The sequence below is a fragment of the Pseudochaenichthys georgianus genome, chromosome 13, assembly GCF_902827115.2.
Source record: "Pseudochaenichthys georgianus chromosome 13, fPseGeo1.2, whole genome shotgun sequence".
NCBI classification, from domain to species: Eukaryota; Metazoa; Chordata; class Actinopteri; order Perciformes; family Channichthyidae; genus Pseudochaenichthys; species Pseudochaenichthys georgianus.
The window spans coordinates 40,418,948-40,479,895 of NC_047515.1; the positions used below are offsets into that span (position 1 = coordinate 40,418,948).

The 60,948-nt window shown below is 41.8% G+C and overlaps 5 protein-coding genes across 5 annotated transcripts in view; 3 read left to right on the top strand and 2 right to left on the bottom strand.

Moving 5' to 3' along the window:
• Nucleotides 1–8,385, bottom strand: part of LOC117457344 (integral membrane protein 2C-like) — a 14,738-nt gene extending 6,353 nt beyond the window's left edge. The window contains exons 1-4 of the mRNA XM_034097370.1: nucleotides 8,074–8,385; nucleotides 5,089–5,232; nucleotides 2,766–2,963; nucleotides 853–963 (exon numbers count right to left, since the gene is read on the bottom strand). Of these exons, the coding sequence (XP_033953261.1) occupies nucleotides 853–963; nucleotides 2,766–2,963; nucleotides 5,089–5,232; nucleotides 8,074–8,169 (549 nt within the window). The 5' untranslated portion in view covers nucleotides 8,170–8,385. The remainder of the gene's footprint in view (nucleotides 1–852; nucleotides 964–2,765; nucleotides 2,964–5,088; nucleotides 5,233–8,073) is intronic.
• Nucleotides 8,386–10,182: 1,797 nt separating this feature from the next.
• On the bottom strand, nucleotides 10,183–26,217 carry cab39 (calcium binding protein 39). Its single transcript, XM_034097468.2, is given in 11 exon segments — nucleotides 10,183–10,960; nucleotides 11,058–11,201; nucleotides 12,648–12,669; nucleotides 12,671–12,711; nucleotides 14,492–14,551; nucleotides 14,725–14,893; nucleotides 15,380–15,498; nucleotides 19,295–19,459; nucleotides 22,796–22,951; nucleotides 24,092–24,166; nucleotides 26,158–26,217. Coding segments are annotated over 9 exon segments (1,023 nt in total). The 5' UTR covers nucleotides 22,910–22,951; nucleotides 24,092–24,166; nucleotides 26,158–26,217; the 3' UTR covers nucleotides 10,183–10,771.
• A 4,686-nt stretch (nucleotides 26,218–30,903) lies between these two features.
• On the top strand, nucleotides 30,904–37,631 carry LOC117457767 (transcription cofactor HES-6-like). The gene is made up of 4 exons (XM_034097995.2): nucleotides 30,904–31,176; nucleotides 32,200–32,295; nucleotides 35,474–35,546; nucleotides 37,062–37,631. The coding sequence occupies exons 1-4, from the start codon at nucleotides 31,114–31,116 to the stop codon at nucleotides 37,307–37,309; spliced, it is 480 nt and encodes a 159-aa protein (XP_033953886.1). The 5' UTR covers nucleotides 30,904–31,113; the 3' UTR covers nucleotides 37,310–37,631.
• A 9,600-nt stretch (nucleotides 37,632–47,231) lies between these two features.
• On the top strand, nucleotides 47,232–49,126 carry LOC117457062 (transcription cofactor HES-6-like). The gene is made up of 2 exons (XM_034096930.2): nucleotides 47,232–47,288; nucleotides 48,807–49,126. Exons 1-2 carry the CDS (start codon nucleotides 47,249–47,251, stop codon nucleotides 49,070–49,072), a joined length of 306 nt encoding a protein of 101 aa, XP_033952821.2. The 5' UTR covers nucleotides 47,232–47,248; the 3' UTR covers nucleotides 49,073–49,126.
• A 6,886-nt stretch (nucleotides 49,127–56,012) lies between these two features.
• Nucleotides 56,013–60,654, top strand: her13 (hairy-related 13). Its single transcript, XM_034097775.1, has 4 exons — nucleotides 56,013–56,237; nucleotides 57,488–57,574; nucleotides 57,659–57,740; nucleotides 58,810–60,654. Exons 1-4 carry the CDS (start codon nucleotides 56,148–56,150, stop codon nucleotides 59,256–59,258), a joined length of 708 nt encoding a protein of 235 aa, XP_033953666.1. The 5' UTR covers nucleotides 56,013–56,147; the 3' UTR covers nucleotides 59,259–60,654.
• The last annotated feature ends 294 nt before the right edge of the window (nucleotides 60,655–60,948 follow it).

A 60,948-nucleotide genomic window follows, 5' to 3' on the forward strand; every position in this document is an offset into this window, starting at 1 on the left:
TATAATCTAAGGAAATGGCTCCTACATATATCATAAGGACTCAATATTAGCATCTTCTGCTCTGTCTAGCGTAGCCGTTAGCACGCAAACTACTGTTGTTTACCAACTAGTCACTACATCCCAAAGTCTACTTTTGATTATATGTTTCCGTCACTCTCTGCTTTGATCAGTCGTTCAAATTGGGGTGGGCAAGATGTAGGACAGATTTTAAATTAGTCCAACTCTTCACTTCAAGTTTTTCCGTAAAGCCACTTTCCCAAAACACACACCTCTTACCGTGTTAAACAACCAGATCAGAGTGCGTACAGGCAGGAGCTTGAAAAGGCTATGAAAAAATGTTATATGCACCAAATTAAATGATTTGACAGGCCAAATACAGACCTGTGACAACCAGAAAAAACGTCAGATCGTAGATTTTTTAAATGCTTTTGGGATGTAAACTATGGAAGCCCATTTCCGCCACTTAAGAAAATTAAAATCCCCATGAAAAGTCATAATTATGAGATAAGAAAGTCATAATTATGAGATAAGAAAGTCGAAATTATGAGATAGAAAGTCGAAATTATGAGATAAGAAGTGCGCATGCACTGCAGTGACGCTGTCTTCAAAGGTCCCTTCTTCACCTTGCTGCTCACGAGATGTTTCCAGTTGCTGTTCAATGAAGATTGCCACCTGAGCCACATCGGTTTTATTCTTTTCAACGCCAGAGCTGCTTTTGTTATATTTTGCTTATGTTTTCAAAAGTCTTCATCATTTGGGAGCGGTAAAACATAAAGCCATTTCTCTCTACAATCTCCAGAGAAGATGGCGCTTATGAAGATATAGCATTGTGTATCATTGCTGTAGTGTTACCTTCACGTTGTTAAGGAGCTCCCAAAAGTTGCGTGGAGGCATCACGATGGTGGTGTTGAGCTCAATGACGTAGCACTTGTCCAAAGCAATGTCGTGGTAGGCTGTCAGTCCCTGGATAATAAAGCAGATAATCAAAACATGTAAATTGTGCTGTTAATGTCGTCATGTTTTGGCAGTTTCCAGTAGTAACGTTTGGACAGTTTCACACTTGTTAGCAGTGAGGCTGTGGGGATGTTGCCGTGTTTCGCGAAACAAAAAAACCTCAACATGTATTGAATTGATTGCCGTTAATATGTTGGACATTTGTAGTCCCAAGAAAATGAATCCAACTTACTTTGGTGATCTTTTCTCTAGCACCATCATCAGGTCAACATTTATTTTTGGTAGCATGGCTTTAGAGTAAAAATGTGGTCATGTTAGGGTCCGAGTACAAAAGAGCTATCAAGACCCTATTTTGACGATATAGTCCACCTTTTCCAAACTAGTTGATTATATTTGCTCTGATATTCACAAAATGTGGTACACACATTGCTAATGTCACTTTCAAATCGGCTTTCTTTAGCCCCGCCCATCCGGAAGTCGGCCATTTTGAATAATAGTCGCTTTTCCAATATTTGTTTGTACTTTATCAAACTCCTCCGACCTAGAGAGTAGGTTGGATAAAACAAATGTTCGGATGTAATTACCACATGACAAATATTACGCTAAATTGGGAATGAATAACTCAACCAAAGACTTAGGTCAAAGGAGAACACACCATTTTGATGACGTACATGTGTCAACTTTACATTGTCAGATCTGCTGTAATGGTGACATTTGATCGGGACATTCCTTTTTTTCATTGACTTCTTTCAACTTACATACATGTAATAAAGATCTAACGGTACACTTGGTGTGTTCTAGTGCCCCGATAAACATTCCTGTTTGTTTTTAACCGCAATAAACCGTATTTAATTTTGTCTTAATAGAGTGGTGCAGTGACGAGTCCTAAAACCTGGAAGTGAGTCAGCATTTCACCACTTCCTGTTCCCTCGTCTCAGAGCCAATGGGATCTCTCCGTAGGGTTTAGGAAAATATCTGGAAATAAGTTCTGTGGTTGAGACAAAATCAAGAGACGGATCACGTTTGTTCTACGACATTAAATCCATCAGCAGTGACCCCGCTTGTGATTTCTGAAGAGTTGACGTGTCTGAAAAACGATGGTTGTTACCAAGTGGCTGAATAGAAGTCGTGGAGGGCGTTGTACGTCATTACGCCAAACACGTAAACACTCCTCTAAGTTAGTTTCTGTTCTGCTTGAAAGCAAGTCCCTGCCTCCTGCAAAGTGTTCAAACAAACGCTTCAACTTGTACAATGTGGAATCTGTATTTTTGAATATCGATCTTAAGTTGGCGTGACGTTGAAGTCGTGCGACCCTGCTGGACTCGGCTGTCGTTCGTTTATAGCATTACGTTAGCATTTTGCTTCTATCGATTAGATTTATGATTCGAACATTATAAAAGTAGGGTAGACATGTGGAGATTATCCGGCTGAACAAACAGGTCCGTTTTCCACACACTTTATTTCGAGCTATTTTCCAAAATCCTAAGGAGAAATCCCATTGCTCTTTTGTGGAGGGAACCAGCAGCTTCCTCCCGGGTAAATACGTCAACCCTGCACCGCTCTATTTACATTATTTAATTTCATATTCTGTTCTTGTACATATCATATTCTATTGACATGTTTATACACTTTTTGCACTACTTTTTATTTTGTATTTTATTATATATATATAAATATGTTGCATTGTTGGAGGAGCTCAGGTCAGAAGAATTGCATTGCTATTTCTACCCTGTTGCTTTGTGCATGAAAATAAAACCTTTGAATCTTGAATCCCAGTGATTCATGTCAGATAAGTGCGTGTTTGCCCTCACTCTGTGGAAGTCGTGGATTATATCAGCGGGGTCGCTGCCTCCAAAGTGAGGCACGGGCACACTGATCTTCTCGTAGTTTTCGTCCAGGTAGATATCGACATTTTCCTCGAGCTCCAGAAGCCGGCGCAGCTCGCCGTACTCGGGGTCGTCAACATCATAGATCACCCTGCAGAGTTCTGAGTAGCCTAGTTGTGGGTTCTGGACACACACACACACACAATACATATATAGATATAATTACCACATGACAAATGTTACGCTAAATTGGGAATGAATAGCCGATAACTCAACCAATGACTTAGTAGGTCAGGGGTGTCCAAACTCTTTTCAGCGAGGGCCACATACAGAAAAATATACGAAGGGCTGGGCCGCTAACTAGAGGTACATCGCCTCATAGTGCTTTGAGTCATTGAAAAAGCGCTATAATAAATGTAAGGAATTATTATTATTATTATAGGTTCAGTTATAAGTTAGCAAAATCAATAAAATGTCGGTAAGTGATGCTCGTGAGTGTTGGCAGATCATCCCTCAGATTGATTACAATAGGAGAAATATGAACGGTGTATTTCAAGCTTGTAAATAAGTCATTGGGCTTTTTTCTTATCAACTAAATTATGTTAGAAAATGTTTCCAACTTTAATTGACTGCATTTATTTGAAAAGTGGTCTCATTAACACGTGAATACTACGGTGTAATATATTTGTACATATATATTGAAGAAGTACAATATAAGACGAGCACAAGTTTCTTTTGTGGGCCATGTTCCATTATACTTTTTTAATTAGCTGAGGGCCGATTTAAAATGGCCCACGAGCCGCATTTGGCCCCCGGGCCGTAGTTTGGACACCCTAAGACTGTAGTAGGTCAAAGGAGAACATACCATTTTTGACGACGTACATGTGTCAACTTTATATTGTCAGATTTGCGGAAATGGTGACATTTGTCTAAATATCTAGGAACTGGGAAACACATGTGTGGCAGGAATATCTTTCTTTTAGAGCAGTGACTTGAATAACAGGACATGCTTTTATTTAGAAATATAGGATTTGATGCAAGGCCCAATCTAAAGAACACAAACAACCAGAGGCAGGAAAAAGATCCTGTACTAAAGAAAAAGTAGATTAACTAACTGTTGGGAAAATACTGAACGTACAATCTGAGAGTAACATGATAACAAAGGTATCTCAACTGGAGCTGTGAACGTGACAGGATGCTTGATGACCTGGAAGAGCATCAGGACTGTTTGAGGCAGATGATAGCTATGTGGTTAACATGATGATTCAGCCTCTATGGAGAGAGACATCAAGCATGCTCATTTCTGACGTGGAGCTAATCTGAAGTAAACATTGAATACTGCTTTCTGTTCCTCCATCTTGAGACTGTGTAACTCCCTCTCTTGATATCAGCATGTGAAGGACACTGCTCAGGAACTAGCTGATGCTCTGTATGTGATGACTACTTCCCTTCTGGAGAGGATCACAGATACATGGATCCTGAGGCTGAAGCTCAAGCCGGGGACGAGGGATTATTAAAAATGTTAAGTATTCAGAAAAAGTGAGAATTTTTATAAAAAAAGTGAGGATTTTGAGATTTTAGTAAAAAGTGAGGATTTTGATAAAAAGTGAGAATTTTGATAAAAAGTGAGAATTTTGAGATTTTGATAAAAAGTGAGAATTTTGATAAAAAGTGCCAATTTTGAGATTTTGATAAAAAGTGAGAATTTGATAAAAAGTGAGAATTTTGAGATTTTTATAAAAAAGTGAGAATTTTGAGAAAAAGTGAGGATTTTGAGATTTTGAGAAAAAAGTGAGAATTTTCAGATTTTGATAAAAAACTATTTTGTGACTGTGTAACTCCCTCTCTTGGATATCAGCATGTGAAGGTCACTGTTCAGGAACTAGTTGATGCTCTGTATGTGACGACTACTTCCATTCTGGAGGGGATCACAAATACATGGATCCTGAGATTGAAGATCAAGCCGGGGACCAGTGATTATTAAAAATGTTAAGTATTCAGAAGTGAGAATTTTTATAAAAAGTGAGGATTTTGAGAAAAAAGTGAGAATTTTGAGAAAAAGTGAGAATTTTGAGATTTTGAGAAAAAGTCAGAATTTTTTGAAAAAGTCTGAATGTTGACATTTTCTGAAAAAACTATTTTGTGACTGTGTAACTCCCTCTCTTGGATATCAGCATGTGAAGGACACTGCTCAGGAACTAGTTGATGCTCTGTATGTGATGACTACTTCCATTCTGGAGAGGATCACAGATACATGGACCCTGAGGTTGAAGATCAAGCCGGTGACCAGTGATACATGAGGGCTTACATGAGGTATAAAGTAGTAGCGGTAGACATAAATGGAGGCGAGGACCAGACCAGCCATGAACATCACGAGGCCGAACGTCATGCAGCACACACTGTTCAGGGCAGACTTCCTGGGTCGCAGCGGCAGAACCAGATCATCGTCATCCTGGAAAAACACACCGGTATAAAATCAGAAATCATTTGTTCGTCCTAAAGCGGGGACATTTACATTTTCACAGCAAAGGGACAGCACAGAAAACAAGGCAAGAATACGATTAGAAGAGTAGAAGGGTCAAATGTTATACAAGTCCTATTGTGCTTTTTCTGGGTTTTCTTTCCTGTTGTGTGTAATATGTAGGTTTTTTGTGCAAAAGCTACAATCTGTTTCCTCCAGAGGGATTTTCTCTCCCACACACACAAAGAAACAGCCAGTGATGACATGAGTAATAGTATATATATTGCCCCACAGGGTTGTTATGGTCAGTGTGTGTGTGTGTGTGTGTGTGTGTGTGTGTGTGTGTGTGTGTGTGTGTGTGTGTGTGTGTGTGTGTGTGTGTGTGTGTGTGTGTGTTGTCAACCAGGGGCCGTGGATATTGTAAATATACTTCAAATCGACACAGAAAAGCATTTCCAGGCAGCGTCAATCCAATGTCTTCCATACACTCCTCTTCACCATGACGAGCCTGTGAAAATGACCCAAATTAACGAACTGCTAAAATAGAAGCCCACACAAAAATAGCGGCGCTGCATTTCGAGCAGGAATTAGCAGAGTAGCGCTGAGCCCAGCCAGAGGCAGGGATGACGGCGCGCTCGAAATAAAGAAACTTGAGTGAGCTGGTGAGTAATCTTCGCAGACGCCTCCAGTCTCGCAGCCCATCTGCTGCTGCCACGCGCCAACATGAGCCGCAGCGTGCCATTCAGATAGTAGCCGCTCACAGGAATAACGGCCCGCAGAGTGCTGTGTGGCTGGTGGCGGGGAAATGTATTTCTCTGCAGAGAAATAACAATGGTTTGCTGTCAGTTTCAGGAAATGAAGGGGGTCAAAGGGCGACAACGCTCAAATAAATCTTAGAACGCCCCTTTAAGAGGCCCTAATATGCTTTTTGGGGGGTTTACCATTTTCTGCAGTGTGTTATATAGGTTTTAGTGCATGTAAATGGTCTGCAACGGCGAAAATCCGTTCAGAAGGAGTTTGCCCCCCCCTCCCTGAAACGCCTCAATTTAACTCCTTTGTTTACTTCCGTAACATAGTGACATCAGTATGGAACACTCGCACTTCTATTGGCTAGCGCTCCAACACATTGTACGTGATAGGCTAAGGGGCGGGACATATAAGCCGTTGACCAATCACAGCAGACCAGCTAACCAATCAGAGCAGCTCTGGTTTCAGACAGAGGGTGAAAAGAAGTGGAAAAATAAAGAGCTTTTTGAACATTAAGACATGTCACAGTAGAGACACAGAATACTAATATGAAACCTATTTCTGCTTTTATATACAAAAGTATGCAATCATCTATATATGTGTTCAATACAAGCTGTATGTATGAGACAGAAGCAGACTGTTCCAACTATTACAAGTCTTTATTTAGCTGTTAATCGCCGCAGCCAGCAAACTGCATCATTTCCTACGCTAGATAAATATGGTAATTACTGTATGCTTTTAAATCTGGGCTCCTTTCACATTTTATTCGTGCTCTGAATATTGTTCTTCAGTGTCCTCATTTTTAGACAATGGGGACAAAAGCTGAACCCCAAATATTTGTTTCATTTCTCACGCTGGTTGCTTTATTATAGAATATACATGTCTACTCCAGAGGCAATTTGTCTTCAGAAATACACTTAAAAGAGAAAACTTCAAAGACCTTCAGCTATTCTTAGCCGGATCTGTGAAAAGCAATATTATTGAGATGATGGGAAACGGTTGTTGTTCTAACCTTCAAAGAGAAATGATGACAATCCTGTGTGAACACTTCAATCATAATTTCAAAAGGGAGATGATACAAAAAGACAAAGGAGAGAGAGAGAACACACACACACACACACACACACACACACACACACACACACACACACACACACACACACACACACACACACACACACACACACACACACACACACACACACACACACACACACACACACACACACACACACACACACACACACACACACACACACACACACACACACACACACACACACACACACACACACACACACACACACACACACACACACACACACACACACACACACTCACACACACACACACACACACACACACACACACACACACACACACACACACACACACACACACACACACACACACACACACACGTCCGGGGATCAAAACATTTCTGGGAACAGATCCCTAAAGTCTGACAGCTCTGTTCTTCCACCATAATGGCTTCATTACCGCCTGCCTGCTGTCCTGTAGTCCATCACGTGCAGGGCTCACCGCGTACCTTTGATAGAAGGAGATGCTGGGATGATGCTACAGCAAAGTTAAGGGCTCTGCCTCTTTTAGAGCAGTGCAACATAATCTTGCATGCGCTGCAAGCCCCAGATCTGCCATTTTGTCAGGCAAAAAAAGCTCGTGCAATTTCTGCATTTCATTTCGAGCGGTGTTTTTTTCTTTCGCATTTGAACCTGCAATGAAGGCAGTCATCAGACACCATGCCAATTATAGAACAAGTACAATAAAAAACTAATAATGTACATTGTTAAACAGCTTCTAATCCTATATTCAGTCCTGAACAAAGAACATGCAATTGCACATTCACAACTTGCATAATAAAACATGCAATTATCGTAGTGGCGCAGAGCAGGGCCATGTTTTGTTTGCAACCCAAATGGCGATGGGTGCTGTCAGACACCCTGCTGCTCGTGGAGGTGCAGAACAACTGCAGCAGGATCACATTACACAGGGGGTCATATCACACAAAGACGACACATGCATTTTGATATAACAATAATGGCCTTAAGAGGTGCGTGTACCCACCATCGGATGCGGGATGAGTATTTCTGTCTTGTCGCCATCGTGGTCCTCCTTGTCCAGTTTCTGTCCCGCCACAGGCTGGAAGCTGATCTTCCCCATGGCTCCGAGTCTCTGCAGGATGGGTGGAAGCCTCTCTGCACAAAAGTCTCTGTGATCGTCCTCTGCTGGGCTGCTCCTCTCTGTTTTTGTCTGTAGAAACCGGAAGTGTGCGCTTTCCCCCCCTGCCCTTAAAGGACTAGTGCGCAGCTGTTTACTGTCAAGCGGACAAGCTCGTGCCAGATCTCCTTTAACCCTTGTTGTGGGTCAAGTTGGATTTGATCTAGAATAATAATGCAGGCAGTGGCAGTTCTAGTGTTACTAGAGGTGCACTCGAGAGGCGGTTCTTACGCACTTACTATAACTGTTTTATAGGCCGTAAAGTTGACACTTCCTGGGTTGTAAAAACTGGAAAAGCGCCATATAAATGCAGCACATTTACTACATGCTGCCCTCTGTAAGGAGTACTTCTGCACACGCGAGGATGAGATTTAGCGGCACGTGTGAATTTTCTTAACTGTTTTGGAGTTCTGAGAAAAAAGTCACAATACTGACTTTTTTTTAAGCATTGTTTTTTAGATTCTTTCATTTTTTAAAGAATGATATCAGTTTGTCATTTATCCTTTTTTCACAGAAATCTGACTTTTCTTTGTGAATCCTGTCTTTTTTTTGTCCACTATTTTCAGAATTATCTTTTTTTTTATAGATTCCATATTTGTTTTAATTCAGACTCAGAATTTTATCTTTTTATTCAGAATTCAGATTTCTTTCACAAAAATCTGTTTTTTTCTCAGATTTCTTACTGTTGTCATGTGGTCTTGATCCTCTTCCGAATAAGTGCTTTCATTACTTTAAAATAAATCGTCTTGTTCATTGTGCTGCTATAGTACTCGTGAACTCTACACATTTCTATAATGTGAGCATTTGCGGTGAGCACTCCAATGTTGCCACACCATTTCTGTACACAGGACGACAATGACCACAGCATTATTTTATTCCAAATGTTTTTTTTGTTCTTTATTTTGTTTGTAGGGCCCAGGCCTTTGACACTTCTGAACGCACCCACACGCTCTCTGCTGAAACTGGCCTCAACATACAGCAGAAAGTTTAGTTTGACATTTCAATGTTAAATACTAGGAAAAAATAAACAATTCCAGTACAACATCTATTAGTACAGCATCATGCACAGCCAGTGGAGGAGCATGCATGTTCAATGCGGATGGAGGGCCTTCCGGCTCTGTGAGTATCGCACGGATATTTCCTGACTTGCATGTCTTCACTTTTAATGACATGCCGTTAATGAACACATCTGCCGTTTCCATCCAGCATGGTCCGCTAGTCACGATGCGTTACACTAAAACCTGTACTGGAATTATGAACCCTCTGAAAAGAAAGGCTCAACGTGAGGAGAAGGGGGAAAGTAAGAATGGTGCTGACGAGTTCCCCCGTGAAACACTCTGTGGGGCTCGTTGCTCTCCCAGGCCAGAAGCAAAGTGGGCGAGAGTATCAAGTTAATGAAATAGAGGAATCCCCTCGACTCTGCTCAGCACCTCACAAAGTGCACAGCTTTAAAGCTCCCCCAAACCCCTCCCTCCCCTCTTCTACACGTTTTCAGCAATCTGAGAGATACTCAAAATGTAGACGGGAGAATAAAACACATCCAGAGCTAATACCATGACATCCTATAGGCTAGCTACATGTGAGCCGGTATGCACACATAAACCCAACGGCAACCATTTCAGCAGTAAAATGTAAAACAACGTCACTTAACTTCTTTTTGTATGGTTTAGAAAGTAATGAGATTACAATTAACCAACAACGGGATGTTTAAGGTAATATATATATAATATATATTCATAGGTCAAGGTTAAACACAAATCTACAGAGCGAAAAAGGCATACAGTATGTACACGATCACCCTTTCCCAGACAAACCCAACTCTGGGCTCCACTGAATCCACACCTTTACACCCCTCCCCCCTCCTCCTCTTCCTCCTCCTCCTCCTCCTCCTCCTCCTCCTCCTCCTCCTCCTCCTCATGTGCTTTAGGTGCTGTAAGAAAGCACACAGGAGGTCAATGGTTCTGTGATGGCATCTGAATCGCTGAAAATGAACCACCGTGTCTTTATTGGATGAAGGCATAGGTGTGAGTGTGTGGCTGAACATGAGCATCAGAGCGCGCCGGGTACAGCCATGTCACATTTCAAGGCATGCAACCAACACACCAAATGTTCAACTCGTACCATTTCCATCACAAGGTGTTAGCTGATATTCTTGCATCGTGTGTGTATGCATGTTTTGTTTTTAATGTAATACATGTGTGTGTAAAACTGTGTGTCAGGAAGTCTGCCTATCTGTGAGTGCACGGACATTTTCTGTCACACTATGTCCGATGGACTTCTTTCATCATAATATACCTAACATGTCTCAATGTGCAAGAAAGAAAAGCAGCAGCAGCATCTATTATTTTTCTCTTATTTCTTTTGAAGGAAAAATACTTTAAAAATAAGTAAATAAAAGTTCACGGAGGAGCTGCCGACTTCCTGATGAGTTGATGTGGGTGCGTTGTCTCCTCTTGTTCAGAAACCGGCTGCTGATGGGTCCGTTAAGCAGACTGTCCGGATGTTTCCCCCCCCCCTCCCTCACCCCACCTCTACGGCCTTTTCCTCAGGCCTCCTGGGGGGCCGGCCTCTTCAGGTCCCGGATCTGTTTGACCAGGTAAGTCTTTTCATCGTTGAACTGTTCGTCCTCCGTTCTGTCGTTCTGGAACTTGCTGAGGAACTCGATGAGTTTGGTTTGGTTCTTCAGCAGGATGTCCAGGATGGGCTGCGTCTTGTTGGGGTTCGCAACAAACACCTGGTAGTTTAGGCAGGGGGGGGGGGGGGTAAGGATGTTAATATGTGAGGATAATGTACATCTGAGATATGGTTTAAAAACGGTCTTTACTGTTTACCTTAAAAACGTGGAAAGCCTCAAACTGGATGTTGCGGCTCTTGTCTCGTAGCAGGTTCATCATTAATTTGAGATTCTCTGGCCTGCTGATGTATTTCGTCATTATGGTGAAATTGTGTCGGTCAAGAAGCAACTCGCCCAGTAACTAGATGGTTTCAGAGTGAGAAGCAGAATATAAATACAGGGTGTATGCAGGAATCCTGAAGTCAGATGTAAAACCTTTTAAGACCTTTTTTAAGACCCTTTCCACACATGTTAAGACCTCATCGCCACTTGGAGTTCTAACCGGTTACCTTGGCGACACACTTTACCTCACATTGACTATATACAGTATTGCTTGTCCTTCCTCCTTATCTTCCAACCATTTGGACGCAGACTTGCATTTCCCCATAACGATGTTGCTTAGCAACCGGCGTAAACGGACCTTCGCGCTATCAAGCAGTGAGCGTGCGATGTCCTTCAGATGACGTCAAACCCAACGGGATGCCATCAATAAACTCTACAGAATCACACGACACACCTACGCCATGACTACATTCAGGCAGACTGTAGAACACAACCTCTCTGGACCATTTATATACTTACTGAAAACAAGCTACACAATGTAACACCTTGGAAAATGCCCTTTAATACTTTTTAATAGCCTTAACTTTCGCTAAATTGATCAACTTTTAATACTTTTTACGACCCCCGCGGACCCCCTGATTGAACCTCGCCAAATGGACAGGCTTATTGCTTTAAGGTCCAATCTAAAATATAGTTAAGAAACCAACATGATGAGTTAGTCCAAATAGTCCTTATAACATAGGTACTCACACAACTACTGTTATCAAACCTCAAACTGAACCACAAATCTGAGCTTAATTAAAAACGTGAAAGAGATGGCTGGTTTCATTTGACGGTAATAATCAGGGTTCATACACTTTTTCATCAATGACTTCTCCGTGACCTTTACCTACTTTTCCATGACCAAAAACATTACTCTCAGCGTTCCACTGAAAATGGTTTATTTTAACATGGAACAGGAAAATAAGGTCTGCATCTGAAACTTGTTGTGCCCATCTGAAACAAGTAGCCTTACTAGCTTCTACACGCTAAAGCAACTCAAATCTCTCACCAGCAAAATACCTCGTCAGTTAAATGCCATTTTACGTTTCATTACGATACGATGAGTATTTATTATCATTATAGTATTACTATTTCGGCGATTAGATACAATATAAATTATATTTGATGCAACTTTAGTTACATTTCCATGACTTTCCAGGTTTTCAATGACCCTAAGAACCCTGAATAATGTGGCTGTTTTAATTGTAATACAAATAGTGACTCTGAGCTACACAATGCATGTCATTCAGCCTATGATAAAGAAGCAACCAATGTATTTATAAAATACAAGTGAAGAAGGCACCCGATGTTTACGGAGCTTCAGAGCAAACCTATACAGCGCTTCCACCACTAGATGGCGGTCTCGTGAAGGAGTTGGAGGTGGCATGGTTGTCGAGAAACCAAACACTGTGACCGTCTTTAAATAGATTTCTGAAAAGGACTACATGAGACATGTTTACAGCACGACACGCACACCCCTTACCTTGAGCGACTGCCTTTAGTCACGTAGTTTCAGAGTGGAGCAACTTCTCATATTCACTGAAGAACTAGACGGAAAGGAAGAGGGAGTCAGAGAGAGGAGACGGGGGAAATAGAGGTGGTCAAGAAGCTGGTTTTTATAAGTGTATTCATGTCTTGTATCAAAACACAAAGCCTGCAAATGATGCACCTCACAGCTGATTAGCGATGCGAGCAAAGAGACTTCCAGGTTTACTTTACATGTAACTGGAGCAAAGGAACACTTCGCTCCATCGAGGCATCTACAACATGTTGGTGTCCACTTCAAGGCATGTTGCCATAGAAGCAGCACCTCTTGTATCGTTTAATGAAGAATAACACGTCACTCTTGCTGTCGTGCATATTTTGTGACAAACTCTATATTTTTTAAAGATAATACCTTAAGGTAACCTATCAGGCAATAGCACAGGTCTCAGATATATACACATATATAAAAAACTGTCGATGAAGTGGTTTTGCTCAAAATACCAACAGATCATTCTAGCCATGCCTCATATCCCTCCTATTTCACTTCCTGTTTCTAAAGTGCTGATTTGGGGATAAAGCTTTAAAGAGGAGGGGTCTGAGCTCATGCGGGACCCGGCAGCTACCGTCTAAACTAAATGCTGCCGTGATGAAACGCCATATCATGGATTATCAAGGATCTGAAACAGTCTGGAGCTCAAAGGCTTCTCTCTAGCCGGTTACACCACAAGGTGAGTTCCTTTTAACTTCCTGCTTCTTCACACACATGCTCTCCAGCACAGGTTAGCTCCGAGTGTTAGCGATGCTAATGTAAAACACCGACCATATTACGTCCAAAACAGTCGGGCATTGTTTCTGATAGCAACGTTTCTGATTGGGCCGTGGGTCCACATTTCAGCTATGACGTCATATCGGACTCAAATCTGGATCAGCTCCGTTGTTCCCCGTTTTTAGAGATTTGGGTACGGAGGAAAAGAGAGAGGGGTTTATTTTCTGACGCTGCGTGAGTTCCCCGACACACCGGGGACACGTAGTTAGTTATAAAAGACATCAACACGTGCATTTTGCATGATAGGTCCCCGTTAAGGTCTGAATGTTGACTTCTTCTTAATTAGCTCTCATGAGTGGACTTGGGATGCATCCTCTGCTTTTTAAATACTATGGCCCAATCCCAAACCGCCCCCTACACCCTACCCCTCCGTTTGTGCGTTCACGCGGAGGGTCCGCCATATTGAGGGCTGTTCCAAAGCGTGTGGAGGGGGAGTGGGCTATCAAGCCCTCAAACAGCGAGTCTGCAGCGATGCTGACTTGAGACCGGTCTCTACCTGACCGGAGTCACGCTGTGTGTGTCCGTCAGGAAACAAGCTGTTTACAAGTAGTTCCAGCTAACATCCACTGATACACTGCGATGTTAACAACCTCATGATGACCTCATATGTTTTAACTTAGGATCAAACCTGTGTTCAGTCTAGAAAAAGGTAAATGTGTGCATTTTATTATAAAGTTGTGTATATTTACAGACTGTTGCAAAAACTAAGAAGCTTATAAACATCAGGTTTAAAACTAAAAGAGCTTTGAAACACAATGAAAGATGTTTGGAGTTTTATTTGAGTTATTCATTTAAACTTTTTGTCTCAGAGATGCTGATTTGAAACCGTTGTTACAAACAGTTACGGCACTTCCTGTTTCTGCAGAGAGGGGAGGCCGTCCCAAAGCTTGCTGCTGTGACTCCCTCCATCTGACAGGAGGAGCCTCGTTGAGCTGCGAGTGTGGCTACAGCCGGAGGGGGAGGGTCGAGGGAGTGGTTTGGGATTGGGCCTAAATCTCAGTGGGGTGAGGACTTACTCTGTCATAATGTTGCTCCAGAAACTCTGCACTCAGTAGCTTGTGTCTTGTGAGGAGGTCCTGCAAATAGAAAATGCAAAATATGAGGGAAAAGAACCGATGTAATGGTTATCACTTCATCTGTTCTTCTGGACTCTGACGGTAAAACAAACCCACGCCCGGCTGTGGGCTGAAGAGCTTTGGGAACACATGGTTTACGGCTGAAAGGAGTCGCAGAGGTTTCAACATCTTACTTTGAAAGTGGCGAATGCGTCCGAGGCGATGTCGAAGGTGGACATCTCCACGTATCTGAAGAAGTCGTAGAACTGCTCCGACCACAGCGTGATTTTGGCCAGCGGTTCATGTCTGATGCACTCCCTCAACATGATGCCGCAGTTTAGGGCGATCTCTGGAGACTCATACCTGCACAGAGAAGCGCCACACACACACACACACACACACACACACACCACACACACACACCACACCACCAAACACCACACAAACACACACACACACACCACCACACACACACACACACAACACACACACACACACACCACACACACACACACACACACACACACACAACACACACACACCACACACACACACACACACACACACACCACACCACACACACACACACACAACACCACAACACACACAACACACACACACACACCACACACACACACACACAGAGCTATCAAACAAAAAGAAACATATTTTCTATGCTAGGAATTTCCTAATCGAGCAATTCCACTCAGAAAAGTGCCTGATTATTGAACAAGAAGGACAGCAATCGTGTTACATTGTGATTTGACGAGGCACAGCCGACAGACACGTCATCCAGGAGGAGGTGTGTAATCTGCAGCTTTAATGTTTTAGAGCAACACGTGCACTTACCCTTTGAGCAACATGAAGAGGATATTCTGCTGGGTGCACAGGTACTCCACCGTGGGCGTCCGGGTGCCAATCTGACGCCGCAGGATGTTGTTGAAGATCTGAGCCACGTCTTTCTTACCCTGGAGGGAATAGACAAAGCAAACATCAAGACGTGGCGAAGCAGCAGCTCGTTTATGCAATACAGAAAAAAACATACTTCCAAAGAGAATGCAATCAGGAGATAGAGAAACTAATGGCGCGTTTCCACTGCAGGCCTCGCTCGGTTTGGTTAGGCCTCATTAGGCCCGGCTCACTTTAATGCTGCGCTTCCATTACAGTTTAGGAACTGGGGTAGTTACTATAGTAACGCAGTGTAGGCGGAGCCGTGACATCATCTTCAATGAGAGCCCCAGAAAAACCACACAGCCGTTAGCCCTCAGAGCTCACAGCTCCTCATATCTGTTCAGAAACTAGACACAAGTTAAACAAGTTCAAACCACAGACTGCCTGTGTCATGGAGAATACAGTCGCTGCTTTATTTATGTCTGTAGGCCGTTGTTGTGAGTGTGGACGGTCGGAGCATATACTGCGTTAGCTTAGCCGATCTCCATTCAGAAAACACGCATTTTAAAAGTCTGCAGACTTGTCAAAGCATTAATTCATGGTTTTTACTAACCGGTATCAGGATGTTGTTACTTCGGCATCATTTAGAAACGTGTATTACAATTAAATCACGGTCAAATATGTTCATCTTGTTGTAGTTGTAGCCCCCTTGCCAGCGATTCTCTCTCTAGTTAGCATGCTCAGCCCGACTCAGCCTGGTTGTTCCTGGCCCGAGAACCACGATTTTATGGGGCCAGAAAAACTGTGAAATAGTTCCCGCTAGCCGGTACTAGGCCAAGTGGAAACGCAACCATAAACAGGCCATGAGAGAGCCAACAAGCAGTTCTTAAAACAATGTATACTGTTTTATTTGATACACGATTTGGAAGAAAATAACATATTGCTATTATTTTGAGTCGTATTGCAATTGAGATCGAGGACGGATAGATTGTTTTTTGCATAATTATAATTGAAAATATATAACGAAGGGATCATAGCTTGATACTTCTGTGTCTTTACCAAAGAAAGATTGTTTATTAAATCTGTAAAATGTCGTTCTGTGGGCCAGGACATCCATGCAGCACCACTTTGTTTAAAATATTTGAATTCGGGTTGAGCAACATTATTTCATAGTCTTTTATTATTTTAATTATTTTTTTTTTAAATCTTGATTTTTGATTTCATTAATCTGTGTGAATCTTTGCGGTCCTGTTTTTTCACGCTTACCTTGTTGCCGCTTTGTACAACTGAATTTCCCCTCTGGGATTAATAAACATCTTATCTTATTAGTAGGGCTGTCAAACGATTACAATTTTTAATCAGATTAATCACAGCTTAAAAATTAATTAATCATGATTAACCACCATTCGAACTATGTCCAAAATATGCCATTTCTTTATGTATATTGTTGTGGGAATGGAAAGATAAATGAAAGCAGGCGGATATATCCATTTAACACAGTATGTTATATAACATTGTTCTGTGTGTCAAAATGAAAGATAGCCCACACACCTATCAATCATCAAACCGTGGGGTCTTAATTTGTTGATTTCGTGTTGATTTCTATCAAGGGGGAGTACTTCAGGAAAGTCGATAGACTCTGTCGTCCGGTGATCGAACCGCCTTCTGGAAAAGCTTCACAAGTACGTCGGTACGCAAATGCGCTTTTTGACACAAGTGACGGTACGCATTTCAGATTACGCACATAACCTGCGTACCAGTTATGTGCACCCCTGTACCAGAGCCATATTATTACTAATATGGCTCTGCCCTGTACTACAGCAAGAGGATTCTCCGTCGGGACTTCCTGCAACAACACCACGCCGTTATCTTGATTCTGATTGGCCAGAAGCTTATCAAAGATGTTCTATTGAGAAGACGATCACTACGTGACAAAAGTTTTCAAAACCGTGGCTACTGAAATCAATCTTACTAACTGCTGTCTGTGCAATTTACTCCGCGAGTTGGCAGACTTTATTTTGCTTACTTTAACATAATTTCTCATGGTGGCGCTAAGCCATTTCTTGGTATGGGTGTAGCCTACCCCAGCCATACCCTGGCGCTGCCACTGGTGGCACGTATGGGGCGGGCCATTCTGCACATACGTTAAATGCGTTAAATATTTTAACGCAATTAATTCAAAAAATTAATTACCGCCGTTAACGCGATAATTTTGACAGCACTACTTATTAGACAACATTACGATTCATTTTCAGCCCTTAACGTGATAGGTGTGTTAAAAGCTGATCAATTAAATCCATTACAGATCGCTGTTCTCTTAAAATAAAGATTTTGACAAACAGCTACCAATAAAAGTCATCATTCTGACAAACCCACTGCATGCTCCCATCAGAGAACACGTTTCTAAAAATCCCTGTCGTATTTATATGACTTTCCAATTGAGGCAGGAGGAGGGTAGATGAGGAAGATGAGGAAGATGATCACACACACAGTGAGTCATGCTGAGAGTGAGTCAGGTAAACTGCAGCAGCAGCAGCAGCAGCAGCATATTGCAGGGAGTAGACGGAGTTGCAGCAGAGAGAGAGAAGCATGAGAGCGGAGAGACGAGATTGAGCAGGAGAGAGAGAGAGGAGAGAGAGGAGGAGAGAGAGGAGAGAGAGAGAGAGAGAGAGAGGGGACACGCATCCCTTTTTCATGTTGATACGACAAATTCTTACGGCGTTCAGAAACACTGGACAAACTTCCGCCGCGTGTGCCCACGTGTGTGATGAATGTGTGTAATGGAGCGGTGCAGGCAGGGATGACGCATTCACCCGGGAGTACGCTGCGCACGGGTTCCCTCGACAAGTCAAGCAATGGGATTTCTCCTTAGGATTTTGGAAAATAGCTGGAAATAAAGGTCCGTGGAAAACGAAGCGGTTTGATGAATGCACGTTTTGTTCAGCCGGATAATATCCACATGTCCTACTTTTATAATCGTAAATCTAATCGCCAGAAGCTAAATGCTAACGTTATGCTATAAAGGAACTACAGTCGAGTACAGCAGGGTCGCACGACTTCACCATCACGCCAACTTAAAGGTGGGGTAGGTAATTCACTTCAGAAACACTTGTTATATTCCATGGAAGGCTCTTAACATCCCGATAGCAATGAATACATTAAATGCTTTGACAATAAATACATACAAATAGTTCATCTGTGGAAGCCGTGGCGCTGTAGAAAGCACGACCAATCATCTGAGCCGGCTAAAGTAACTGGATGGCCTACCTGCCTGTCAGCCTTCCATTTGTGCACAAACTTACCTCGTGCCCTCATTGGTCATGTGCGTGTTCGTGTGTGTTGGAGGAGGGGCTCTGTGAGGAAGTCTGAAGGAAGGGGCAGATTTTTTCCGGTTGTGTATTTTCAAATTGTAGCGCACTCGAGCTGGTTTCTCCATTCTTACCTACCCCACCTTTAAGACTAGAACTGCCAACGGGTACATTTTAGGAAGTGGTAAAATGCTGACTCACTTCCTGGTTTTAGGACTCGTCACTGTACCACTCGATATCAATCAGCTTACATTATGTATAAAGCCCAAGTTACACTTTGTCTCCGGGGGCTTTACAGTGTCTTCAACATGCACCACCCTTTGTTTATAAACCCCTCAGCAGCGGACAAGAAAGAACTCCCCTCCCCCCCCCCAAAAAAATGACAATAAACGGGGGGTAAAATGTAAGAAACCTTGGAGAGCAACCAGAAGGACAGACTTGCAATAGATGTTATAAAATAAATAAAATCACAACATAGACAATCCAAATGACCAAAATGAAAACGTATTAAACATTCATTTGATATTTCTCTCCCTTTCTCTTACGAAACGTCACAAACTCTCACCTCGAATTCGATGAGCTGCAGGTCTGCTACGAGGGTGCTGAGCAGGCCGCTGTTGTAGAGCTCCTGAGCGAGCTGAGCCACTGCCTCCGTCTGGGGCTCCTTCTCATTCGTCCCATACAGGATCTCCTTCATGGCCACCAGGCTCTTTGACACCTCCTCTGTGGCCTGAACGCGATATGAGAACATTTCATTTTCAGGTCAAGTCTGTCCTTTTACCTGAATGACAGCAGCTCCATTTGAAACATCGACAAGGACAAATATTAAAGCAAGAAACCAGTAAACAGACATTAGCCGCGTTCACACCAAGTACTTTGCCGTACTTAGTTCCCAGCACTTAGTTCCCAGCACTTAGTGCCCCCATGGAACTAAGAGCCAAATAAGTCCCTGAGGGAAGATTAGGCAAATGAAGCCGCTGACGTCACTTCATCTCCACCGCTCCCATGTTTTCTTTTGTGTTGCCATAAGTTAGTCTCTCTCCGTTGGTGCGCGGGGCTAATGCTAATAATGCTAATGCTAATAATGCTAATGCCAGCAAATAAAATGGCGGCTTCACAAACTTTTCAGAGTTTTACGGGGCGTGGTTTGCAATCCGCCCAGCCAATCAGAATTGGAACTTTTTCTCCCCAGGAAAGCACCACCTCTCTAGCGGGCACTGAAAAGGGGGAAAAGTTCTCTGAACTAAGTTCTCTTTTTGGTGTGAACGCAAAATCTATCGGAACCAAACGGGAAAGGTCCTCCGGTGTGAAAGCGCCTATTTAACATGATATTAAAATCTCTGAAGACCCTTTAATGCTCCCGTGTGTTTTTATTTTATTCTATTTGTATCCTATGTTTTATTGTGTTTGTAGCACTTCTCAACACGTGGCTTGTGTGGTCATTTATTATTTTATGATTCCTATGATGTTTCGTCAAGCACTTTGTGACTCTGTGAAAAGCGCTTTATAAATAAAGGTTACTTACTTACCGTACTTTTCGGACTATAAGCCGCGACTTTTTCCCCCCATTTCTTTTGTACAGCTAACGGCCACTAGGGAACCTCCTAAATCTATGGATTTTACAGGTAAAATTAACCACCTTTAACTCTATGGGCTCTATGACCGGTCCGCGCCCGCCACCTTTAAGCGGCGGGCTCCAGCAGGAAAAGATGGAGGCCGGAAAAGAGTGAGACAGGTAGCGCGCCAAAGTAAAAGTGGAACCGAGAGACAGAACGAGAGCAAGACAGACGGACAATTTAGCTGCTGCGGCTTATATGTAGGTGCGCTTTATAGTCCGAAAAGTACGGTACTTACTAATAGAGATGTCCCGATCCGATCACGTGATCGGGGATCGGAGCCGATCACGTGATTTTCCAAAAATCGGGGATCGGGAGAAAAAAATCGGGGATCGGGATTTTTTTTATTTTTTATTTAATGTTACAAAACAAAAATGACCATGTTCACGTCTTAAAGTCATCCTGAGGACTTAGTTTTGGTTTAAAATTACACAACATCATGTATGTGTTGCTTTCTTTGGGCTTGTTTTCAGACCTGGTTGCTTATTCCTCTGAAATCTGGCAACAGAGTGGGCACAGTGTCTGATAGTAGCAGCAAGCTAACGAGAGGCTACGTTCAGCTGGTGACTCGGGAGTCGGGACAGAGAAAATGTCAGGAGTTTGGAAGTATTATAAAATTGAAAGCGAAGGCAGTGTAACAGCCAGATGCAATGTTTGCAAGGCAGAGGTTCCGCGTGGTGGAAAGAACAGAGCTACGTTCAACACGACCAATCTAATACGCTACCTGAGAAACAAACACCAACAACAACACGGCGAGTACACAGCGGCCACTCAGGTAACGGCACTGAAACAACCGACACTTTCAGAGACTTTCAAAAGGAAAGAGAAACTGCCCCAGAACAGAGAAAAGGCCAAATAACAGCAAAGATAGCTGAATTCATCGCGTTGGATGACCAGCCGTTATCCGTTACCTTTTTTTTCTCTTAATGCATTGCATAAAGATCGGATCGGGAAAAATCGGTATCGGCAGATTGTCAAAATCAAATGATCGGAATCGGATCGGGAGCAAAAAAAGGTGATCGGGACATCCCTACTTACTAATGTACATTTGACCTGCGATCCACCGTGTATTTAATATAGGCATAGGGTGACTGGTGGACAGAACAGTCTAACTTTCTTAAATCAAAGGCTTGACCTACAATCTTTGAGCAGACGTGCAATTGGTGGAGCAGCTTTGACTTTAAAGCAGTGCAAAAACACAACCATTAACACATTGACCCGTTTTCTGAAGTGGCATGATAGTGCTCTGACAGAACTAGTTGTATAGTGCTGGTTAACTGTCAGGCAGAGATCCACGTATGCTTTATGAATTTGATCAGAACTGTAAAAGTGACTCATCCACCAAAGACATTATGGGAAAGGTTGTTTTTACTCGGTGTGATCATCACAGCCATCAAACACGTTGGGCAACAGGAAGACAGCTCCTGTTGCCCAACGTGAAAACAAATATGATGCAAGAAAACACTGCCATGGGGAAGGCGTATATTGTTCAAGAGAATAATTTGGTTCAAACTCTTATTTATTTCAGACACTATAATTGAACTGTGTCTCTGTATGGTTACACTATGAACTATGAGTTATATTGTGAGAAACATCATGAAAACAAGGGTGTGGTAGAAAAACTCCCTTGCTGCTAGAAAACATTTTATTGTATTATTTTTGACACCTTTTTTCCTTGGAGTTTATCATGTTATTTTAGTCGTCAACATTTTTTTTTAATTGTACCTTTATAGGTACATCATTTGTTGAGGAATAGTTCGACTTTTTTTATTTCATGTTGGGCCCAAGGAGGAATAGCTAAGCTAATTCTACTGCTAACAGGTACCCTAATAAAGACAAAAGGCGCTTTCACACCAAGTACTTTGCCGTACTTAGTTCATCAGAACTCTTTAGTTCTGATGAACTAAAGAGCAGATCGCGTTCACACCGGAATAATTCCCTGAGGGAGGATTAGGCAAATGAAGCCGCTGACGTCACTTCTTCTTCTTCTGCTTTGGGTTTACTGGCAGGCCGCAACCCACTTCACGGCGTATACTGCCACCCGGAGTCCCCGGCCGGAAGTCCCCGGAGTTGGGGACTGGCTTCAGAGTAAATCGCCAGAACGCAGACACCTCCTCATCTCCACCGCTCCCATGTTTTATTTTGTGTTGCCATAAGTTAGTCTCTCTGCATTGGTGCGCGGGGCTAATGCTAATGCTAATAATGCGAGGATAATAAAACGGGAACCTTTTTCTCCCATGAAAGTACCTGCTCTCTAGCAGGGACTGAAAAGGGGGTGAAAAGGTTCTCATGAACTAAGTTCTAGTTCCGGATTTATTTGGTGTGAACGCACATTTTCGAACTATATCGCAACTATACTGGGAAAAGCACTCCGGTGTGAAAGCGCCTAATGAGTGATGAGGTGATAAATCCTATGAGTTTAAGGTGAATTTGTGCGAGAGTCGCCCTACCTTATCGGCCTTTTTGTCGGATATATCGTGCTTCTCGAGCACCGTCATGCTCTCCTTGAGGTTTTTGACGATGTCCGCCGGCGACTTGTGGGACTTGCCAAAGGGGAACGGCATGGCGGAGCGTTACCACGAGCAACCAGGAAGCGGACTGTCCACCTGAAGGAGGAAACGTACAGATTGATCAGAGCTATTTATACGAATCAGAATCCCTTTATTGTTCGTGCCACAGAGGGGAAATGTACAACGTTACAGCAAAAGTGAAGACAGAGACAAAAAATAAAAGCACTATTAGATAAAGGGTATGCAAATAATATTATAAATTAAGTTACATTCGCTGCTATGGACAGGGTTAGGGTTAATGGACATTCCCAAAGGGATTGAAGCGACTGTTATGCTGTATATATTGATTGTTGTGTTTTTTTATCTTAATGTGTGCATATGTGTCTGTTGATTGTGTATATATAGGATATACATATTTTATATATATTCGTATTTTTGTATTCGGGATTGTGGGAAATTTTGATTTCTCTGTCTTTGCACACAAACTGAAAAGATTGACAATAAAGTTGACTTTGACAATACATGTACCCAATATGTAGTCTGTGTTTTTTGTTTTGCATTTTCGCACATTGGTGTGATTTCACAACATCTGGAGTGAATGCTTAAGAGAGAACTGAACAGCACAGAAGGGTCAGACCTACATTAATGTACGGCAACACGGTCCCAGTGTTTCCAGGCAATATCTTTGTTATACTTTAAGCTCAAGCTTGGCGTAGCTCAATCTCACAAGCAGCTATAAAGAAAGCTCAGAAATAGATGGTGAGTCGGTGAAGATTACAGACATACAGCCAGTGACTCACAAATGATTCAGAAGTTATTGTCATGCAGACGTTGCAATGACATGCAAGTCTGGACAAAGGCTGAACAGTCGATACAACACGTCCAACATGAGCTACACCTATCAAATAATACATTTGAAAACAGCAGCGTGGTTGGATGTTACAACTGTACGACTGAAATGACAGTGAAATTATTTGATTGTTAAAAAAAGTCATTTAACCACAATTATCTTTTTAAATCGGGAATTATTTTTTCAATAATTCCTCAATTAAGCTACCTGTCACTCACTGCTCACTGTAAGACGAGTCATCACTGTTAAAGGTCCCATGTCATGCTTTTCCGGTTGTCACCCGTCCCCTTGTGTGTTATGAAGGTTTTCATGCATGTAAACGGTCTGCAGAGTCAAAACCCTCAAAGTACACCCTGTAGCGAGTAAAACTCTAACACAGAAAATACCTCCCCAAAACGCCTCGTTGGAGATACGTCACTGTCCATTTGATTCTTCCGGGGCCATCTGATGTCATGTGGTCCCTGGAACGAAATGGACCAATCCGTGGAGCCGTTACGTTACGTCCGCGGAGCTGTTACGTTAAGCCCCCGCTGATTGGTCCAAATTGACCAATCCACGGACTTCCTCACACACTCAGTGCAGGCAGCTCTGCTGATCTCTCCTCCCTGGCTGCAGGCTGATAACAGACAGTTGGGATCGCGGCGAAGTTCTCTCTGCAGACCCATTCTCACAGCGTCTATCAACCTTTTTCTTACTCAATATCAAGCCACACTTATTGTTTTTACTTCGGCTGAGACTGTGTGTGCTCAGGGTGAGTTTGGCTGTGTTTCGCTGTGTATCGCTAAACAAGGAAACCACACCTCCACGGAGCTCAGCGCGATCCACAACGTCCTGACTGGTCCCGACCAATCGGAGCACACTGTGCTCACAGGGAGGGGGGGCAAGAGCTACAGGGAGGGGGGGCAAGAGCTGCATCGAGCCGTTTAGTGGAGAGAGTGAATACATACTTTACAGAGATGCTGTGAGAAACCAATGTGAGTTTGGAAAATTGCACAGTATAAATGTATTCTAGTAGACCTCAACAACGGAACTATGATCAGTGGAAATGGCCATGACATGGGACCTTTAAATATTATTGAATACTCTCATCTCACGTCTATGTGTTCTTCTTCCATGATACTTCCTTCACTTTTTAAATCAAGTTCACTTTCTACCACGATAGCAAGATGGACAGCATTACCTTTTATGATATGGTCAATGTGCTTCTTACTAGATAGCACTTATATACAGATAACTATGGTAATAAGTGCTAATTATCCGATCAGTATTGTGACGTAACGTGTAATTCCTAGCCCAAGTGTAGCGTCAAAGATAACCGCAGATCCAGAGAGAGAAGAAGGAAGTAGTGTTGGAGCCTATCCCCGAAAAAACATGTTGTTAGTGTTCCTCTTTCAGACCTATTTCTGCCCTGGCTTCCCACTGAAATGCACATTAACGACCTGCTGTTAAACATACTACTAGCCCCTAAAGCAACACAGTGGGCTGACCCTGATTAAAAGATCCATTGCTGGAATTGAATATCATTAAATTGGGCCAGGTTGAATATATAAAAATACACTGGCAGAAAGACGATGCATTTACGCAACTTGAGTAAACGTTATATATCTCGGTATGACCTTTAAAGCTTTGTGAGTCAGCGGGGATGTTGTGAATAATCTGGTCATCGTCAGTGAATGATTAACCAAGCGTTGTTTACCATGACATAGCTTCAGACCTTTGTTTGACCCCCTGCCTGCAAACTGACACCTCACCACGTTACTAAATATACACAGTACGTTCTCGGGTAACGTATTTAGGGCAGTAAACTCCTCCGTTAGCAAAACACAACACTTACTTAACAAGGACCCTTATCTACTGTACACAACTCCCTGACCCACCCAGCGGACCAACTTACACAAACTCTGGGGCAAAAGGAAAGGTTTTTTTTGATAAAGCAAGAGGATATCAACACAGCAGCCTACATTTTATTTGCTCAAATACTAGGTTATAAATAATGACTATACCGAGAATTCAAGAAACACATCAATACAACTTTTGATTTAAACTTAGAGCTCAACTAATGTAAGGAAAATATGGCAGAAAAAAATACTGTTTTCAGCTTTCAAATATCATTCGCTGCTTTTCAATGTTTTTATATTTAGGTTAATATCTTTGAGTTTTGGAATGACGGAGCAAGACCTTGGATTCTGTAAAACTGGGATCAACATTTGACGCTATTTTCTGACAATTTATAGACCAAACAATTCATCAGTAAAATAAATCATTTAAAATGTAAATAAAGTAGCAGCCCTAATCCCAATATCATGATCATTTCAGCCAAGGATGTATTTAATTCCAATATGCTCCTCTGACATGTGTTCAAGATGGAGGGCTATTGATGTTTGCCACACACACTATTAATTAGGTACAGATCGAACACTGAGAGCCACTGATCTGAGAGTCTGTCACCAACCTGAACTCTGAACACAGGCGCAGTGTAGTAGTCACAAACTGGTCTTCTTATTTGCTGGCAGGGAGTCCACATTTAGAAAGCAACGCCGTGGCCAGGAATATAAACCAGGCACCGGCACCGAGGTGGGCGGTGCAGGCCACCGTTCGTAAATGATGTGTCATGTGTGACAGAGTTGAAATAGAAAACGTGGTTCACAACACGGTGACAGAGGCACTTAAATTGTGCTCGATCAATCTAGACACCTCGACTTTGCCAGGTGGCCAAATCCGTCTGACGGACTAATGCAGAAGCGCCTCGCTACCTCTGATCAGTGTCACTGACGCAAATAGGAAGGAAGCATATGGCAGGTTCACGATCAGCTGGTGGCTGATAACAAATAATTACCGTCAACTCACGCTAACATGGGCTAGAGGCGGAAAGGAAAGTAAGAAGTCTTTCACATGAACCCAGCGTTATGTTGGACAGAGAAGACTTTACATACCAGCGTTTACAACAAAGGCCAGTAGTGGAATGTAACTGAGTACATTTACTCAAGTAATGTATTTAAGTCAAACATGAACGTACTTTTATGGTAGGTAGGTAGCTGCACCTTCACCAGCTTTGAGAACACTTTCATGATCAATCATTATAAAACATATCATATATATTATTCTGAAATGGACCAATCTGCACAATGACTACTTTTACTGTCGGTACTTTCACTATATTTTGATGAGAATACTTTTCTGCTTTAATTGAGTTACCTTTTGAATGCAGGACTTTGACTGTAACAGAGTATTCCTTCACTCTGGTACTTCTACTCAAGTACAAGATCCGACTACTTCTTCTACTACAGTATACTGTGTAATCACTGTTGTGAATGCATGTCTTTTGTACTGTGAATAAGTATATATGCTGTCAATGTTCATTTTATGTTGTCTATTAAGAAAAGATAATAATAAGAAGTACTTTATTGATCCCAATTTGGGACATGTTTGTGTTGCAGCAGCATAACGAAAATAAAGACATGGTGTCGTACAATACAATTAAAAGACAAGAAAATAAACAAGAAAGTAGAAAATATACATTTGAATTTACAAAGCAACAATAACAGATATAAAGCAAGGGTATTATATATACATAAGTATGTGACAGATGGAATATTACATATTAAACTGAATATATAAGTGTAAAATGTACAGTGAAGAGAGAACTATGGAGGCAGAGATTTATCTACCAGCCAGAGGTGATTTGTTACACAGTGTTATTACAGTTTTTAACAACTATTACGAATATTTTTGTAATTCTTGCACAATGACTGTCAACAATGCTGCTGTAACAAATCTGTATTATTCTTTTTTTAATTCTACACTCTGTTAGTTCTACTTTGTCTTCAGTGCAGGACTCTTCCACCTGGTCTGTAGGTCAGGGTCTGACAGAGAGCACCGCCCCTCACGTATCCATGCCTGGTTTGTGATGGTGTGAAGCCTGCCAACTTTACGCAATGCTAACAAAAGGGACACTTGCTCACTGCGTTTTAACATCACGGCAGAACCGAAGAGACATGTGTGATTCAGCTACCCTTTCCCTTTCACCTGACATCTTACTTTGTATCCGTAGGGAAACGTGGCCTATTATATATCAATCACTGTCCACCAAACAACAGTGCTAATTGGAAGTGTGTGTCGACTCACAGCAGGCCTCGGCGGGCCTAATCTTTACAGAAACTCTCAATCCTATTAAGATGTATTCAAAAACTGCATAGACTTTGGGAAGTAACTATGTTTTAAAGGTACATATTTGTAAAGTAACGTTGACATTGCTAATGACAGTTTGGTATCCAGCTCTGTTAGCATAACGTTAGCCAGGCCTCGCGCTAGGAAGTGCGCGCTGGCCGTTGAGGCAGATTTTTATGAATGGTCGTAGTGGCCAAACGGTGGTACTACAACTCCAGTGACGTCATTTTGGCCCAAAAAGACTTTTCCCCATTTACTTACATTGGTAAAAAGATGTCTGTAAATTAGCTTGTAATTGTTTTATATATTAATAAACTACCCAGCACGGACACTTTTATAGCCCCTATTTAAATCATTAGGGTGTAAAAGTTGTAAATGCGCTTTAAAAAAAAGCTGAATCCAGAGATATTTTCCCTCTCCATTCATCATATAACTTTGTTTTATTTAATTATTATTTAATTCCTTTTTGTTACATTTGTATAGTTATTTTATTCCCGTTTTATTCAGTCCTGTGTTGGTATTAAGTGTCATTTTTACTCACACAGCTTTGTGTTAGTCTGGATATTATCTTGGAAGGGGAGGAGATAGTATTGTTTTATTGTTGTACTCTTTGAGTTAAGTGTTGTATACATAACGTTAGATTTCATTTGATTAAAAGCTGAAACCAGATCTATTTTCTCGCTCCATTCATTTGACTGACAGAGAGCTTGAGATCGGAGGCGGGGCTTAAGGAAACCTCTACTGCGCACGCGTAATGGGCCCACATCCGGGTACTGTCTGAATCTACCGTCTCTCTGTTTTGGCTTCATGCGCTACTGAGCAACTACATAGGAATGCATGGAGTTCTCTTTATACATCCATGCGCTATGGCCATAAAGCCCATGCCTGACATTAGCACATCACAAACGGCAGGCTATGTTCAGCTTAAACGTTTTCACTCATTAAGAGCTGTCAAACAAGCAAAGTAACGATAGATAATGTAGCTAAGGCAGCCGTTGGTGGCTAAAGTAGCCTCACACCACAGTGCCTGCAAATAGAATCATGGCTTTATTTACACACGCACACACACTCACAACGTACCTTGTTAAACGGCGTTTCCTCCGGTTTCCCCCGCTTTGTCAAGAGAGCTAAAGGCCACTCAGGTGCTCCTTGGAATAAAACCTGCTTTATTTTACCTCCGCTTGTTTGTGGTTGTGCAGCTCCTGTTTCCTAACGCTGTCTCTGAGCTGGTGTCTCTGCAGCGGACTCTACCGCCCCCTGTGGTTGACTGGTGTCATGGCAACAGGGACGCGTGTACTACGCAAGGGGGCGCTCCCTCCACACATACATGTTACCAATAGTGATGATGTGACGTACTGCGCAGAGGCTGAAGCGTGCATCGGCCAGTGACGTCATCGATGGCAAACGAAGCCTCGCTGTCCGTCGATACCACGTGACTGCTTCTGATAGTGCTTCAGATCGATTAAGAGAGCTCAGACCCTCACTTATGGAGGACGGAACTTGACATATGTATAGATAAATAAATGCATGAATAAATAAATACGGAAATAAATGAATAAATAAATAGACGAATAAATAAATTATTTGTATTAGATTTTTTTAATTCTTATAATTGCATTTTTTTATTCACATCCCCCGGAGGTGAGCTTTGTGTCCTCCTCCTCCTCCTCCTCCTCCTCCTACGGACAGTCCAGCTTCTCTGCAGCTACTTGCTTGTGGTTTTGGATGAATGGCCGCCATTGTTCTGCTTTGGTTCCCACGACCTCGCCTGGCAGTCGCGTGGCTCTGACAGGGGCTCGCGCTTTTGAGGGGTCTGTGTGTGTGTGTGTGTGTGTGTGTGTGTGTGTGTGTGTGTGTGTGTGTGTGGTGTGTGTGTGTGTGTGTGTGTGTGTGTGTGTGTGTGTGTGTGTGTGTGTGTGTGTGTGTGTGTGTGTGCGCGCGCGCGTGTGTGAGCGAGGGGGGGGGGGGGTCATCTGGTCAATCTGACATCTGCTCCTAACAGTTAAGAGCAGATGTCTGACATTAGAAAACAGGAGAGTGATCAAAGCTCAAAGCTGGCGACTCACACTGCAAGTTGTTTTTGTTTTTTATAGACTGACTGTAGTCCTTGTTTGTTTCTCAAAACGAAGTGAGGCTGACGCTCCTCCTGCTGCAGTTATTTGCCAATAAGTGTTCTCTTACAAGGACTTTGCCTAAGGTTTTTGGTAAGGATAGAAAAATACAAGACAAAAATAGTGAAGCAGCAAAAAATCTAAATTGATCCCACATTGGGAACTTTGTTTTGCAGGTAAACAAAGGCTTTGTACTTCTGCTAAAAATTGAATATTGAAAAAAATGACAAACAATAAAGCATACAGTATAGGCATATATATAGAGTATTTACTTAAAGAATGAAGTATTCAGTTTATATACTCAAGAAACACTCAAGTAAAGTACAAGTCTCTCAAAATGCTACTTTAGTACAGTACTTGGATACTTTACAGATATATCCTCGAGTGATTTGCCGGTCAATTGTGTTTTTTGGGGGGGATAAGGATTGGCCTTTTTGCAGGTAGGGTAATGTTGCAGGTTTATCACCAGGTAGGTTGACTCGTACGAGGAATTTGACTTGGTGTCGTGGTGCATACATAAAAGTAAAAACACAGAAACACAGCACTATTTCACGAAAACTATAATAACATTAAAACATATTTAAAATCATATGAAATATAGTAAGATATAGCAGTATGGCATGTGTCTTTATGTGTGTTGCCAGACTTGTAGCCTCTCTGGGGCTAAGTGACACATCTTGCATACTGGCAAACCCATACTGGCAGATACATAATGAAGCGATTTGTCGCTCTATTGTGTCTTTGGCCTTTTTGCAGGTATAGTGTAACGTTGCTCCTGGGAAGAATAGGCGAGGGTCTCCCTGGAGTGAAGCAGTAACTGCACACCCTTGTTCATCCATGGGAGAAGAGGAAACTGTTCTGTGTCGGGTGGAGGAAGAGGGGGAGGGGGAGGGGTGCATGGTTTCAGGCTGGACATCTGTCGCTTGTGAGCGTGTGTTTTTTCTAGGCCGGGTCTCTGGGTTATTGAATGGAGCCAGTGACCTGTCAGTCTTGACTGATGGGAGCCCCTGTGTGGGAAAATCCCACAGCCAAAGAGCTGGGAGCATTCACATGCTAATTGAGGCGGATAAATAAGAGGGCCGCGCGGCGCCGAGGGCCCTAGAGACGAGCTGAGATCCAGAGGAGCAAACATGACCGCTTCATCCACGGTGCACAACGTGGGGAGACATCCCAGCGCCAAGGAGGAGAGAAAGGTATTTACATCTTATAGACATCGAGCAATATCTGTGTTATGATCAGAGGTGGGAGAAGTACTCAGACCTTGTAGTAGAAGTACCAGAGTGTAGGAATACTCTGTTACAAGTAAAAGTCCTGGTAAAGTACAACACGTTTTTTGGCATCTAATTGTACTTAAAGTATTATGCAGATTCAGAATATTATATATTATATGTTTAGATTATAATGTTGTGTTCTCAAAGCTGGAAAAGGTGCAGCTAGTTTGACTTGTAGACTTTGTGTACTGCAGGGTAGCTTGTGTTGTTTATAGTTAACATTATCACAAGTCTCTCAACATTGTACGAGTACTTGAGTAAATGTACTTAGTTAATCTACACCACTTGTTATGATCAGAGGTGGAAAAAGTACTCTTTCCTTGTACTTGAGTAAAAGTACCTAATACTCTGTTACAAGTAAAATACCTGCTTTCAAGTGAAAGTAGCGACAGTAAAAGTAGTCGTTGTGCAGATTGGTCCATTTCAGAATAATATATATGAGATGTTTTATAATGATTGATCATGAAAGTGTTCTCAAAGCTGGTAAATGTGCAGCTAGTCTGAAGTACTTTGTAGACTGCAGGGTAGCTGGTGAAGGTGCAGCTAGTCTGAAGTACTTTGTAGACTGCAGGGTAGCTGGTGAAGGTGCAGCTAGTCTGAAGTACTTTGCAGACTGCAGGGTAGCTGGTGGATTTACTCCAGGTAGAACTAAAGTCTGATTCAACACTTGATTATATTTCACATCAATCATCCAGATCTGTGAAGTAACTAAAGGTATTAAATACATGTAGTGGAGGAGAAGTACACCATTCACCTCTGAACTGTAGTGGAGTAGAAGTATACAGTATCAGAAAATGGTAATACTCAAGTAAAGTATAAGTATCTTAAAGTTGTGCTTAAGTACAGTACTTAATGTCCTTGGTAACGTAACACCTCTGGTTAGGGTACAGTTTGGACCTCGTTGTCCTCTGCTCTTCACTAAAGTGATATGTTTACATCGTTCAGATGAGGAAGCCGCTGATCGAGAGGAAACGACGAGAGAGGATCAACAACTGCTTGGATCAGCTCAAGGACACTGTGATCGGAGCGTTCAGCCTGGATGTGAGTATTTCATCACGTCTTACCTTCTCCGTAAGTACACTATGGAGTCTGAGCCAAGCTTACTTCAAGGCAGAGGGGGTAGAAGTACTCAGATCTTGTACTTCAGTAAAAGTAGAAGTACTCAGATCTTGTACTTCAGTAAAAGTAGAAGTACTCAGATCTTGTACTTGAGTAAAAGTAGAAGTACTCAGATCTTGTACTTCAGTAAAAGTAGAAGTACTCAGATCTTGTACTTCAGTAACAGTAGAAGTACTCAGATCTTGTACATGAGTAAAAGTAGAAGTACTCAGATCTTGTACTTCAGTAACAGTAGAAGTACTTAGATCTTGTACTTGAGTAACAGTAGAAGTACTCAGATCTTGGACATGAGTAAAAGTAGAAGTACTCAGAACTTGTACATGAGTAAAAGTAGAAGTACTCAGATCTTGTACATGAGTAAAAGTAGAAGTACTCAGATCTTGTACATGAGTAAAAGTAGAAGTACTCAGATTTTGTACATGAGTAAAAGTAGAAGTACTCAGATCTTGTACTTGAGTAAAAGTAGAAGTACTCAGGTCTTGTACTTGAGTAAAAGTAGAAGTACTCAGATATTGTACTTAGTAAAAGTGGAAGTACTCAGATCTTGTACTTGAGTAAAAGTAGAAGTACTCAGATCTTGTACTTGAGTAAAAGTAGAAGTACTCAGATCTTGTACTTCAGTAAAAGTAGAAGTACTCAGATCTTGTACTTCAGTAAAAGTAGAAGTACTCAGATCTTGTACTTGAGTAAAAGTAGAAGTACTCAGATCTTGTACTTCAGTAAAAGTAGAAGTACTCAGATCTTGTACTTCAGTAACAGTAGAAGTACTCAGATCTTGTACATGAGTAAAAGTAGAAGTACTCAGATCTTGTACTTCAGTAACAGTAGAAGTACTTAGATCTTGTACTTGAGTAACAGTAGAAGTACTCAGATCTTGGACATGAGTAAAAGTAGAAGTACTCAGAACTTGTACATGAGTAAAAGTAGAAGTACTCAGATCTTGTACATGAGTAAAAGTAGAAGTACTCAGATCTTGTACATGAGTAAAAGTAGAAGTACTCAGATTTTGTACATGAGTAAAAGTAGAAGTACTCAGATCTTGTACTTGAGTAAAAGTAGAAGTACTCAGGTCTTGTACTTGAGTAAAAGTAGAAGTACTCAGATATTGTACTTAGTAAAAGTGGAAGTACTCAGATCTTGTACTTGAGTAAAAGTAGAAGTACTCAGATCTTGTACTTCAGTAAAAGTAGAAGTACTCAGATCTTGTACTTCAGTAAAAGTAGAAGTACTCAGATCTTGTACTTCAGTAACAGTAGAAGTACTCAGATCTTGTACATGAGTAAAAGTAGAAGTACTCAGATCTTGTACTTCAGTAGAAGTACTTAGATCTTGTACTTGAGTAAAAGTAGAAGTACTCAGATCTTGTACTTCAGTAACAGTAGAAGTACTTAGATCTTGTACTTGAGTAACAGTAGAAGTACTCAGATCTTGTACTTAGTAAAAGTAGAAGTACTCAGGTCTTGTACTTGAGTAAAAGTAGAAGTACTCAGATCTTGTACTTAGTAAAAGTGGAAGTACTCAGATCTTGTACTTGAGTAAAAGTAGAAGTACTCAGATCTTGTACTTGAGTAAAAGTAGAAGTACTCAGATCTTGTACTTCAGTAAAAGTAGAAGTACTCAGATCTTGTACTTCAGTAAAAGTAGAAGTACTCAGATCTTGTACTTCAGTAACAGTAGAAGTACTCAGATCTTGTACATGAGTAAAAGTAGAAGTACTCAGATCTTGTACTTCAGTAGAAGTACTTAGATCTTGTACTTGAGTAACAGTAGAAGTACTCAGATCTTGTACTTGAGTAAAAGTAGAAGTACTCAGATCTTGTACATGAGTAAAAGTAGAAGTACTCAGAACTTGTACATGAGTAAAAGTAGAAGTACTCAGATCTTGTACATGAGTAAAAGTAGAAGTACTCAGATCTTGTTCTTGAGTAAAAGCAGAAGTACTCAGATTTTGTACATGAGTAAAAGTAGAATTACTCAGATCTTGTACTTCAGTAAAAGTAGAAGTACTCAGATCTTGTACTTCAGTAACAGTAGAAGTACTCAGATCTTGTACATGAGTAAAAGTAGAAGTACTCAGATCTTGTACTTCAGTAACAGTAGAAGTACTTAGATCTTGTACTTGAGTAACAGTAGAAGTACTCAGATCTTGTACTTGAGTAAAAGTAGAAGTACTCAGATCTTGTACATGAGTAAAAGTAGAAGTACTCAGATCTTGGACATGAGTAAAAGTAGAAGTACTCAGAATTTGTACATGAGTAAAAGTAGAAGTACTCAGATCTTGTACTTGAGTAAAAGTAGAAGTACTCAGATCTTGTACTTGAGTAAAAGTAGAAGTACTCAGATCTTGTACATGAGTAAAAGTAGAAGTACTCAGATCTTGTACTTAGTAAAAGTAGAAGTACTCAGGTCTTGTACTTGAGTAAAAGTAGAAGTACTCAGATCTTGTACTTAGTAAAAGTAGAAGTACTCAGGTCTTGTACTTGAGTAAAAGTAGAAGTACTCAGATCTTGTACTTAGTAAAAGTGGAAGTACTCAGATCTTGTACTTGGTAAAAGTAGAAGTACCAGAGTGTAGGAATACTTTGTTACAGTAAAAGTCCTGCATTCAGAATGTTCCTCAAGTAAAAGTAGAAAAGTATTCTCATCTAAATATAGTGAAAGTAGCGACAGTGAAAGTAGTCGTTGTGCAGATTGGTCCATTTCAGAATAATATATATGATATGTTTTATAATGATTGATCATGAAAGTGTTCTCAAAGCTGGTGGAGGTGCAGCTAGTCTGAAGTACTTTGTAGACTGCAGGGTAGCTGGTGGATTTACTCCAGGTGGAACTAAAGTCTGATTCAACACTTGGTTATATTGTTTAATATTAGAGTGGTGTAAAAGTACATACATACCTCTGAACTGTAGTGGAGTAGAAGTAAAAAGTAGCATAACATGGAAATGTTCAACTAAAGTATAAGTATCTCAAAGGTGTCCGTAAGTACAGTAACGGAATACATGTAATTAGTGACTTTACACCATGTGTCTTATCTTCTGTAAACAATGGAGTCTGGGTCAGGGTTAACTTCGGGTTAACTTCGTGCTCTCATCTCTCCGCAGCAATCCAAACTGGAGAAAGCCGACATTTTGGAAATGACAGTGAAGCATCTGCAAAACATCCAGAGCAGCCACGGTAAGAAACATGTGTTCAAAGTGACGATTCAAAGCTTTGAACTGCTCTATTTGTCATATGCAGAATAATATAGCAAAGTAAAGTACACAAAATGGTTCAAGGAAGTTGCAGAAATAAGAAAGATATGTACATTTATAATATATATTAAATCATGGGACCCTGTCGCTACTTAAGGGATCCCTTCAATTGTAATATATTCATTGTATTACGTTTTTTTAGCTTCTTTTGTATATTTATGCTTGATGTAAATACTTGTCTTTATTCTTTTAATGTAAAAATTGTAATATCATGCTATTTTTTTACAACTTATTTCCTTATATTTTCACCAAAGCAAATTCCTTCTGTGTAAATGTACCTGGCAATAAACTTGATTCTGATGTTGATGGTTGTGGATATTGAAACAATACTATATCATGTCCTTTGGGTATGTTGATTCAGATATGTTTCTCAAAGGGTTGACCTTCAATCTCCAACCAGATGTTCAAAGACTGCTTTGTGTGGCGGGCAGCTTCCTGGTGGGAAAGAAGTAACAGTTGATAACATCTTTTTTAAACTTGAGTTTTTATTGAGTTAAAGGTGGGGTCGGTAATTCACTTGAGAAACACTTGTTATATTCCATGGCATGCTCTTAACATCCCGACAGCAATGAATATCTTAAATGCTTTGACAATAAATACATAAATAAATATCATCTGTGGAAGCCGTGGCGCTGTAAAAAGCACGACCAATCATCTGAGCCGGCGCGGGTCAGATAACTGGATGGCCTACGTGCCTGTCAGCCTTCCATCTGGGCACAAACTTATCTCGTGCCCTCATTGGTCACGTGCGCGTTCGTATGTGTTGGAGGAGGGGCTCTGTGAGGAAGTCTGAAGGAAGAGGCAGATTTTTTTCGGCTGCATATTTTTCACATTTCTATAGGACAGTAAACCAAAAATATCGTTTGAAACTGGAGATATTAAAAAAAATGCATGAATGAATAAATGTTAACCAGGTAAAATAAGATATAAATGAAAAAAGATTTTTTCCGGTTGTGTATTTTCAAATTCTAGCACACTCGAGCTGGTTTCTCCATTCTTACCTACCCCACTTTAGTTTAAGTTTGTACATAATGGAGAAACAAAACAGAAAAATCACATTGTACTTGTGGCTTTTCTCGACATATAACAATGATAGAAAACACAAGTACAAGATCATAAATAAAAGACATTGAAATAAATAAAATAAACTGAAATGCAACAGTCGTGGTTACAATTTGCGAGTGTGGACTGACTTGGAGAGGTCCCAGTTCACCTTCTGCCCTGGAGTGGTGCCCTTGAGCAAGGCACCGGACACCCCCCTCCCCCCCCTCACTCCCATTGCTCCTACTATTAGGATGGGTCGCTGTGCGCTCTGTATGTGTGATCATTAAAAGAGGGCTTTCATCCCTTCAGTTCTATATTTGACTGCATGCATTCTCTACTTTGACCACTAGAGGCTGCTCTAACCTCACTCCCCTCCTCTTTTCTCCCCCTGCAGACCCCACGTTAGACCTGGAGGCTCAGCAGAAGTACAGCACAGGCTACATCCAGTGCATGCATGAAGTCCACAACATGGCGCTCACCTGCGAGTGGATGGACAAATCTCTGGGCTCTCGCCTGCTCAAACACCTCCTCAAATCTCTGCCCAAATCTAAAGAGGAGGGGCCGCCTTCACCCCGAAATGATGCTCCTCTCCCGGGGTTCTCCCCCCTCAGAGGAGACCTGGAGATGTGGAGACCCTGGTGACCCTCTGGATGGTTGATGTATCCGTTATGTATCTTATAGATATACTGCTCAGAAGACAAACGTGGGGCAGTTTTTGTTCCGGTGGTTATTATGATTATTGTGGATGTGCTATAATGATTCCTCAGTACTTCCCTTTAGAAGTCGACCTCTCGTAGCCTGCATTATAGAAGGCTCCTATTAATCTCTGTGTGTATTTATTGTATTAACTGCTTTATTTATTTGATATTATAAGGCATTTTAAGACTAAACTATTCTGCTTGCTATTGCATAGATGTTTATGTATTCCTCCTTTGCTGTAGGATTAACCCGAACGACAATAATAATAAAGCTTTTATTCATCTTTGTGAAAAATCATGTCTCGTGTTCATTTAGAAATCTGCTTTATGAGCCATGCAGTACAGAAGGTCAGGGAATCACATCCAAACGGTTCAGGATATTTATTATAGTATCATATGGATCAATACACACATACACAGTCAAACAACTGCATAATATCTTTGGACCTACATTTTGAATCGATATCATCTAATGACTGTTTAGGGGTCTCTCACAATGACATCCAAAGGCTCAAGGTGCCTCCTTATTGGGGTATTAGTTTGATATACTTCCAGCTGCAAACACTGGGCGGTTCAGTCTCACTGTACAACAGACAGACGGGTGTTTTCAGTCAATACGCTCAACCTGTCCGGCAACACATGTCAGACTGACGGGTGGGAAACTAATCTGAGATGTTATCTGTGTTTTGTCTTCAAACAGGACGTGTGTGTGTGTGTGTGTGTGTGTGTGTGTGTGTGTGTGTGTGTGTGTGTGTGTGTGTGTGTGTGTGTGTGTGTGTGTGTGTGTGTGTGTGTGTGTGTGTGTGTGTGTGTGTGTGTGTGTGTGTGTGTGTGTGTGTGTGTGTGTGTGGACTAGCATTACTATACTTGTGGGGACCTACTTCTGTTTACATAGTCACGTGTGGGGACTCGCCGCCCTTATGGGGACAAATTGGAGGTCCCCATGAGGGGGATCATTAATTTTAGGGTAAGACTTGGTTAGGGTTAGGCATGTGTTGGTTATGGTTAAGGTTAGGATAAGTCTCCAGGAAATGCATGTAAGTCAATGTAATGTCCCCTGAAGTGATGTATACATGGTATGTGTGTGTGTGTGTGTGTGTGTGTGTGTGTGTGTGTGTGTGTGTGTGTGTGTGTGTGTGTGTGTGTGTGTGTGTGTGTGTGTGTGTGTGTGTGTGTGTGTGTGTGTGTGTGTGTGTGTGTGTGTGTGTGTGTGTGTGTGTGTGTGTGGCATAATGAAAATAAAATGAACAGTGTGTCTGTGAGCCAGCAGGAAACTCTTATTTTAAACCTTTACGTTGAGCAATTTCTATAATAAAATGCGTCCACAACATTGACTTGGTAAAGTACAGGAAACGCTCAGGTGTTTCTTCAGACATCAACAATGGCTCTGTTCTGTGCAAATGATTCAGTCGATCATGACAGCCAATCAGAAAGCATGAAAACAGGATCCTGAAACTGAAGCTTCAGTCATTTTAATGTTCTTATTTACCCGTCTTCCAATGAAGAATATGTTGTTATTGAATGTCTGTCTGGTAGCTATCGTGAGCTTCAACACTAATACATGTTGAATATATGCCAGAGTTTATTGTGTGGTAGTGGAAGTCTAAATGGATGAACTAAAATAATACTCCAACAAATAAGAACAAAGCCCTTAACACTGAATACTGTCAAACTTGTATCGTAAGTTCATCAAATCAAATCAAGTTTTATTTATGTCGCACATTTATAAACGATTTTTGGTGGAGCTAAAGTGCTGTACATAAAATAAAATAGCCTACAGTCGAGACACTTTACAGCAAATACAACAACACAGATTGATCAGAATATCAGTATGAGAAAAACGACACCCTCTGTCCTTAGACCCTCTGTCCTCACACCCTCTGTCCTCAGACCCTCTGTCCTCAGACCCTCACATCGTACAAGGAAACACTTCCAGAGAAACCCCACAGTTTAAAGGGAACATGGGAGAAACCTCAGGGAGAGCAGCAGAGGAGGGATCCCTCTCCCAGGACGGACAGACGTGCAATAGATGCCGTGTGTAAATCCAAGAGATAATACATTTTACAGCATATAGACCGAATGATAGGAAATGCATGTGTCTGTAATGAGAAGATGAATCCACGAGGATGTCAGCTACAATCCTGTGGAAGCCATCAGGGAAGCAGCAAGACGAGACCCAAGGCAGGACCGCAGAGACGGGTTCAGCCACGACCCGAAGTCCACGACTTAATCCAGAACTCAGGATAAAGGATCCAGGACACAGGACTGCAGCAAGAGGATCAGCCTCGACTCCGGATCCCGGCGTAGATATCGATACAAGACAAGAAGAAAGGTTTGGCTGGGTTCATCGGAACAAGAGAAGACACAGACACAGACAGAGAGGGGAAAGGTCATTGGATAAAAGTTATTCTTGATAACCCTCTAGAAAGATCTCATGAACTTCCCACTCAATCTATCAAGACTCGAGCAGTTCTATTACACTGAACAAAAATATAAACGCAACACTTTTGTTTTTGCTCCCATTTTTCATGAGATGAACTCAAAGATCTAAAACATTTTCTATATACACAAAATAACCATTTCTCTCAAATATTGTTCACAAATCTGAAAGATCTGTGATAGTGAGCACTTCTCCTTTGCCGAGATAATCCATCCCACCTCACAGGTGTGGCATATCAAGATGCTGATTAGACAGCATGATTATTGCACAGGTGTGCCTTAGGCTGGCCACAATAAAAGGCCACTCTGAAACGTGCAGTTTTGCTTTATTGGGGGGGTCTGGGGGGGTCCGAAAACCAGTCAGTATCTGGTGTAAGGGGTAGGGTTAGGGGTAGGGGTAGGGTTAGGGTAATGAATCGAGTGGCCTGTGTTCGTCGTCCATAACATACGCCTGCCCATACCATAACCCCACCACCACCATGGGCCACTCGATTCACAACATTACCCTACTCCTAACCCTACCCCTACCCCTACCCCTACCCCTAACCCTAACCCTCACACCAGATACTGACTGGTTTTAGGACCCCCAGACCCCCCCCAATAAAGCAAAACTGCACGTTTCAGAGTGGCCTTTTATTGTGGCCAGCCTAAGGCACACCTGTGCAATAATCATGCTGTCTAATCAGCATCTTGATATGCCACACCTGTGAGGTGGGATGGATTATCTCGGCAAAGGAGAAGTGCTCACTCTCACACATTTTTTCAGATTTGTGAACAATATTTGAGAGAAATGGTTATTTTGTGTATATAGAAAATGTTTTAGATCTTTGAGTTCATCTCATGAAAAATGGGAGCAAAAACAAAAGTGTTGCGTTTATATTTTTGATCAGTGTAGATATAGATAAGAAACAGAGAGAGGGAGCACAACATGTTTACCTTGAATCAGAAAGAACCACAATATATGTTTACATATAAGCTTCTTACGAAAACAACTATATATATTTGTATGTAACCCTTTTGTAATCAACAACATTTTTAATTAGCTAACTCCATTTTTTTCCCCTCAGTAACATTAACTGATTACAAACTTCATTTGGTTCGACTGGTTCCTCCTTAAAACTGGTCAGGATTTAAACATGTTTTTCAGTCTTCATTGTAAAAGTGTAGCTTCAATTAAAGGGCCAGTGCACACATTATTTAGCAATATATTTTCCTGACTGACCTCTAGTGGTGTCAATACAATGGAGAATATCATTTAATGATTTATTTAATAGATACCCTTATCAGTCCCACAGAGGGGAAATGTACATTCTGCATTCGACACATCCTGGTGTAAAGACCCCGACACACCAAGCTGACACCAAAGAACTGACACAGACGGACCCCGACTGTTGTGTCGCCCATCCACGGCCAAAATCAGCTTGGTGTGTCCGGGCCTTAAGGAGCAGTGGACTGCTATGTGTACGCCGCCCAGGGAACAGTGCCTTGCCCAGGGACACCTCGGTAGCACTTGGTCTTTCTGGGACTTGAACTGTTGAGCTTCTGGTTCCCAAGCCAAGTCCCTGAGGACTTCACCGCCCCCGCCCCAGGTGTGTCTGACCAGAAATGTAGAAATCCAATGAACGATGACTGAACCTGGCTGTGCATTGAAACACTAGAACAATCAATTATGGTATTTGTTGCACCTGATCTTATTTCACTATTTCCAGAGGGACTATTTCTTTAGTAGTTCCAATTGAAAACGGTTCGACGGGAAGTGATGGATTTTCCTATCTAATCAAGACATTGTTGCTGTGAAGTTCTTCAGATCTCATCTCACTATAAATTAAATGCCTTTACTGTATTTTTATGGTGACAGGAAGCATCATCTCTTGTTCAAACTCAAACAGCATTACCACATACATCAGACGCACTTTTTATGATTTGGGGGAAGAGAACCTTTAATATCACGTCTTGTAAATAGGTGAATTTGCACAGAAGTAATTAACACAATTATTACAGTTAATGGTATTTGTTTTGTTCCTGAAAGGACAAGACCTCCATTTCAAGGTCGACCTTGAGTCATGTTTGACAGGGACTGGATTGGGCATGTGTGTTTTTTTATGTAGGAGACACTGACACTGTGTTATAGTCAGTGGTCGCTGGTAGACTATAATACAAAAATAAGGGGGGTGGACACATCAGTGAGGTTTAAACCAGAGTTCGGGAGCACTTCTCCCTCGTAGCCATTTCCATCTGCACAAAACCGTCAAGATGTCATCCGTGGTGAAAGCAAGCGTTCTGGTACATTTCTGTTTTAATAAAGAAGTAATTCATCATGGGGTTTCGGGAAGTGAAAACGTACATATGGTCCATTCTCCTGCTATTATTGTCGTTATGATTGGCCGCCACATGGAGCCAGGCGGCGGGTCTGAAGAGGGACAGGGACAGGGGGGGGGCTGTCCCTCAGCGCAGCTCTCCAACAAAAGCGAGCCAGACAGCTGCTCTCCACAGTCCACACCATTAATGATCTGGAGCAGCGATCTGGGAGTGGCGACGTGCCAAAAGCCTCCACTTCAAAAGTCTGAAACTCATCCTGCATTCAGGACGTTGGAGTTTTGTGGTGTTTGTGTTTGCGCAAATGATGTGCGTAAAAGGACACTTTAGTCTACCACGTTGCATTTACCTGTCCTGGACGGATGCCTGTGGTCTTCTTTTCCAAGCAGACATAACTGCTCTATTGTGAGGGTCATTTGCATGATAATACAGTGTACAGCACACTAATTATAACGAGGGCAGGGTGCTCTTATTAGACATAAACACATAGCCATTGTGCGTAAAGGACAAAACCAGCACATCCAAAAGCAAAAAGTCCAAAACGGACACCACAAGAAGCATCATTTAATTCTCAGCAGTCCTAATGTTGTTTTGGATATGACCACTTCATATTGTGCATGCTTATACATCCAGAAGATACAGATAGGGTGTAGCCATATGCTGTCAGACCTCGCTCTGGAGCAGCAGAGCTGAACGTGAGAATGCAGTTGCACACAAATCAGAAGTCACCAAACAAACGGAGAACAAACGAGACGCAGGGCAACACCTGTCGCTTTCTTTGGAGAAGGGCCCTTAATTCCCCCGGCTGATTCAGTTTGGATCCGAGGGGCCACGACGAGCAGCTGCCAACTGAAGGCATCGCGTTACATCCGAGAGCTGCGGGTAAATCTGCTGAGGCTCAGACACGGAGGACCGCAGGAAGAGGAAGCGGTCGGGCAGGGGGAACACCGGGGGAGATATTTACTGTTAGATTCAAGGCTTTTATTGTCAAACAGTGTAGTTTTGACAATTACATCTTAGGTCACAGACTCCTCCAACAGTGCAACACAATAACACAGATAATAGTGCAAGTAAATAAAATAGAATAGAAAGTGTGCAGAATAGTAATTGGAATATTGATATATAAATTGCAGATAGAGATGCATGTTATGGATGTTCTTTCAAAAGTTCAGGAAGTCAACGTGGTCAGAAAACTGTGAAATAAGAATAAATACCAAGCCATTGTTTGGATAATGAATCAGAAATCCTTTATTCTTATTTGTTATTTTTACAGCATTACAACAGCAAAGGTACAGTGCAGATAAAAGGCAACGTAACAATAGTAGACTTTGACTACATATAGTAACTAAAAGAGGCAAGAACACGTTAATACAAATAAAAGCATGCAGTACTCACAAAATAAAAAATCACATGTCACAATAATTTACACAAACTAAATAAATAAATAAGAACTAGCAACATTTAAAAAAAGTGTTAAAAGGAGCCAATCAAATTGTAAACACAAATAAAGGACGTTTCTCCCACTAGCTGTATTATTGCACTTGATATGAATACTAAATCATACATGATACCAAACATACCGCTATTTTTAATACAAGAATAACCCCATGGCAACATTACACTGTTATTAAAACCTTGATGCCATGGTTTTATCCTGCACGATCATGCCTTTGGAAGCACATCACATTCATCTGTTTGCAACTCATCAATATTCCAATCACTGTATAGACTATTCTGCGCTTTCTATTCTGTTTTAATATTTTTATTTACCTGTATAATATGTTATCTGTTTTATTGTGTTGCACTGTTGGAGGAGCCTGTGACCTAAGTTCATTGTCACAACCACACTGTAGCTATGTCCTACACATGACAATAAAAGCCTTGAAACTTGAAACACACAGTTGATATGATGTGAAGAGAGAAAAAAACGCAGTGGTCGTTGCCTTGACACAACAGCCTGTGAGATTAAAGCCCGGGAGCCCCTGGGGGCGCGAGCCGGGGGCTGGCCGGAGACAAAGGGAGCGCGCGCTGATTGGCTGCGGCCGCGCGCGCTTCTGTTGTGCAGCTCAGCCCCCATTCACATGTTAATAAGCCCCTATAAATACTAACAACAGACACCCAGCGCCGGCAGCACGTCTCACTAGGATTGCACAATAAACACAGGGCTCTTCGCTTCTGCCTGAGAGCTTGTTGTCGATTTTTTTTTTTTAACCGGTTCCGTTTGCCAGCTGCTCCTCTGGAACAAGGAGCCTCAGATCAGACCAACATGGCCCCCTCGGCTCGACCCAGCAGCTCCGAACTGGATATGGATGAAGACGAGGAGTCCCTACTATGGGATCCAGAAAGCCGACGAAAGGTACCTAACCCCGGAGTAATGAAGGAATGATCAGGCGCTATTTGGAGACACTTGGGATTCAAGCACTTGTTACAAACACCGCCGGTGAAGCTGCAATGCTTTTACTGCAGAGGTTAGCGCCAAGGAGGTGGAAGAAGTACTCACTCAGTAGTAGTGAAAGTAGAAGTACCAGAGTGTAGGAATACTCTGTTACAGTACAAGTAAAGTATTATCATCGAAATATACCTTAAATGAACAAAGTGAAAGAGTGGTGCAGATTGTTCCATTCCAGAATAATATATGTTTTATAATGGATTAATATTAAAGTGTTCTCAAAGGTGCAGCTAGTTTTGAATGACTTTGTATACTGCAGGGTAGACGAGTAATAATTCTAACAGCTAATTCAATCCAACATATCGTATACAAATCTGTGAGTGTATGTCTTTGATGGCTCTTACTTAACAACACTGTTGAGAAATAACAATGTTCACTGTTTTTGTCATGTATGAATGCTGGCTGCGTCTGCTCCTTCTCTTCAAAATCAACCATATGGACACATTTTGCTTTATGCACTTGATGAACTCCGTAAATCAATGAGTTGAATGGAAATGACGTGTATTGATTCTCAGTTAATTTAATCCACAGTGTGTCGACACCACACAATACTGAACATGAGAAATACCAATGCTCTGTGCATTATACACCTTTCATTTTGCTTACAATTGATTAAAGCCACATATGTCCAGTGTTTGGACATATGTGGCTTTACGCTCGAGTTAAACAGGTGACCGTCTGTAGTGCATTACGTTATAGTTTAACCTCAATAACATTTATTGATTCCTAAAATAGATTAAGTCCAAATATTCAAAGCTTATTCAATCCAATATTACTTTTTTTTTAAGTTAATCACGACTACTTTCACTTACTTTAATATGCTCACTTTCCTAATGCTGCTATGTATTGTTTGATTTATTGTATCTTACCTCTTTCTTTGAGATGCTGGTCTACTTGTTTTATTGCTGCCGTATATCTGCACGTTCCTCTCTGCTGCACTACTGTACATTTTACCATTACATTACATTACACGTCACTTGTTAGACGCTTTTATCCAAAGCGACTTACATACATTCAGGACTGTGGACAATCCCCACAGGAGAAATTTGCAGTGGGACTCGAACTCGACCTGATTCGAAGTCCAGTGCACTATCCACTGAGCCACATGTCGCCACTTTCTGACGATTAATGGACATCCGATTGTGTTTTCTGTGTTTTCAGACCAGGAAGCCTCTGGTGGAGAAGAAGAGGAGAGCTCGCATCAACGAGAGTCTGCAGGAGCTGCGCACACTGCTGGAGGACTCGGACGTGAGTTCACCTGAGGTCACCTGGCGCCGAGGTTCAGGGGAGGGTTTTCTGATGGACTTTCTAACGTTTGTGTTTCCCGCGCAGCTTCATTCCAAGACGGAGAAGCACGCAGAGGTGCTGGAGATGACGGTGAAGAAGGTGGAGGAGGTGCTGAAGAACCGAAGCCAAGGTCTGCACAGCGCTGTTAAAGCCTTACAAGCTGACACTGTTTTACTCTGAAAGGCATCCTCTTATTTCTTCAGACCTTAACATCTAGAGCAGTGGTTCCAAACATGGGGGTTGTGGCCCCATTAAGAGGTCACAAGATTAGTTTCATGGGGTGTAGGAGAAGCAGAAATACTGAATTCCTGGATACGTTTGCTTTTCTAGGGGTAAAATCTTAATAGAACCTGGAACCGAGGGTTGCTGTTACTAAGCTTGGGCTCAAGTTCCCATTAAGAGGTCGCATGATGCATTTTAGGGGTCGTAGTAGAAGCAGAACTAATTCAAATGTCTTCGTCGTGTAATTTCTGGATACCTTTGCTTATAGGGCTTGATATTATTTAAAATAAAACCTGGAGCCGAGAGCCGGGGTTACTAACCTGGGGCCCCATCAGGGGTCACAAGATACATTTAAGTGGTTGCAATGGCAGCATCCAGGTAAATGCGTAAAGTTAAGGTTATTTAAATAAAGCAGGAATAAATTGCTCTTAGTAATCTGGTTGGCATCATGTAGACTTTTACTTATACAAATAATGGTGTCACATGACAGCTACAACTTATTTAGAGGGAATACAGGATAGTTTGTGGTATTTTAACGATAGGTCGATTCTACTCTGATAGAATGTCATATTTTTTAGGGTTGTTTACTGTCTATCTGAAATGTCCTACTTTACAAGACAACACCTAACACGCTCAATCATTTCTCCCGTTCTGTTTTTGTATGTCGTGTGTTTTATGTTTTGTTTTAATGGCCTTACTACAACTCGCACATTTACAGTTCTGTATATATTGATTGTCGTGCTTTTATTTATGTGTGCATATGTATAAGTGTGTCTGTTGATTGTGTATATATATAGGTATATATAATACATATTTCTATATATATATTTGTATTTTTGTGTTCGGGATTGTGGGATTGTGGGAAACGGTATTTCGATCTCTGTCTGTACACACAAACTGAAACTTTGACTTGACTGTTTTCTCAAATAAACAAAAGTAAGCCACCAGCTACTCCCCCCTCTCCCCCCCTCCTCCACAGAATCAGACACCCAGTATAAGTATCTCAAAGGTGTCCGTAAGTACAGTAACGGAATACATGTAATTAGTGACTTTACACCATGTGTCTTATCTTCTGTAAACAATGGAGTCTGGGTCAGGGTTAACTTCGGGTTAACTTCGTGCTCTCATCTCTCCGCAGCAATCCAAACTGGAGAAAGCCGACATTTGGAAATGACAGTGAAGCATCTGCAAAACATCCAGAGCAGCCACGGTAAGAAACATGTGTTCAAAGTGACGATTCAAAGCTTTGAACTGCTCTATTTGTCATATGCAGAATAATATAGCAAAGTAAAGTACACAAAATGGTTCAAGGAAGTTGCAGAAATAAGAAAGATATGTACATTTATAATATATATTAAATCATGGGACCCTGTCGCTACTTAAGGGATCCCTTCAATTGTAATATATTCATTGTATTACGTTTTTTTAGCTTCTTTTGTATATTTATGCTTGATGTAAATACTTGTCTTTATTCTTTTAATGTAAAAATTGTAATATCATGCTATTTTTTTACAACTTATTTCCTTATATTTTCACCAAAGCAAATTCCTTCTGTGTAAATGTACCTGGCAATAAACTTGATTCTGATGTTGATGGTTGTGGATATTGAAACAATACTATATCATGTCCTTTGGGTATGTTGATTCAGATATGTTTCTCAAAGGGTTGACCTTCAATCTCCAACCAGATGTTCAAAGACTGCTTTGTGTGGGGCAGCAGCTTCCTGGTGGGAAAGAAGTAACAGTTGATAACATCTTTTTTAAACTTGAGTTTTTATTGAGTTAAAGGTGGGGTCGGTAATTCACTTGAGAAACACTTGTTATATTCCATGGCATGCTCTTAACATCCCGACAGCAATGAATATCTTAAATGCTTTGACAATAAATACATAAATAAATATCATCTGTGGAAGCCGTGGCGCTGTAAAAAGCACGACCAATCATCTGAGCCGGCGCGGGTCAGATAACTGGATGGCCTACGTGCCTGTCAGCCTTCCATCTGGGCACAAACTTATCTCGTGCCCTCATTGGTCACGTGCGCGTTCGTATGTGTTGGAGGAGGGGCTCTGTGAGGAAGTCTGAAGGAAGAGGCAGATTTTTTTCGGCTGCATATTTTTCACATTTCTATAGGACAGTAAACCAAAAATATCGTTTGAAACTGGAGATATTAAAAAAAATGCATGAATGAATAAATGTTAACCAGGTAAAATAAGATATAAATGAAAAAAGATTTTTTCCGGTTGTGTATTTTCAAATTCTAGCACACTCGAGCTGGTTTCTCCATTCTTACCCTACCCCCACTTTAGTTTAAGTTTGTACATAATGGAGAAACAAAACAGAAAAATCACATTGTACTTGTGGCTTTTCCTCGACATATAACAATGATAGAAAACACAAGTACAAGATCATAAATAAAAGACATTGAAATAAATAAAATAAACTGAAATGCAACAGTCGTGGTTACAATTTGCGAGTGTGGACTGACTTGGAGAGGTCCCAGTTCACCTTCTGCCCTGGAGTGGTGCCCTTGAGCAAGGCACCGGACACCCCCCCCCCCCCCTCACTCCCATTGCTCCTACTATTAGGATGGGTCGCTGTGCGCTCTGTATGTGTGATCATTAAAAGAGGGCTTTCATCCCTTCAGTTCTATATTTGACTGCATGCATTCTCTACTTTGACCACTAGAGGCTGCTCTAACCTCACTCCCCTCCTCTTTTCTCCCCCTGCAGACCCCACGTTAGACCTGGAGGCTCAGCAGAAGTACAGCACAGGCTACATCCAGTGCATGCATGAAGTCCACAACATGGCGCTCACCTGCGAGTGGATGGACAAATCTCTGGGCTCTCGCCTGCTCAAACACCTCCTCAAATCTCTGCCCAAATCTAAAGAGGAGGGGCCGCCTTCACCCCGAAATGATGCTCCTCTCCCGGGGTTTCTCCCCCCCTCAGAGGAGACCTGGAGATGTGGAGACCCTGGTGACCCTCTGGATGGTTGATGTATCCGTTATGTATCTTATAGATATACTGCTCAGAAGACAAACGTGGGGCAGTTTTTGTTCCCGGTGGTTTATTATGATTATTGTGGATGTGCTATAATGATTCCTCAGTACTTCCATTTAGAAGTCGACCTCTCGTAGCCTGCATTATAGAAGGCTCCTATTAATCTCTGTGTGTATTTATTGTATTAACTGCTTATTTATTTGATATTATAAGGGCATTTTAAGACTAAACTATTCTGCTTGCTATTGCATAGATGTTTATGTATTCCTCCTTTGCTGTAGGATTAACCCGAACGACAATAATAATAAAGCTTTTATTCATCTTTGTGAAAAATCATGTCTCGTGTTCATTTAGAAATCTGCTTTATGAGCCATGCAGTACAGAAGGTCAGGGAATCACATCCAAACGGTTCAGGGATATTTATTATAGTATCATATGGATCAATACACACATACACAGTCAAACAACTGCATAATATCTTTGGACCTACATTTTGAATCGATATCATCTAATGACTGTTTAGGGGTCTCTCACAATGACATCCAAAGGCTCAAGGTGCCTCCTTATTGGGGGTATTAGTTTGATATACTTCCAGCTGCAAACACTGGGCGGTTCAGTCTCACTGTACAACAGACAGACGGGTGTTTTCAGTCAATACGCTCAACCTGTCCGGCAACACATGTCAGACTGACGGGTGGGAAACTAATCTGAGATGTTATCTGTGTTTTGGTCTTCAAACAGGACGTGTGTGTGTGTGTGTGTGTGTGTGTGTGTGTGTGTGTGTGTGTGTGTGTGTGTGTGTGTGTGTGTGGTGTGTGTGTGTGTGTGTGTGTGTGTGTGTGTGTGTATGATGTGTGTGTGTGGTGTGTGTATGGTGTGTGTGTGTGTGTGTGTGTGGACTAGCATTACTATACTTGTGGGGACCTACTTCTGTTTACATAGTCACGTGTGGGACTCGCCGCCCTTATGGGGACAAATTGGAGGTTCCCCATGAGGGGGATCATTAATTTTAGGGTAAGGACTTGGTTAGGGTTAGGCATGTGTTGGTTATGGTTAAGGTTAGGATAAGTCTCCAGGAAATGCATGTAAGTCAATGTAATGTCCCCTGAAGTATGTATACATGGTATGTGTGTGTGTGTGTGTGTGTGTGTGTGTGTGTGTGTGTGTGTGTGTGTGTGTGTGTGTGTTGTGTGTGTGTGTGTGTGTGTTGTGTGTGTGTGTGTGTGTGTGTGTGTGTGTGTGTGTGTGTGTGTGTGTGTGTGTGTGTGTGTGGCCTAATGAAAATAAATGAACAGTGTGTCTGTGAGCCAGCAGGAAACTCTTATTTTAAACCTTTACGTTGAGCAATTTCTATAATAAAATGCGTCCACAACATTGACTTGGTAAAGTACAGGAAACGCTCAGGTGTTTCTTCAGACATCAACAATGGCTCTGTTCTGTGCAAATGATTCAGTCGATCATGACAGCCAATCAGAAAGCATGAAAACAGGATCCTGAAACTGAAGCTTCAGTCATTTTAATGTTCTTATTACCCGTCTTCCAATGAAGAATATGTTGTTATTGAATGTCTGTCTGGTAGCTATCGTGAGCTTCAACACTAATACATGTGAATATATGCCAGAGTTTATTGTGTGGTAGTGGAAGTCTAAATGGATGAACTAAAATAATACTCAACAAATAAGAACAAAGCCCTTAACACTGAATACTGTCAAACTTGTATCGTAAGTTCATCAAATCAAATCAGTTTTATTTATGTCGCACATTTATAAACGATTTTTGGTGGAGCTAAAGTGCTGTACATAAAATAAAATAGCCTACAGTCGAGACACTTTACAGCAAATACAACAACACAGATTGATCAGAATATCAGTATGAGAAAAACGACACCCTCTGTCCTTAGACCCTCTGTCCTCACACCCTCTGTCCTCAGACCCCTCTGTCCTCAGACCCTCACATCGTACAAGGAAACACTTCCAGAGAAACCCCACAGTTTAAAGGGAACATGGGAGAAAACCTCAGGGAGAGCAGCAGAGGAGGGATCCCTCTCCCAGGACGGACAGACGTGCAATAGATGCCGTGTGTAAATCCAAGAGATAATACATTTTACAGCATATAGACCGAATGATAGGAAATGCATGTGTCTGTAATGAGAAGATGAATCCACGAGGATGTCAGCTACAATCCTGTGGAAGCCATCAGGGAAGCAGCAAGACGAGACCCAAGGCAGGACCGCAGAGACGGGTTCAGCCACGACCCGAAGTCCACGACTTAATCCAGAACTCAGGATAAAGGATCCAGGACACAGGACTGCAGCAGAGGATCAGCCTCGGACTCCCGGATCCCGGCGTAGATATCGATACAGACAAGAAGAAAGGTTTGGCTGGGTTCATCGGAACAAGAGAAGACACAGACACAGACAGAGAGGGGAAAGGTCATGGATAAAAGTTTATTCTTGATAACCCTCTAGAAAGATCTCATGAACTTCCCACTCAATCTATCAAGACTCGAGCAGTTCTATTACACTGAACAAAACTATAAACGCAACACTTTTGTTTTTGCTCCCATTTTTCATGAGATGAACTCAAAGATCTAAAACATTTTCTATATACACAAAATAACCATTTCTCTCAAATATTCTGTTCACCAAATCTGAAAGATCTGTGATAGTGAGCACTTCTCCTTTGCCGAGATAATCCATCCACCTCACAGGTGTGGCATATCAAGATGCTGATTAGACAGCATGATTATTGCACAGGTGTGCCTTAGGCTGGCCACAATAAAAGGCCACTCTGAAACGTGCAAGTTTTGCTTTATTGGGGGGGTCTGGGGGGGTCCGAAAACCAGTCAGTATCTGGTGTAAGGGGTAGGGTTAGGGGTAGGGGTAGGGTTAGGGTAATGAATCGAGTGGCCTGTGTTCGTCGTCCATAACATACGCCTGCCCATACCATAACCCCACCACCACCATGGGCCACTCGATTCACAACATTACCCTACTCCTAACCCTACCCCTACCCCTACCCCTACCCCTAACCCTAACCCTCACACCAGATACTGACTGGTTTTAGGACCCCCAGACCCCCCCCCAATAAAGCAAAACTGCACGTTTCAGAGTGGCCTTTTATTGTGGCCAGCCTAAGGCACACCTGTGCAATAATCATGCTGTCTAATCAGCATCTTGATATGCCACACCTGTGAGGTGGGATGGATTATCTCGGCAAAGGAGAAGTGCTCACTCTCACACATTTTTTCAGATTTGTGAACAATATTTGAGAGAAATGGTTATTTGTGTATATAGAAAAATGTTTTAGATCTTTGAGTTCATCTCATGAAAATGGGAGCAAAAACAAAAGTGTTGCGTTTATATTTTTGATCAGTGTAGATATAGATAAGAAACAGAGAGAGGGAGCACAACATGTTTACCTTGAATCAGAAAGAACCACAATATATGTTTACATATAAGCTTCTTACGAAAAACAACTATATATATTTGTATGTAAACCCTTTTGTAATCAACAACATTTTTAATTAGCTAACTCCATTTTTTTCCCCTCAGTAACATTAACTGATTACAAACTTCATTTGGTTCGACTGGTTCCCTCCTTAAAACTGGTCAGGATTTAAACATGTTTTTCAGTCTTCATTGTAAAAGTGTAGCTTCAATTAAAGGGCCAGTGCACACATTATTTAGCAATATATTTTCCTGACTGACCTCTAGTGGTGTCAATACAATGGAGAATATCATTTAATGATTTATTTAATAGATACCCTTATCAGTCCCACAGAGGGGAAATGTACATTCTGCATTCGACACATCCTGGTGTAAAGACCCCGACACACCAAGCTGACACCAAAGAACTGACACAGACGGACCCCGACTGTTGTGTCGCCCATCCACGGCCAAAATCAGCTTGGTGTGTCCGGGCCTTAAGGAGCAGTGGACTGCTATGTGTACGCCGCCCAGGGAACAGTGCCTTGCCCAGGGACACCTCGGTAGCACTTGGTCTTTCTGGGACTTGAACTGTTGAGCTTCTGGTTCCCAAGCCAAGTCCCTGAGGACTTCACCGCCCCCGCCCCAGGTGTGTCTGACCAGAAATGTAGAAATCCAATGAACGATGACTGAACCTGGCTGTGCATTGAAACACTAGAACAATCAATTATGGTATTTGTTGCACCTGATCTTATTTCACTATTTCCAGAGGGACTATTTCTTTAGTAGTTCCAATTGAAAACGGTTCGACGGGAAGTGATGGATTTTCCTATCTAATCAAGACATTGTTGCTGTGAAGTTCTTCAGATCTCATCTCACTATAAATTAAATGCCTTTACTGTATTTTTATGGTGACAGGAAGCATCATCTCTTGTTCAAACTCAAACAGCATTACCACATACATCAGACGCACTTTTTATGATTTGGGGGAAGAGAACCTTTAATATCACGTCTTGTAAATAGGTGAATTTGCACAGAAGTAATTAACACAATTATTACAGTTAATGGTATTTGTTTTGTTCCTGAAAGGACAAGACCTCCATTTCAAGGTCGACCTTGAGTCATGTTGACAGGGACTGGATTGGGCATGTGTGTTTTTTTATGTAGGAGACACTGACACTGTGTTATAGTCAGTGGTCGCTGGTAGACTATAATACAAAAATAAGGGGGGTGGACACATCAGTGAGGTTTAAACCAGAGTTCGGGAGCACTTCTCCCTCGTAGCCATTTCCATCTGCACAAAACCGTCAAGATGTCATCCGTGGTGAAAGCAAGCGTTCTGGTACATTTCTGTTTTAATAAAGAAGTAATTCATCATGGGGTTTCGGGAAGTGAAAACGTACATATGGTCCATTCTCCTGCTATTATTGTCGTTATGATTGGCCGCCCACATGGAGCCAGGCGGCGGGTCTGAAGAGGGACAGGGACAGGGGGGGGGCTGTCCCTCAGCGCAGCTCTCCAACAAAAGCGAGCCAGACAGCTGCTCTCCACAGTCCACACCATTAATGATCTGGAGCAGCGATCTGGGAGTGGCGACGTGCCAAAAGCCTCCACTTCAAAAGTCTGAAAACTCATCCTGCATTCAGGACGTTGGAGTTTTGTGGTGTTTGTGTTTGCGCAAATGATGTGCGTAAAAGGACACTTTAGTCTACCACGTTGCATTTACCTGTCCTGGACGGATGCCTGTGGTCTTCTTTTCCAAGCAGACATAACTGCTCTATTGTGAGGGTCATTTGCATGATAATACAGTGTACAGCACACTAATTATAACGAGGGCAGGGTGCTCTTATTAGACATAAACACATAGCCATTGTGCGTAAAGGACAAAACCAGCACATCCAAAAGCAAAAAGTCCAAAACGGACACCACAAGAAGCATCATTTAATTCTCAGCAGTCCTAATGTTGTTTTGGATATGACCACTTCATATTGTGCATGCTTATACATCCAGAAGATACAGATAGGGTGTAGCCATATGCTGTCAGACCTCGCTCTGGAGCAGCAGAGCTGAACGTGAGAATGCAGTTGCACACAAATCAGAAGTCACCAAACAAACGGAGAACAAACGAGACGCAGGGCAACACCTGTCGCTTTCTTTGGAGAAGGGCCCTTAATTCCCCCGGCTGATTCAGTTTGGATCCGAGGGGCCACGACGAGCAGCTGCCAACTGAAGGCATCGCGTTACATCCGAGAGCTGCGGGTAAATCTGCTGAGGCTCAGACACGGAGGACCGCAGGAAGAGGAAGCGGTCGGGCAGGGGGAACACCGGGGGAGATATTTACTGTTAGATTCAAGGCTTTTATTGTCAAACAGTGTAGTTTTGACAATTACATCTTAGGTCACAGACTCCTCCAACAGTGCAACACAATAACACAGATAATAGTGCAAGTAAATAAAATAGAATAGAAAGTGTGCAGAATAGTAATTGGAATATTGATATATAAATTGCAGATAGAGATGCATGTTATGGATGTTCTTTCAAAAGTTCAGGAAGTCAACGTGGTCAGAAAACTGTGAAATAAGAATAAATACCAAGCCATTGTTTGGATAATGAATCAGAAATCCTTTATTCTTATTTGTTATTTTTACAGCATTACAACAGCAAAGGTACAGTGCAGATAAAAGGCAAACGTAACAATAGTAGACTTTGACTACATATAGTAACTAAAAGAGGCAAGAACACGTTAATACAAATAAAAGCATGCAGTACTCACAAAATAAAAAATCACATGTCACAATAATTTACACAAACTAAATAAATAAATAAGAACTAGCAACATTTAAAAAAAGTGTTAAAAGGAGCCAATCAAATTGTAAACACAAATAAAGGACGTTTCTCCCACTAGCTGTATTATTGCACTTGATATGAATACTAAAATCATACATGATACCAAACATACCGCTATTTTTAATACAAGAATAACCCCATGGCAACATTACACTGTTATTAAAACCTTGATGCCATGGTTTTATCCTGCACGATCATGCCTTTGGAAGCACATCACATTCATCTGTTTGCAACTCATCAATATTCCAATCACTGTATAGACTATTCTGCGCTTTCTATTCTGTTTTAATATTTTTATTTACCTGTATAATATGTTATCTGTTTTATTGTGTTGCACTGTTGGAGGAGCCTGTGACCTAAGTTCATTGTCACAACCACACTGTAGCTATGTCCTACACATGACAATAAAAGCCTTGAAACTTGAAACACACAGTTGATATGATGTGAAGAGAGAAAAAAACGCAGTGGTCGTTGCCTTGACACAACAGCCTGTGAGATTAAAGCCCGGGAGCCCCTGGGGGCGCGAGCCGGGGGCTGGCCGGAGACAAAGGGAGCGCGCGCTGATTGGCTGCGGCCGCGCGCGCTCTGTTGTGCAGCTCAGCCCCCATTCACATGTTAATAAGCCCCTATAAATACTAACAACAGACACCCAGCGCCGGCAGCACGTCTCACTAGGATTGCACAATAAACACAGGGCTCTTCGCTTCTGCCTGAGAGCTTGTTGTCGATTTTTTTTTTTTAACCGGTTCCGTTTGCCAGCTGCTCCTCTGGAACAAGGAGCCTCAGATCAGACCAACATGGCCCCCTCGGCTCGACCCAGCAGCTCCGAACTGGATATGGATGAAGACGAGGAGTCCTACTATGGGATCCAGAAAGCCGACAGAAAGGTACCTAACCCCGGAGTAATGAAGGAATGATCAGGCGCTATTTGGAGACACTTGGGATTCAAGCACTTGTTACACCGCCGGTGAAGCTGCAATGCTTTTACTGCAGAGGTTAGCGCCAAGGAGGTGGAAGAAGTACTCACTCAGTAGTAGTGAAAGTAGAAGTACCAGAGTGTAGGAATACTCTGTTACAGTACAAGTAAAGTATTATCATCGAAATATACTTAAATGAACAAAAGTGAAAGAGTGGTGCAGATTGTTCCATTCCAGAATAATATATGTTTTATAATGATTAATAATTAAAGTGTTCTCAAAGGTGCAGCTAGTTTGAATGACTTTGTATACTGCAGGGTAGACGAGTAATAATTCTAACAGCTAATTCAATCCAACATATCGTATACAAATCTGTGAGTGTATGTCTTTGATGGCTCTTACTTAACAACACTGTTGAGAAATAACAATGTTCACTGTTTTTGTCATGTATGAATGCTGGCTGCGTCTGCTCCTTCTCTTCAAAATCAACCATATGGACACATTTTGCTTTATGCACTTGATGAACTCCGTAAATCAATGAGTTGAATGGAAATGACGTGTATTGATTCTCAGTTAATTTAATCCACAGTGTGTCGACACCACACAATACTGAACATGAGAAATACCAATGCTCTGTGCATTATACACCTTTCATTTTGCTTACAATTGATTAAAGCCACATATGTCCAGTGTTTGGACATATGTGGCTTTACGCTCGAGTTAAACAGGTGACCGTCTGTAGTGCATTTACGTTATAGTTTAACCTCAATAACATTTATTGATTCCTAAAATAGATTAAGTCCAAATATTCAAAGCTTATTCAATCCAATATTACTTTTTTTTTAAGTTAATCACGACTACTTTCACTTACTTTAATATGCTCACTTTCCTAATGCTGCTATGTATTGTTTGATTTATTGTATCTTACCTCTTTCTTTGAGATGCTGGTCTACTTGTTTTATTGCTGCCGTATATCTGCACGTTCCTCTCTGCTGCACTACTGTACATTTTACCATTACATTACATTACACGTCACTTGTTAGACGCTTTTATCCAAAGCGACTTACATACATTCAGGACTGTGGACAATCCCCACAGGAGAAATTTGCAGTGGGACTCGAACTCGACCTGATTCGAAGTCCAGTGCACTATCCACTGAGCCACATGTCGCCACTTTCTGACGATTAATGGACATCCGATTGTGTTTTCTGTGTTTTCAGACCAGGAAGCCTCTGGTGGAGAAGAAGAGGAGAGCTCGCATCAACGAGAGTCTGCAGGAGCTGCGCACACTGCTGGAGGACTCGGACGTGAGTTCACCTGAGGTCACCTGGCGCCGAGGTTCAGGGGAGGGTTTTCTGATGGACTTTCTAACGTTTGTGTTTCCCGCGCAGCTTCATTCCAAGACGGAGAACGCAGAGGTGCTGGAGATGACGGTGAAGAAGGTGGAGGAGGTGCTGAAGAACCGAAGCCAAGGTCTGCACAGCGCTGTTAAAGCCTTACAAGCTGACACTGTTTTACTCTGAAAGGCATCCTCTTATTTCTTCAGACCTTAACATCTAGAGCAGTGGTTCCAAACATGGGGGTTGTGGCCCCATTAAGAGGTCACAAGATTAGTTTCATGGGGGTGTAGGAGAAGCAGAAATACTGAATTCCTGGATACGTTTGCTTTTCTAGGGGTAAAATCTTAATAGAACCTGGAACCGAGGGTTGCTGTTACTAAGCTTGGGCTCAAGTTCCCATTAAGAGGTCGCATGATGCATTTTAGGGGTCGTAGTAGAAGCAGAACTAATTCAAATGTCTTCGTCGTGTAATTTCTGGATACCTTTGCTTATAGGGCTTGATATTATTAAAATAAAACCTGGAGCCGAGAGCCGGGGTTACTAACCTGGGGCCCCATCAGGGGTCACAAGATACATTTAAGTGGTTGCAATGGCAGCATCCAGGTAAATGCGTAAAGTTAAGGTTATTTAAATAAAGCAGGAATAAATTGCTCTTAGTAATCTGGTTGCATCATGTAGACTTTTACTTATACAAATAATGGTGTCACATGACAGCTACAACTTATTTAGAGGGAATACAGGATAGTTTGTGGTATTTTAACGATAGGTCGATTCTACTCTGATAGAATGTCATATTTTTTAGGGTTGTTTACTGTCTATCTGAAATGTCCTACTTTACAAGACAACACCTAACACGCTCAATCATTTCTCCCGTTCTGTTTTTGTATGTCGTGTTTTATGTTTTGTTTTAATGGCCTTACTACAACTCGCACATTTACAGTTCTGTATATATTGATTGTCGTGCTTTTATTTATGTGTGCATATGTATAAGTGTGTCTGTTGATTGTGTATATATATAGGTATATATATAATACATATTTCTATATATATATTTGTATTTTTGTGTTCGGGATTGTGGGATTGTGGGAAACGGTATTTCGATCTCTGTCTGTACACACAAACTGAAACTTTGACTTGACTGTTTCTCAAATAAACAAAAGTAAGCCACAGCTACTCACCCCCTCTCCCCCCCTCCTCCACAGAATCAGACACCCTCTCCCAGGAAGCCAGCGAGAGGTTTGCTGCCGGCTACATCCAGTGCATGCACGAGGTCCACACCTTCGTGTCCACGTGTCCCGGCATCGACCCCACGGTGGCGGCGGAGCTCCTGAACCACCTGCTGGAGTGCATGCCGCTGAACGAGGACCACCTGCAGGACGTCCTGATGGATCTGATCACGGACGCTTCTTCTGGGAGTAACAGCAGCAGCTCTTGGCACGGAGGAGATGAGAGTCTCTGTTCGTCCTCGCTGGCCTCACCCGGAGGACAGAGTATTTCCTCGTCCTCCGCCCTCTCCCCCGCCCCGTCCACCACCTCCAGCGAGGACCTGTGCTCCGACCTGGACGACACCGACAGCGAGCAGAACCAGAGCTCCAGCGAGGGCCCCGAGACCCCCGTGACCTACCCGAGGTCCATGTGGAGACCCTGGTAGGGGTTTGGATATGTTGGAGCAGCTGATACCGGAATATTCAACCCTACCACACAGAAACACTTCAAAATAAACATTTCCTTTGGTGCTGAAACATGCATTGAAACCCATCTTTGTGAGGTGCAGGAATGAGTCCTAACACCTGGAAAGAGTCAGCATTTACCACTTCCCATTCTCTCATTTTAAAGTCAATGGTTTTTTGATTGCCTCGGGAGACCGGAATATTCAGCCCGACCACATAAAAACACTTCAAAATAAACATTTCTTTGGGTGGTGCATCTTGCATTTCTTGGCTCAATTAGCCCCGGCCACACTCATGGATTTCTGACTTCTGGATCCGCTGGAGATCAATTTGTCGTCGTGTGGAGGAACCATCTTTCCCCACAATAGAGTGGTGCAGGAATGAGTAAGAAGACCCGGGGATGAGTCAGCATTTTACCACTTCCGGTTCTCTCATTTTAAAGTCAATGGTGTTTTGATTGGTTTTTGGTAACTAGACTGAAACGAGGTCTGTGGTTAAAACAAGCGGAAGAGATTTTCACGTTTTGTTCTACGACATAAAATACTGCTGAATGTCCGCTTTTGTGTGTCTTAAAAATGGCGGTTGCTAACAAGTGACTAAAGGAGACTATTCAACGTCATCACGGCGAACATTAGCCGCCTGTAGCTTAGTGGTGGTGATGCGCGGCCATGTGACCGTGATTAATTCCTAGCATTAGGCTAACCTTTTTTCTTCTGCCGATTGCATTTACACTTCAAAAATGACAAAGTGGTATGTGGAGAAAATCCTGCTGAACAAAACGTGTAAGTATCATTATTTCCACAGATTATATTTTCTGCAATATACCAAAATCCTATTGGCTTTTTGACGAGGGAGCCCTTAGGGTGCTAACTTCCGGGTTTGCTTAAAAAAATATGTCATTATCGCACCACCCTATTGAACACTACACCCCACTGCATTCTGGGAGATGTAGGAAATCACTCAGTGAGGTAGAAATAGAGAAAACACTTCTTAAGTGCTTTGGATATCTTGGGATGTATTGAGTGTTAAACGAAGGGGTTCCCTTTATCTCAATACAGGGGTCTTTCCCGGACGTACACCCCCTCTCTTTCCTTTTCAGTATGTTGTGACTTTTCCTCACACCTGAAAAAGGATGAAACATTCACTTATAAGCCGGCAAAGGACAGACGAGGAACAGATCACACTTTCTTTCTTTCTTTTTGTAACTCTGTGTATATAGGATTTGTATGTGGAGAAAAGCTCTTGTAGAAACCGAGAAATTTGGCAATGACTCTGATTAATATAAATATTTCTATTGTATTTCATAAAGGCCTGTAGTTTATCGGACCAGTAGCCTCCTTCAGAATGACCACTTTATGTTGTAACGATGTGTAGAAATGCCAGTAAAATGTCTGAATTTTGATAAATAAAATAATGTAAGTGAAAAGCTGACTTGACTCAATGTATGAGGGCAAATAATATGTTCTCAAAGTTGGTATATAATATTATAATATATAATCTACATTTATTAAGTGATTATTTTTTAAAGGACACCAGGTTAATGTCTGTTAAGTGAGTGACTTGTCCTTCCTGTTGTCCTCTGGTCAAATGTGTCCTGTCAAGGTCCTAACACACCAAACTGACACCAAAGAACACGTCCTGACGGAACGTCTCCTCACGTCGCCTCACATC

Excerpts from the sequence above, each read along its gene's own strand:
- LOC117457062 (XM_034096930.2), top strand. The coding sequence starts at position 47,249 with ATGACAGTGAAGCATCTGCAAAACATCCAGAGCAGCCACG. Across the intron at positions 47,289-48,806 it reads AAACATCCAGAGCAGCCACG|ACCCCACGTTAGACCTGGAG; the intron begins GTAAGAAACATG and ends CTCCCCCTGCAG.
- her13 (XM_034097775.1), top strand. The coding sequence starts at position 56,148 with ATGGCCCCCTCGGCTCGACCCAGCAGCTCCGAACTGGATATGGATGAA. Across the intron at positions 56,238-57,487 it reads TCCAGAAAGCCGACAGAAAG|ACCAGGAAGCCTCTGGTGGA; the intron begins GTACCTAACCCC and ends CTGTGTTTTCAG. Across the intron at positions 57,741-58,809 it reads GCTGAAGAACCGAAGCCAAG|AATCAGACACCCTCTCCCAG; the intron begins GTCTGCACAGCG and ends CCTCCTCCACAG.
- LOC117457767 (XM_034097995.2), top strand. The coding sequence starts at position 31,114 with ATGACCGCTTCATCCACGGTGCACAACGTGGGGAGACATCCCAGCGCC. Across the intron at positions 32,296-35,473 it reads TCGGAGCGTTCAGCCTGGAT|CAATCCAAACTGGAGAAAGC; the intron begins GTGAGTATTTCA and ends ATCTCTCCGCAG. Across the intron at positions 35,547-37,061 it reads AAACATCCAGAGCAGCCACG|ACCCCACGTTAGACCTGGAG; the intron begins GTAAGAAACATG and ends CTCCCCCTGCAG.